This window comes from Salvia splendens, chromosome 9, assembly GCF_004379255.2.
Source record: "Salvia splendens isolate huo1 chromosome 9, SspV2, whole genome shotgun sequence".
In the NCBI taxonomy this organism is placed as follows: domain Eukaryota; kingdom Viridiplantae; phylum Streptophyta; class Magnoliopsida; order Lamiales; family Lamiaceae; genus Salvia; species Salvia splendens.
In genome coordinates, this window is record NC_056040.1 from 18,698,111 (window position 1) to 18,770,199 (window position 72,089).

General features: G+C 37.7%; 4 protein-coding genes across 4 annotated transcripts; 2 read left to right on the top strand and 2 right to left on the bottom strand.

Annotated features, from left to right (window-relative positions):
* Positions 1–6,398: 6,398 nt before the first annotated feature.
* Positions 6,399–10,883, top strand: LOC121749581 (phosphoethanolamine N-methyltransferase 1-like). The gene is made up of 12 exons (XM_042144150.1): positions 6,399–6,701; positions 6,809–6,924; positions 7,970–8,107; positions 8,198–8,335; positions 8,428–8,571; positions 8,803–8,913; positions 9,400–9,541; positions 9,652–9,932; positions 10,025–10,186; positions 10,275–10,328; positions 10,394–10,468; positions 10,550–10,883. The coding sequence occupies exons 1-12, from the start codon at positions 6,686–6,688 to the stop codon at positions 10,646–10,648; spliced, it is 1,476 nt and encodes a 491-aa protein (XP_042000084.1). The 5' UTR covers positions 6,399–6,685; the 3' UTR covers positions 10,649–10,883.
* Positions 10,884–29,991: 19,108 nt separating this feature from the next.
* Positions 29,992–32,446, bottom strand: LOC121746541 (WUSCHEL-related homeobox 1-like). Its single transcript, XM_042140423.1, has 4 exons — positions 31,810–32,446; positions 31,418–31,732; positions 31,132–31,217; positions 29,992–30,492 (listed from the first exon to the last, which is right to left on the bottom strand). The coding sequence occupies exons 1-4, from the start codon at positions 31,961–31,963 to the stop codon at positions 30,097–30,099; spliced, it is 951 nt and encodes a 316-aa protein (XP_041996357.1). The 5' UTR covers positions 31,964–32,446; the 3' UTR covers positions 29,992–30,096.
* A 13,814-nt stretch (positions 32,447–46,260) lies between these two features.
* Positions 46,261–49,490, top strand: LOC121747562 (thaumatin-like protein). Its single transcript, XM_042141615.1, has 3 exons — positions 46,261–46,421; positions 46,517–46,882; positions 49,029–49,490. Exons 1-3 carry the CDS (start codon positions 46,286–46,288, stop codon positions 49,328–49,330), a joined length of 804 nt encoding a protein of 267 aa, XP_041997549.1. The 5' UTR covers positions 46,261–46,285; the 3' UTR covers positions 49,331–49,490.
* A 969-nt stretch (positions 49,491–50,459) lies between these two features.
* Positions 50,460–52,309, bottom strand: LOC121746905 (ras-related protein RABA6b-like). Its single transcript, XM_042140861.1, has 2 exons — positions 51,877–52,309; positions 50,460–50,959 (listed from the first exon to the last, which is right to left on the bottom strand). Exons 1-2 carry the CDS (start codon positions 52,095–52,097, stop codon positions 50,506–50,508), a joined length of 675 nt encoding a protein of 224 aa, XP_041996795.1. The 5' UTR covers positions 52,098–52,309; the 3' UTR covers positions 50,460–50,505.
* Positions 52,310–72,089: the final 19,780 nt, after the last annotated feature.

A 72,089-nucleotide genomic window follows, 5' to 3' on the forward strand; every position in this document is an offset into this window, starting at 1 on the left:
AGTTGGCCAGACAAAAGAACAATAAAAGCACAAGAACAAGCAAAATAATCACAAGAGCTAGAAAAAGGTTCAATTCAATAAATCAAAACATATTCATAATAGTTTTCACCACAAAAAACTACAAATGATGTTTAACTACTCATAGACAAGTAGTAAAAACAAAAATAAAAGTATAAGACATGAAAGAAATTGATAAAACCCAAGGTTGAATCTTCAATCCTCTTTTCTTGTCTGGATCTGCAGAGCTCCACTCCAATGGAAGATGGGTGAATTTAAGGGTGGAATATGGAATGGAAGAAGTGTAGAGAGTGAGAAGGATTGAAGGCTCTGAGATGAAGATTATAATTTAGGTTATGGGTATTTATAAGCTAGAAAAAGATTTAGAATGGTAAAAAGTATCCTCCAATTAATTGAAAATATAATATTTTCGAATCTGCAATTAAAAGGAGGGATTTGGGCAATAATTTCTTCATTCCTTGAATTTTCGCCTAATTTCCGTCAGCTTTGACTGCACTGCGCAATGTTCGTAGAATTGTCATAACTTTCTCCACAGAACTCCGATTGAGACATGCAAGATATCCACGCGAAGCTCTTTCGAAGACGACGAGAATGGCATGTAGTAAGCACTGATTGGACTTCAAAATCGCTGGAAGAATGGGCTCGAACAGAGGCTGTTGTACTTTGGCCTTTTTCACATTTTTCTATCTTTTTCTATCATTTATCAACAAACATGTCAAAAATACCAAATGTATAACATATGCAATTTAAGAACATAATTTTCATGATTGACATTTAAAACAAGTCAAATCTAGTCCTTAAAAACATGCAAAATCCGTTTTTGTCAGTAATATTACCGTTTATATCCGTTTTTTCTTTTTTTTAATTTTTTTTATTTTTTTACTCTATAAATACTTCTAATTCATCCTCATTTCACACACAACTACACATCTATTCTTCCTAAATCAACTTCATTTCCTCTCCAATTTTCATCTAATATCTCATCACAAAATGTCCGGCGACGGCAACTACGGCGGTGGCGGCTCCGGCGGGTGGGATCTCAACACGTTTAACGATTGGGAGACCATGTACAACACACTGGGTGATTCTGGTTCGTCGACGCCGGGCACCCAGGGTTCAGTGACGCCGGGTGGGTACCAACCACCCACTGTTGACGTGGATGCATACGCTCGTCCCTCCGCCCCGCTGTATTAGCAGGGATTATCCCTGATTCGGGAGGATTTCCCCTTTGAACCCACTCTGGGAGTAGGCCGAGGCGGGGGAGGAGGCCGAGGCGGTGGAAGCTCTAGGGCGGAGTCGGAGGCGGGTGAGGAGGAGGAGGAGGATGAGGAAGAGGAGGATCTAGGCCGGCATCTGTACGCAACAACGAAACGATGGCGGTGTACAACGCCTGTATCACCGTCTCGTACGATCCCGTCGTCGGGAATCAACAACCGAACAAGTGCTTCTGGGAAAAGGTCACCGAGATCTACCACTAGATTAAGCCGAAAGGGTCCCGGAAGCGCACATATAAGATGCTCCGATCTCACTTTGGCCGAGTCGACAAACAGGTCAAAAAATTTTGCGGCATCTACTCGACCGAAGTGGCACACTACCAAAGCGGAGCTTCGGGAGCTGACATTCTGAGGGCGGCTTTGCGCGTCTACAACCAGGACACCGGTAAATAATTCAAATATGTTGATATTTGGCAGGTCGTCAAGGACGATGAAAGGTGGGCCGGCGGTGTCCGCTCCAGCTCGGGCTCAACCTCAAAGCGCACGAAGCACACCGCGAGTGGCCAATACTCGTTTGGTGACACCGGTGAGGGCAGCGACGCACAAGAGGGTGCACCGCAGGAGTTTGCGAGCACGACCAGCGATGCCGCGGTATCCAACCGTGGGCGCCGTCGGCCGCAAGGGACGAAGGCGGCGAAAGCGGCTAGAGCGAGGAAGGGCCGAGGCGAATCAAGCCAGGCCCAAAAACTTGATGCACTATTTATTAGCACTAAAAATACCTGTAAGTTTACATGGTAGAACTAGTATAACTAAAGGTCAGTACCGGGATATCGAACACAGGGAATAGGATTGCAACTGGCTATCATATACTAAGCGTCATATACTATTTAAAGACAGATGTTTTTTTGTTTGATTTTATTAAACTAGACTGAAAAATAAATAAACAAATAAAAAGAAAGCATAAAAACAATGATACAAAGCATGCATAGGAATGTAGAATATTAGGATCCAAAACACAATCGACTTTCTTGAATTACAGTCTCTAGAGTTATTAAGTCGGTCACTTAACTGGATTAAACCCTCTCCTGAGGTGAGAAATCCGTAGAATAGGTGTTGAAATCAAAGTCCCCTTTAAATCTCTAACATCTAACTCCTTAAAGATCGTTAAGACCAATGACCTCACGTGAAACCTCAACTCTCTCGATTTCTATTGAATTAAAGTGTGAATTATCCATTTTCCAAGTCAACTATTTCGTCTCCCGAGTACTCTAATCAACTCTAACATGTATTCAAGAGGTAGCTAATCAATTGAATATAGAAAGCGCAAGGATAAATCAAATAATTACAAGAGCTAACAAGGAAAATCAATCGAATATCTTCACCAAAAATTCCACAATTGATGTTTAACTCATAGACAAGTAAAAACTACAAATAAAGTACGAGACATGAAAGAAAATGATAAAACCCAATGTTGAATCTTCAATCTTCAGTCTTCTCTTACCTGGATCTGCAGAACTCCGTTCCAATGGAAGATGGGTGAATTTAAGGGTGGAATATGGAATGGAAGAAGTGTAGAGAGGGAGAAGGATTGAAGGCTCTGAGATGAAGATTATGAATTAGGTTCGGAGGTATTTATAGGCTGGAAAAAGGTTTATTTTTGATAAATTTCGTGCCCTACAAGAAATAGGAGAGATTTGGCTTCACAATATAATAATTTCTTTTCTTCCGTGAATTTCCGCATAAATTCACGTCAGCTTTGACTGCACTGCGCAACATTCGTAGAATTGTCATAACTTTCTCCACATAACTCCGATTGAGACATGCAAGATATCCACGCGAAGCTCTTTCGAAGACTAAGAGAATGGCATATAGTAAGCACTGAGTGGACTTCAAAATCGCTGGCAGAATGGGCTCAAACAGAGGCTGCTGCACTTTGGCCTTTTTTCACCTTTTTCTATCTTTTTCTATCATTTATCAACAAACACGTCAAAAATACCAAATGTATAACATATGCAATTTAAGAACATAATTTCCATGATTGACATTTAAAACAAGTCAAATCTAGTCCTTAAAAACATGCAAAATCTATTTTTGTCACCAGGCGGGCTCGGGGGAGGCTCGAACACCCTTATGGCGGTGTACATGACCGCCACAATGACGGACTCTTCCCGCTTCTCGCCCTCCCAATACCAAGCCTGGTGGAATGGAATTGTGTATATGGAAGCACAACTTGGCCTTTCGCCTCCTATTGCACCTCCACCGCCTTCGGGGGATGATTCGCCGGCGGAGTAGTTTTTTTTCTTTAAATTTGTATTTTAAATTATTCAACGTTTAATTTTTTAGGATTTTAATTGTGTGTTTTTTATTTTTTTAAATTTTAAGTTGTACTTTTTTTATGTTGTGTGTTTTTTAATGAAGTGTGTTTGTTTTAATTGAATTGAGTTCGAAATAAAAATAAAAAATGAAATTGAATGAATAGTAATATAAGGAACGGTTAAGGAACGGAGGGTTGCAGGTTCCGTTCCTTAGTGAAGGAATGGAGTAAAAAAGTACAGTGGGGTCCGCAAATAGTAGTTTAAGGAACGGTATAGCAACAACGTTGTGGATGACCTAAAACACGTGACAAAAAATGACTCAATTACTTTGAAAGGATGGAGTATATAAAAGTAGGACTCATATTTCAATAACTTTTTCTATCACTTTCTTTTACAAAATCAAATAATTTTTTAAAACTCAAGCCAATAAAAAATGGAGCATTTATTGATGGACAAATGGAGTTTTTACAGAAATATTCCCTCCGTCCAACATTAAGCGTCTCATTTCTTTCCCATACGAATTTTAAGAAATGCAAAGGAAAGTGAGTAGAAAAAAATTTGTGAAATATGGTCTCGCATGTATTAATTTTAAATGAAATGTGAATAGAGTGAGTTAGTGGAATGTGAGGTCTAAGACCATTTATAGTAAAAATGAACCGAGATCCTATTCGTGGACGAAGTGAAATAAAAAGACTGGGTCCTAATTACAAATAGAGGGAATACATTTTAATTTAAATTACTTCTATGAGTATATATTTATAACGGCATATAAGTTTTTCTATAACATCCTAAAATTTGAAAATAATTCAAATATGAGTAATAAAGTGAAAATTTGTATTGAAAGAAGAAATTTACGATCAATGTGTTTTTTTGTATACTTCTTCAATATAATTCCACTTCTTTGTATAGGAGAATTACACTGTGTTTGGAGAAGGAAATAAACTACTAATTCTAAATGATACTCCCTCTGTCTCGTAAAAATAGAGATGGTTGGGACGACACATGAATTAATGATATTGATAAAATGAGGAAGAAAAGACAAAAATTTGTTAAAATAATGTTAGTGGATAATGTGATCATATTATTATTAGTGTTTAATAGTAACCCTAGTGGTATACTGCTGAGTTGTAAATAAATTAAATTTATGTACTAAATGGGTAATGAGTTGGAGAACTTTCTATAAATGGAAATGAACTATTTTTATGAGATTATTAGAAAAGGAAAGTGTTTATAGTTTTTATGAAACAGAGGAAGTATCAATCATCTATCAATTACTCCCTCCGTATTCAAAAAATAGAAACATTTGAAACGACACGGGTTTTAATGCACAATTGGTAAAGTAAGTGAGAAGAATTGGTAAAGCAAGAGAGATGAAAAGAAAAATGTGTAAAGTAAGAGAGAGGAAGAGAAAAAGTAGTGAAAGTAGAGTTAGAGAATTATGAGGTCCGTGTCCTACAATAGAAAGATTCTAAAGTTTACATTTTTAAGGAACGGCCTAAAATGGAAATAGTTGTTATTTTTAAAAAACGGAGGGAGTATATATCACTTATATATATCTTCCCTATTTACTCATTCCCCTAATCTTGGTATGTTTGACCTTCTATATATGATAATTTGAAGTATAAACACAAAATTAGAAGAACTTGAGTAATATTTACTTTATAAAACCTGACCCTATTACTTTGTATTCTATTCTCTAACCAACTAACTTTCCTCAGGTATTCTATTCCACAACCATTACTCCTTCTATTCCACAACCATTACTCCTTAATTTGTAGTACTTGTGTTATAGACCGAAAAAAACTGATTGTGAGCCTTTTTAATTTTCTTAAAGAAATGAGTACACTAAGGTGGTGTTCAGTTTCCAAGATAAAATAGTACCAAGATACAATCTAGGATTGAGTTATGAGATTATTTTAGTCATAGGGGGTTAAATATGACTAATTATCCCATTATTATCTATATAGGATTGAGTTGTGAGATTGAATCTCTTGAATCGAGTACACTACAAATTTAATCCCGGATACAATCTTGCAAACCGAACACCCCTAATAATAATTAAAAAATACTCCCTCTATCCACAAATAGGAGTTTCGTTTTTCCATTTTGGTCCCTCTGCGAATAGGAATCTCGGTTCACTTTTACTATAAATGGTAATAAGGTCTCACATTCCACCAACTCATTCCATTCACATTTCATTTAAAGCTAATATATACAAGTGAGAATAATATTTCAATAACTTTATTCCACCTACTTTTTCTTAATATTTATTAAAATTCCTGCCGAAAAAAATGAGACTCCGTGGAAGGAATGTAATTACTTTGTGATGCAAGAGAGAATCTAGGGTATTCATTTGAATATAATAAAAAAACATTATTAATTTTATACTCTGAAAAAAACTGATTGGGAGCCTTTTTAAAGAAATATTACTACCTCCGTCCACCAAAATTCGTCTCAGTTTGACCGGGCACGGGTTTTAAGAAATGTAATGGAAAGTGGGTTGAAAAAGTTAGTGGAATGTGGGCTTGACTTTTATATATTAGTTTTATAATAAAATGTGAGTATGAATGAGTTAGTAGAATGTGAGGTCCACTACCAAAAATGGTAAAAGTGAAAGTTGGGACAAATTTTCAGGGTCGGAGGGAGTACTAGTGAAGCACAGAATCTAGGGTATTCATTTGAATATAGAAAACCATTGTTAATTTATTGTACTAATAAATCTGATTGGGAACCTCTTTGCATTTTATCAAAAAAACAAAATATTAGCAATAATTAAAAAAGATAATTAGTGATGCATCAGAGAATCTAGAGTAGGTTCACGTGGTAGTAGGCTATTTGGGCGAGCAATCATCCTGTCACTCCCTTCTTCTACCTACCAATCTCCGCATCCATCACCTTCTTCTTCCTACACGGCTCCATTTCTTGAATAAGTATCTCCGATTTTCCGCTATAAATACCGCTCCATCTCCACCTCTTTTACCCACAACTAATGCATCAAAAGGGTCAATCTTGCAACCGCAGATCCAGGACATTTTCAAGATCTCGCATTGCTATTGAGGGTTGTTAGATTTTTCTGCGAATTTCCATCTCCTTAAAACCCCTCTCCACTCTCTCCCCACCTCACTCTCGCCTCTCACCATGGCTGCCGTTCAAGGTTTATTGGATTATAAATTCATCTGCCTTATAACTAATTTCGATGATGTATTTTTTAATTGCATTTTTGTTTATAATTGGAATTGGAATTGGAATTGGAATTTGCAGAGCAAGAGCGTGAGGTTCAGAAGAATTACTGGACGGAGCATTCTGCTGACCTCACATTGGAAGCTATGATGCTTGATTCCAAGGCGGCTGATCTTGACAAAGAAGAGAGGCCTGAGGTATAATCTCTAATCTCCCTCTCCCTTGAGTATTTTCTGAGAATGTAAAAATTGTGTATTAAGATGGAACGTTCTTGTATTTTAGTGTTGTGTGTGTGTGTGTTTGAAGATCTTGATGTGATTTTTTGCTTTTTTAATAATGCACGAATAAAAAGATGGAATCTTTGGTTGTTTTAGGGAGTAATAATATTTTATTTAGGGATACTAGTGTTTAAATTTGTCAGCTAATTGTTGAACATTTAATTTCATCTGAATTTGGTAATGAGATAGATCTCAGATTCTCAGTGGATGTATCTTGCCAGATTGAATATGAGGCCGAAGTTAATCGAAAAATTTAGTTTCGTTAGCAAAATTAAGCATTCAGCAACTGAAAATTTTAAGACCAGAGTTTCAAGTTCGTGTGTTGGTTGGTTAAAATTCAATATTTACAGACTATTATCCCTTTTTAATTGATATAGAGTTGGATGTGTAACTGTCATTAGTTTGATTGTGCTTTGCATATTTTTGATATACAGTCATTATCTTTGCTTCTAGTGACCCAAATAATTGATGATTATGCAAGCTCGAATCATTTCATTACTTAATGACCACTTTTGGGATTCTTGTTAAAAAAAGGAAAAATTCCAACTACTTGTTTTGTCCTACCTATGCTTTGAGAGTGATGTTGAATTGTGTATGTGTGTGAATTTTGATGTCTGCAGTTAAAATAATTTATCATTGCAATGTCGGAGGCTAACTATCTAATATACTACTCTGCAATTCCCTCCAAAACTTTCAGCTGAACTTTGTATTTTCTGGAGGTAGCCATTATTGGACTTCCTTTTAAATGGCAATTTAGTTGCCATGCTTTTCGAAAATAGTATTGTTTTTTCCTTTGCCACGCACTAATTTGGTATCTATGCTTTGAGCTTTTATTATTTTTATCTGTGACTGTATTATATGCCATATGTCTGCCATATTATTTCATTTATTAATAAGGCATATGTCTCTCATCGTGTCTTTAATTTTTCCTTTAATCATTTCTCTGCACCAAAAATCTTCTTAGGTGATGTCTCTGCTCCCCCACTTTGAGGGAAAGTCAGTTCTGGAGCTTGGAGCCGGCATTGGCCGCTTCACCATTGAACTGGCTAAAACGGCCGGTCAAGTGATTGCTCTCGACTTCATTGAAAGTGTGATAAAGAAGGTAGATTAGATTAAAATTGTCTTCTATTGTTTAAGTACGAACTTTGCTATAACCCTTGAAGCCAAAACTAACTGCTCTGTTTTCTTGCAGAACGAAGCTATCAACGGGCATCATAAAAATGTCAAATTTATCTGCGCTGACGTGACATCACCGGACCTGACCTTCCCTGAAGGGTCTCTGGACGTGATATTCTCAAACTGGCTACTAATGTATCTCTCGGACAAAGAGGTGTGAAGCTTCTTACCTCCTTTTCTTGATTGTAGTTTTCTTTTGATTTTATTTGTTACTATGCGATGAACACTTGGCCTGTTTCGTTTCAGGTTCAGGACCTTGCAAAGAGAATGGTCAAATGGTTGAAAGTTGGTGGCTATATCTTCTTCAGAGAGTCGTGTTTCCATCAGTCCGGTGATCACAAGAGAAAGTCTAATCCCACTCATTACCGTGAACCAAGTTTCTATACCAAGGTTCGAGCCTTTTTTCTATTGCAACATTAAAATTAAAGCTCGCGTCATGTTCAAGACTTTCTCACTGTGAAATGGTCAGCGACAAATATTGCTGATGTTGATTCATTAACTTCACCTAATAATTGAGATAACGGACCACGGCACCGATCTGTATCATTTCATAATAGTTTTCTCTAGATATATAAATAATTCATAAAATATTTGGACTTTGGCTCAATTTATCTGTTCCAGGTGTTCAAAGAATGCGAATCGGCTGATAATTCTGGGAATTCATTTGAGCTTGCTCTCATTGGCTGCAAGTGCATTGGAGCTTATGTGAAAAACAAGAAGAATCAGAATCAGGTAACGTTGTTCGACTTCACTCAAATTTGTTTCACCCGTCATATATTTGCCATCTAGCTAACTAGCAGGAAACTTAAGAAACCTTAAAAATTCGAACAGCTTATGAAGATGTTTCTGGGAATGCATATTAATTAGTCCCATGAATCCTACTGATAACATTAGTTAGAAGCATGGAACTTCTTGTTGTGTTGTTATTAGTTTTTTTTTTTAATTATTCATGTATTTGATTGTAATGAGGATTGAAGGTTTTAGTTGTTGAATACTTGAATTTAGGCTTCAAATTTACCTGCCTGCCCTGTATGTAAAACATAAACTTCTCATAAGCCCAGAAAATAAATGGTATCTATGGATTAATCAATTTACATAATAACAGAGAGGTTTGGCATCTGATATCTTGTCATTTAAAAAAAAATCTAATCCTCAAACTATATAAAATAGAGCAGAAATATGCATCAATCATTTTTTAATCTGTTCTTTTTGATACAGATTTGCTGGCTCTGGCAAAAGGTTACTTCAGATGATGACAGGAAATTCCAGAAATTCTTGGACACAGTCCAATACAAATGCAGCGGAATATTGCGCTATGAGCGCGTCTTTGGACAGGGATACGTGAGCACCGGAGGACTAGGTATGTCTTCCGAGGCTTTCAGGTTACCAGAAAAGTATCTAACATTGAGAATTTGTGATGCTTATTTCAAAGTGAAGTATCATTCATGCACTCATCTTGATTATGACCAGAAACAACTAGTGAATTTGTGGCCAAAATGGACCTTCAGCCCGGCCAGAAGGTCCTAGACGTGGGGTGTGGCATTGGTGGAGGCGATTTCTACATGGCAGAGCAGTACGACGTTCATGTTGTTGGCATAGACCTCTCCATCAACATGATCTCTTTTGCTCTCGAGCGTGCCATTGGCCTCAACTGTGCTGTTGAATTTGAAGTTGCCGATTGCACCAAGAAAGAGTATCCAGATGGCTCCTTTGATGTGATCTACAGTCGCGATACAATCCTTCACATTCAAGTATTTTTCTCACCTTGGACTGGGCTAATAGGTTCTAAGGTCTAAAGTTTATTCAATGTCGCCTGATTTGCAAACCGTGGCATTGTTTTCAGGACAAGCCTGCATTATTCAGGTCGTTCTACAAGTGGCTGAAGCCGGGAGGCAAAGTCCTCATAAGCGACTACTGCAGAAACTCCGGGACCCCATCTGCTGAATTTGCAGAGTACATTAAGCAAAGGGGATATGACCTGCACGATGTTAAGGCTTATGGCCAGGTAACGATTGCAATCACATTACACCACTGTTACATCTGAATCCTCCCTGTCCTTACCGAGCTTTTTCCCTTTGTCCTTGTGCTTGCAGATGCTTCGTGATGCTGGCTTCGTTGATGTCGTTGCTGAGGATCGAACTGATCAGGTACTTGTAGAGAAGTAGCAAAATAGTACAGGGCATAGCTAACGACGTTGTTTCTTGCTCTGCAGTTCTTGAAAGTTCTCCAGAAGGAATTGGCGACGGTGGAGAAGGACAAGGAAACATTTATAAGCGACTTCTCTGAGGTAAGACTTCATATGTTTTACTCCACTACTCATGAATGGATGGATAGTAATGCTCCATCACCGTGTTGCGTGTATATGTAGGAGGACTACAACGACATAGTTGGAGGGTGGAAGGCTAAGCTCGTGAGGAGCTCCTCGGGGGAGCAGAGGTGGGGTCTGTTTATCGGCAAGAAACAGTGAAATCGTCGGGTCGGGTGTTTTACCGTGCCTCGTCGTCGTATTAGTATCCATCTGATTTAGTTCAATAAAAGGCATGGTGTTGAATAATATGGGTGTAGTGTGTTGTATCTGTGTATGTTGATGCCAACAGCTATTCTTAACAGTCAGTTTCTAGACATCCATCTACTTTGTTTGTTCTGTACTTGAATGCTCATATTTTTATCTATGAATTTTACCACCACAAAATTTGTTATAAGTGAATTAAGTCATTAACCCATTCATGCAATTTGTAGCCATGAATTAATCCTTTGTTGTCTTCTCTACAATCCATAAGCATTATGCTTTCTAGTTGTTAACTAAAGGTAAATCTTGCACGTTCATTAAGGGCATAAAAGTACTTTCCGCCAAATCTGGGTATTTTTATCCTATAATGATAACCACTAGCAATCCCAAGCCCAACACTCCTCTGGATAACTTTTTTTTTTCTAAAAAAATTATAATTATATTCTGTATTTCCTCCCATTTATACATAGAAATGTAAATTTTGTGTTTCCAAATTTGCTCTAAAATATTAGACAAATACTATTGCCTCTTTTTCAAAAAATAGATCGATTCTGAATTACACGAGTTTTAATACAAAATTGATAAAGAATAAAAAAAAAGTTGAAATGTTGTTAGTGAAAAATGAGAGTCACCTTATTAGAAAAAAAACTACTATAAATGTGTTTTAATGAAAAATTGGTAAAGAATAAAAAATAAAAGAAAAAAAGTTGAAATGTTGTCATAAGAAAATGAGACCCACCTCATTAGAAAAAAAACTATTATAAATAAATAGAGACTAATGTTATTCAAAAATGAAAAAAACATGATTATTTATGCAAATATGCTAAAATAATAGTTCAAGGGCCAAGATGTAAATGACATGAATCAAGATTAATCTCCTGATTTTGTTGGAACCAAATCGCAATTTTCACTTAATACTCTCAAACTCCATTTTATACCAATAACTATTCTATATGTGAAAACCAACATTTTTTTCTGGGATTGGTTTGGAGATATTTGTCCACACTGGAAATTTATTTTCAATATATTTTGATACAGACAATTTGCAATGGTGAAGAGTTGATAAGGCTCTTTTCATGCATAGTTTAATGGTGATTACCAAACTAATTGAGGAATTGATGTTAGAAATAGTGGAAGTTTAAGTTTGCATGAATGAAAAGCAACGAAATGGTAGTGTGTCGTGATCAAGAGGACGCAGAAGGAAAAAAAATGAACCAAAACCGAATAAACTGATCAAGAGAGCGAAAGTGAAGTGACCATGCCAAGCAGCCGTGCGACTTGATCAAGAGGATCCAATTACGATGGAGCTACGAAAGGATGAGTCAGGTGAGAGAGAATGAGGAGTGGCCCTTTTCTACAAGGGTATTAATGCCAAATCATGGAGACCTTGCCCTAGGGATTGGTGCCAAAGTCGTCCTATAAATAGAGGAAGAAATTGTGAAGAAATTATCATCTCTCACCTCGGATCATCTGCGATCAGGAGGAAAACTCATTTTTTCACTTGCACACCACGTAGTTCGCAGCAATTATGGAGCAAGGAGGTTAGATAGCAGCGAGGATTAAAGTTCCACCGAAGCAACACTTTTTTCTTCCTTACTTGGAGGGAGAGAGCCTAGTTTAGAAAGAAGTTTCTGTTCGTTCATGTGTTCTTAAGCTCCGAGGAGCCGCTACAATTGTGTCATTTCATTTCTGTTTGGTTTTCAGGATACACGTTTTGAATCCACTGTTGTTTGCAAGTTTTTCTTAGTTAAATCTTTGTTGCAAGTTCGTTTGTCGTTAAATCTTTGAATCAGAGTTTTGATTTATCGTTTAATTTTGAATTTCTGGGAAATGTTTGTTGTAATGAAGTGTTATGTTGGATGTTTGGTTAGATCTAAAGTTTCAGAGTTTGATTTTGTTCTGTTCATGTTTGGTTATGCTTGATTGTCGTTCGATTGCTTAGATCTAGGTTCGTAATGTTCTAATCGTTGCTTGATGTTTCAGATTTAGCTGTTCTTAGTTAGATTTATGTCGGATCTGAGTTTACGTTTGTCAACTTGCATGAAACTAGGATAGTTAATGTTTGATCTGTTTTTAAATCAGTTGAATTGCATGGATCTCGTTTTAATTTGTTGATTTCCTGTTTTTCGCTATATGCTCTGTTGCAGATCTACCGTAGTTGATTAGTGTTAGAGTTTGTATACTAGAAATCACATTTCGAGTGATTGAATACTGTAAAACTCTATACTCTATTTTCCAATGGATGCAACAGATTATTTTTGTCATAATATTGTTATGTTTTACATTTAATGAATAATTATTGCGTATTTAAATGTATGACCCACGTAACAAAGTCTAAGTCTTTGTTTTAATAGACCGGTTGTGGGCGCCGTCTACTTTAAGGTAACACGGTCAGTTCTAAACAAAGAAAAATAATAATTTCACAACCTAGATAGGACTAGACTACATATCGTGAAAGGTTGCAATGTCAATCCGCATATTTCTAAGCCTTACTGAAATAAGATGACATTGGTGTGGTATAGCATTGAATTGGATCTAACAGCAAGACGAGTCTTTATGCTATCTACTAAAAGGCGAGGTCTTGATAATTAATTTCTTAATCAATGTACGTTAGCATTGAATATACGGTATTGATTATGCACTACTTTGACTTACCAAATGGTGCGGGTTTTTCGCAACCCAAGAATCATGGTATATTGGGTAGTGGTGATTAATATCTAGCGGTGCTAGGATTGCTATTATATTGAATCGTGCTCGAGGTGAATCTCGTTTGATAACGTCCACAAGAGGAGCTCGAAACAAGGTTTTATTATTCGGAACCTAGCTAGTTGGAGTTTGATTACTCTATAAATAATAAATAAGCGTTTCTTGCTAAGTCCACTCTTGGAGTTAATAATATGTTAATTAATTAAGTCCATAGCAGACATCAATTAATTAATGGACGTTTCTATCTTAAGCACGGGAAATGAATGACAAACAAATGGAAACCCGGAATACTTGTAATTTCGGATTTGGATGGGCAGTGCAATATTACTTCTGTAGTGGCTGCTCGTAATATTCCAATATAAGCTTATACTAAATTGTGGATTCAATTTAATTAGTAAGAAGCTAATTGGGAGAGGCCATATCCAAATTCTTCCATAGATCCCTGACTTGGCCCAATATGTGACTTAATATAAATAGGAGAATAAAGGAGACAGAAAATACACATTATTTTCATCAAAATTTTCGTCTCCTCTCTGTCTTAAAGAGGGACGATTTTCAGCTCCCTCCGTGAGCAGTTTCCGTCTTCTTTATTTAAGTCCTAGTATTCTGGTGAGATCAGCCCACACTGATATCAGTTTACAGTCCGGGAACCAGTCAGAAGATCTGTGGTTTAGTACTCAAGATCTTCACGTGGAGAAGACACTAGCTATCTTATATTCTTTGGAGAATCAAAGAGGTAAATTGGCTAACTCCGTAGTAAGCATGTTTTAGGTGTTAGTTGCGCTAAAGCATGTTTGAATTCAAGTTATGAGCATGATACATGTGAGAATTACGCGAATAGAATTTGTCTAAATAATCTAATAAATAGATCAGAATTATTATGTGATCCATTTCATGCACGCTTCCGCTGCCAACCCCTTCAATTAGCTAGTTTATTTTGGCTTGTTTGAGGAAGAAGACGATCGTAGTTAGTTAGTGTAGCAGTCTATGTCTCCTTTTGCATTGTTTCAGCTTTATTTGCAAACGCTTTTATTAAGTCAATGGTCCCGATTACTTTATGTTTCTGCAGTGTACGTTCTAATTGTTTAGTGCAGTTGATTAGTTGGAAGTAGCAATAAGTCAATTGGTTTTAGGGTTTAGGGTTTAGGATGATCAATCAGATTGAAGTCAGTTTAAGTAGTCCAGTCCAGTAGATTAAACTTAACCCACTTTTAAAGCGTGACACTTTTAAAGCGTGGCAGCAGCCATTCCCCAATATGTCGACAACACATGCTGAAACACCTTCATCTATGTTGGATTCGACCCTTACTTCCCTTTACTAAATAATAGTATCGTGTGTTAAGGTTCTTTGAAAGCAGCTTACTATTCTGGTTCGTGCACCCGAAGACGAGTAGATTGTTTAGGGGTCGTCTTGATCAGTTGGTCGACGTCTTCTTGATGAATCTGCGTTTATTTCTATCTTATATTGCGTAAATTAGAAACAGTCGACGAAGAATCATAGCTTTCAAGACTTTTGGTTGGAAAGTCTCTCAGAATTTCTGCATGGGATTATATTCAACTTCTGTCAGATTATTGGCTCCCGAGGGACAATTAATTGGATCATGCTATTTCTTTTTGAATTGTTCCATTACAATTGGGTAATTTTTCAATTGGCAAAATACAATTCTTATTTTATTATAACTCTATTTAACTCATGAAATATTTATCCTATAGTCTTTGCATTTAAAAGAAATGTTCCAACAATACTGAAGATTTTTAACTAATGGCGTATGCAATGTTTTAAAACATATTTAAATGATAAATATATCATAACCTATAAAATATGAAAAAACAAATCCATCTGACCTTTTAACGATTTTGATTTCAAAAAGTGGTAAAGGATTTATTTAAGATCTATGGATCAATGTTATCAAATGCCACTGCCCACTGGTCCACTGTTCAAATAAAAAGAAATTCAAAATTTATTCTTGAATCAAAAGTTGGCATTTCTTTTTTGATTTGCATGCTCGACTCTACACATGGGACACAACGTGCAAAATCAAAACACCAAAGCCGACAATGTGAGATATTTTTTTTAATGTTAAAAGGTACGATAGTAAATTAATTTAAATATTGGAGTGTCATATATTTTTAAAAAATTATATAAATATGTAGAATGTTTTTAGAAAAGGTGTCTGCAATATAAAATTTAACGGAAGCTAACGGATGGGAAAGGGGCGACGTCGGAATCTATCTGAGAGGGCGTCTATGAAAAGTTTACGTATGGTATAAATGGGAGGAAGAGGAATGATATGTAGAACTTGTTTTATAAGCAAAATGATCCAAGGATTAAACCTTCTTTTCCAAGTAAGAGAAGAGAGAAAGGTCTAACTGCTATGTAGAATTTGGGCTAAATAATTGGGAGAAAAAGCCCAATTTACATTTTCAAGCTGCTAGTGTGGCCCAATGACATTAATCTGGGGTTTAGATATCCCAAGTTCATGTTTTTTTTTCTTAGGTTAGTTTTATTTACTCTGCTCATTCATAGAAAGGCAAAAATGATGAAGAAACTAAAAGAAGAAAGGTACGAAAATAATAAAATTAAAGTACCCCCATCCCCCCAAAAAATAAAAACAATGGAGAATCTTCATAAAAATAGAAAAAAAATTACTACTATTAAATAAAGTTGAGTGAAAAAAAATTAAATAACTAAAAGTCAGAGGGAATTAACTATAGAAATTAATACTGATCGTAAAAGTCATGAAAAGTAAATGTACAGCGGGCAATACAAATAACTATTATGAATTTATGATCTATTCCCCTGAATTATTGCGAGTTATTAATTGCATATGGATTTGTTTAAAATCCAAAATTTCACGGGAACATATTAAATTAGGGCATTTATCTAATAACAAAATGAATAATGATATGCGGCCACATTATGGCCAGTCATAAATTAATTAAATAACAAAAAAATTGATTTTTTTTTCAAATTTTTGGTTTAATACTACTTGATTTTACTTTTACATCATCTTCATTATATGTTGCTCAACATGTTAGTGTTGCTCTTTCGTAGTTTTTGCTCAACTTATTACTACTGTCATTTCTTGATTGTTGCTCAACGTATACAGTAATTCGTGATATTAATGTGTTTTACGTAATGGAATTCAAAGATAAGTATCAACTCACAAGTCCATTCACACACATATAAGTTTATATCGGTAATTCTAATTTTTTTATACATGTAAATAGACTAAATTAACTCTTTATGGCCGGCCACATTATGGTCATTTAGCATCACTCAAACAAAATAGTACTACTAAATTATGATTGGCAATATTCTGTCTTATCAGAATAATTAAAAATTCTCATTTCAATCCTTCATTAAATTATCATTGTAAGCAGTGTGTATTGGAGTGTTACTTATATTCTTATTTTATTGTAGTAATATTTTTAGAAAAAGGTGTAGTGACGAGCCTACCCTAGATTGCAGGCCACACTGTGACAGAACAGATTTTTTGTAGGGACAATTTGATTGGAATTAAAACATTTATGTCACCATTTATTAAAAATTAAATTTTAATTAACCCCATTATTATGGAGTATATAGCATAAAACTCTCACCTCTGGGACATCCCTACAAAAAGAGCATTACTTTACTTAATTAGATCAAGATGAGGAACAAATCTCGAGTGAAATCCATGTTTGATGAATCGGCGAATTTCTGGTGGTGATGAATGCAGGAAAATGGCAGATCACGACACAATGAATTTACGTGGTTCGATTTACTGAGGTAAATCTACGTCCACGGGAAGAAAAGAGGGCAGAGTTGTATTGCTTGATCTGTTTTCTACAGCTTACAATACAGACTTGCTATTTTGTATTTTATCTCTAGAGATCGAGAGAATGTCTTTTGAAGCTAACCCTATCTATCTGATCTAGGTTCTATTTATACATTAAACCAAGATCGTGGCATGCAGCCATTTACTAGGTAGTGGATGTCGTGGAGATCGTGGCGATCTTGCATGGGTCCACTATCCTGCATGAGTTAATGACTGCTTGACACCACTAAATAGGTCGTGGGTGTAGTGGAGGTGGAAATCCTGCATGAGTCCACTATCTCCTAGTTCGGTCGAATACTGAGACCGAACTGCTGAATTATTGCCGAGCAGCTTTTGCCGATCTGAGAGTAGAGCTTGATGCCGACCTGAGAGCAGAGTTTGATTGGTTGGCTTTTACCGAGCTGTAGGCTGGGGCCGAACTCTTTGGTTGTGCCGAACTGAACTCTTTAGTCATGCCGGACTGATACTCTTTGGTTGTGCCGAACTGAACTCTTTCTTGGGCCTTACTGCTGTTGGGCTTGTTTAGTACGTACTCCATCACTACCCCCCCCGGAAAGCGAAGTGAATTAGTTCGGCATTCTGAATAAAGGTACGGGGTAAGTTGATGTTTGTCCTCGGTCTTATGAAGTGAACTCTTCTTTGACCGGACTCGTCTTTGGTCTGATGAAATAAACATCTTTGACCGGACTCGTCTTTGGTCTGATGAAATAAACATCTTTGACCGGACTCGTCTTTGGTCTGATGAAATAAACATCTTTGACCGGACTAAGCTTGTGTCCTAATTTGGCGAGTTTTATCGCTCGGATCGGACTTTCCGTTGTCCTAATTTGGGGATCGGACTTTCCCTTGTCCTAATTCGGCGAGTTTTATCGCGTGGATCGGACTTTCCCTTGTCCTAATTCAGGCAAGTTTTATCGCGAGAACCGGACTTTTGTTGCAGTTCGTTTCAGACGAAGTGCTTGATTCTTAAGCTGAATTGTGGTCTTGTATCCTCTTTAGAAGCTTGGACTTCACAATCGTTGGCTTATTGCAGCTCGTTTCAGACGAACTGCTTGTTTAAGCTGAATTGTGGTCTTGTATCTTCTGTAGAAGCTTTGACTCACAATCGTTGGCTTGTTGCAGCTCGTTTCAGACGAACTGCTTGTTTAAGCTGAATTGTGGTCTTGTATCTTCTGTAGAAGCTTTGACTCACAATCGTTGGCTTGTTGCAGCTCGTTTCAGACGAACTGCTTGTTTAAGCTGAATTGTGGTCTTGTATCTTCTGTAGAAGCTTTGACTCACAATCGTTGGCTTGTTGCAGCTCGTTTCAGACGAACTGCTTGTTTAAGCTGAATTGTGGTCTTGTATCTTCTGTAGAAGCTTTGACTCACAATCGTTGGCTTGTATATGTTCTAAGAAGGGGATCAGCCTTCGAAGAACAAGATACCTCAGTAACATTTGTAAGAGACGACACGCACATAGACAGACAACGCATATAGACAAATAAAAAGCACATAGAGACAAACAAGGACCAAGTAAACCAAATAAAGCACATTGACCGAACAGGACTCAAGACTGACTGACCGGACTGTCTCTTACAAATGGAACTTTTTGAGGTTGGAAATGTGCCATGTTCGGGGTACCTGTTCTCCTGACATGTGAGCCAATTTGTAAGACCCTTTGCCGAGGACTTCTGACACCCGATACGGACCTTCCCATGTGGGTTCGAGCTTGCCCAGCTTTTCTGCTCGGCTTACTTCGTTGTTTCTCAAAACGAGATTTCCCACTTGAAATTGCAGCTTCTTCACCCTTTGGTTGTAATACCGGGCTACTTGCTCCTTGTACTTGGCTGCTTTTATGCATGCCAATTCTCTTCTTTCTTCGGCAAGATCTAGCTCGGCTCTCAGTCCGTCGTCATTCATTTCTGCTGAGAAATTTAGAGTTCGGGGACTGGGTATGCCGATCTCCACCGGAATCACGGCTTCAGTGCCGTACACAAGACTGTACGGAGTTTCACCGTTGGAGGTTGTGGGTGTAGTTCGGTAGGACCATAGGACTTAAGGGAGATTTTCTACCCATTGTCCTTTGGCTTGTTCTAACCGAGCTTTTAACCCTTTCACCAGGATACGATTTGTTACCTCCGTTTGTCCGTTTGCTTGTGGATGAGAGACCGAAGTGAACCGCTGTTGAATATTCAGCTCTTGGCACCAATTCTTGAACGTCTTGTCGGTGAACTGAGTCCCGTTATCCGAGATGAGGATGTGGGGTATGCCAAATCGGCACACTATGTTCTTTCAGACGAAATCCAATGCCTTCGAGCTCGTTATCGTAGCTAATGGTTCAGCTTCCACCCACTTCGTAAAGTAGTCCACGGCAACGATTAGGAATTTCATTTGCCGAGGAGCTTGAGGAAGTGGTCCCACTATGTCTATGCCCCATTGCATGAAAGGCCAAGGGCTTTGCATAGTGGATAGATCGGTCTGCGGCATCCTTGGGATATTTGCATGGATTTGGCACTTCGGGCATGTCTTGACGAGCTGCACTGCTTCTTGTACCAAGGTTGGCCAATAATATCCCCATCTTAGAACTTTTTTAGCTAAAGCTCTAGCTCCGATGTGGCTGCCGCACGATCCTTCATGAACTTCTCTGAGGATGTAGTCCGTCTCTTCTGGTCCTACGCACCGCAATAACGGCTGGAGGTAAGACTTTCTAAAGAGGACTCCTTCATGAAGTTCGTACCGAAGTGCTCGGCACGTGATCTTCCGAGCTTCTCTCTTATCCTCGGGCAATTGTCCTTGATCCAGATACTGCAAGATCGGCGTCATCCAGTTCGGCGAGCTGGATACTGAATGTACCTCGGCTTCATCAATGCTTCGATGTATTAATTCTTCCGCCTTTGAGCTCGGATCTGAAGCCAACTTACTTAAGGTATCTGCTCGGCTATTTTCCGCTCTGGGAACGCGGATTATCCGAAAATAGGAGAAACTTCGGCTGATGCTTTGCGCTTTGTCCAAATACTTCTTCATTCTCTCGTCACGAGCTTTACTTGTACCCAACATGTGATTTACTATGACTTGTGAATCACAATGGACTTTGAGAGATTTGACGAGCAGACTTTGCGCTAACTGGAGTCCGGCCAGGAGGGCTTCGTACTCGGCTTCATTATTAGTAGTGGGGAATAGGAACCGAAGTGAGTAGGTTACCTCGTGTCCGTCGGGAGCGACGAGTAAAATACCAGCTCCATTTCCCATCTTGTTTGAAGCTCCATCTACGAATCCGCTCCAGCAGTCTGGCGGCTCTACTTCGGATTCCAAGGGCTGTGCTAGTTCGGCATTGGTAGAATTTTTCTGTTCGGCAATGACAGGGATTGCTTGATCGGACTTGGCCTCTGCAAGAAAATCTGCCAAGGCTTGTCCCTTGATGGCTTTCCGAGGTAGGTACTCGATTGAGTGTTCTCCCAGCTCTATGGCCCATTTGGCGATTCTGCCTGATGCTTCTGGCTTGGTCAAAACTTGCCGAAGAGGCAGATCGGTTAAGACGCATACCTTGTGAGTATAGAAGTATGGCCGCAGTCTCCTTGCTGCATTTACTAACGCCAGAGCAATTTTTTCCAGAGGTTGATACCTTGTTTCTGGACCTCTTAATGCTCGGCTTGTAAAGTAGATGGGAAACTGCTTTAGGCCTTCTTCTCGTACAAGCACCGCGCTAATGGTTTGATCGGATGCCGCTAAGTATAAGAAAATCACTTCGGCATCTGTTGGAGCAGAGAGAATTGGAAGCTCGACTAAATAACTTTTGAGCTCGTCAAAAGCCTTTTTCTGCTCTATGACTTCAGAGACGATTTAGTCTTCTCGGCAGGGAGAGCGTCAATAGTTAGGATTACTCCATCATATTGCGGCTCGTTATCGTCTTCGGGATCCTGTTGCCTTTTCGGATCCTGAGGAGCGCAGTTCGCACTTCCCTGCTTTTTGTTTCTTTTCGGCTGCTTGCTTTGGTATTTTTTTAATGTCCCTGCTTTCACAAGGGCGTCAATACCTGCAGCCAAATGTCGGCACTCCTCGGTATCGTGACCGTAGTCTTGATGAAAGGAGCAATATTGATCCTGAGGTCGGCGCGCGGCCGATTTCGTCATCCGCCTTGGTTTTTCGAACATATCGGAATGCAGTTCGAAAATTTCCGCTCTTGACTTGTTTAAGGGTACGAACTGAGCGGGCGGCTTCTCAGGATTGAGACGTGGCCCCAATCTGCCTTGTACCGGTGCCCTTTGAATTCTTTCAAAAGGAGTTCGGCGAGGAAACCTCTGATCGCTATGATCGGGCTTCTTTTCGTCTCCTCTAGATGAGCTGTCTAAAGACCGTTTTCGACGGTCTGCCTCATCGGCACGGGAGAACTGGTCCGCAATGTCCCACATCTCTTGAGCTGTTTGCGGACTGCATTCCACGAGCTTTCTGTAGAGAGCTCCGGGCAGGATTCCATTTTGGAATGCCGAAATGACAAGTAGATCGTTGAGATCATCTACTTGTAGGCATTCCTTGTGGAATCTCGTCATGAAGTCGCTGATCTTTTCGTCGCAACCTTGACGTATAGAAAGCAGCTGAGCCGAAGTGCTTCGGGCTTCCGCTTTCTGAAAGAACCTCCTGTGGAAAGCATCCATTAGATCTCGGTAGGATCTAATGCTGCCTTGAGGAAGGCTGTCGAACCACCTTCTGGCGTTCCCGATGAGCAGCTCGGGGAACAGCTTGCACATGTGGACCTCATTGAGACCCTGGTTCGCCATATTATACTGATAGCGTCCCAAGAAGTCATGAGGATCCACTAGCCCGTCATAAGTCATTGACGGTGTCCGGTAGTTCCGCGGCAAAGGAGTTCGGGTGATATCGTCCGAGAATGGAGTCTTTAATGCTCCGTACATGGCGAACCCGACATCTCTTCGGTACGGAGGAGATGGAGTTCTCCTGTGGTTCCGGTACCGAGGAGGAACATGTCGGGGTTGAGGATTCTTTCTCCTGGAAGACACGTCACTACTGCGGTAGTGACTTTCATGTCTGGATGAGGAGGGAGAGTCCGCCATTGTCTTCTCCGGCTGCTGGCTCTTCTGCAGGAAGGTTAAGAACTCCTCCTGCTTCTCGGCCAAGAACAGCTTGACAGCTTCATTTAAATCGGGCTGCTGGGAAGACTCGGTGCGATCTCTCCTGGAGTGGCTTGTTCCTTCTTCGTGAGAACCGGAGGTAGATGTCTCCCGAGGCCGTTTTTCAGACCTGCGAGCTGGACTAGCTTCCTCACGGTTATCACGAACGGTATTACGGGTAGTGTGTGATCTGGTATGCATTTTTCTGGGGTGGAAAAAGGGTCAAAAATTCGCTTATCACAAATTTGGTTCTCTGTTTCCCACAGACGGCGCCAGTGATGAATCGGCGAATTTCTGGTGGTGATGAATGCAGGAAAATGGCAGATCACGACACAATGAATTTACGTGGTTCGATTTACTGAGGTAAATCTACGTCCACGGGAAGAAAAGAGGGCAGAGTTGTATTTCTTGATCTGTTTTCTACAGCTTACAATACAGACTTGCTATTTTGTATTTTATCTCTAGAGATCGAGAGAATGTCTTTTGAAGCTAACCCTATCTATCTGATCTAGGTTCTATTTATACATTAAACCAAGATCGTGGCATGCAGCCATTTACTAGGTAGTGGATGTCGTGGAGATCGTGGCGATCTTGCATGGGTCCACTATCCTGCATGAGTTAATGACTGCTTGACACCACTAAATAGGTCGTGGGTGTAGTGGAGGTGGAAATCCTGCATGAGTCCACTATCTCCTAGTTCGGTCGAATACTGAGACCGAACTGCTGAATTATTGCCGAGCAGCTTTTGCCGATCTGAGAGTAGAGCTTGATGCCGACCTGAGAGCAGAGTTTGATTGGTTGGCTTTTACCGAGCTGTAGGCTGGGGCCGAACTCTTTGGTTGTGCCGAACTGAACTCTTTAGTCATGCCGGACTGATACTCTTTGGTTGTGCCGAACTGAACTCTTTCTTGGGCCTTACTGCTGTTGGGCTTGTTTAGTACGTACTCCATCAATGTTTTATATAGGGACAATAAATTAATTTTTAAGCGAGGGTAACATTAAGGTATGAAAAGACTAGTCATTTATTCATGTCGAGATGGGACACTATTTGTATTTGTGAAGGTGTACTTGCTTTAACATTTAAGTGCTTAATACAGATTGTTGGTCCAACATCAGACATTTTTCCTATTCTTGTTATAAAGTGGTCATGTCCCAGTGGCCTTTCATCAAGAAAGATTCGCATTCACTCACGTACTACAAACTATGTCTATATTTCCATTACACTTCCTACATTCATCCACATTTCACTACAAAAAGCACCCGGATTAACAACCGAAATATCTATCGGAAACTAACAAAAATCCGTAGGTCAACAGTATTACCGATGCTACCAACAAATTATTTTTAATATGTATATGTTATAGATTATAAAAAATAAAAATTTAATAAAGTCTACCTACGTTGTGAAATGCGCACTATGATAACTGAGACAAAGATGATAGCACTCAATTTTAAGACCATATAGTAATTTTCCAAAATTAAATATTGTATTATACGGCAATAGGGTCCAAATGAATAGTTGATCGAGGACCTCTGAAAATATTGTCGGCAATATAAGTCTCTTAAAAGTGAAAATTGACCTTACTATGAAAAGAAAATAAATAAATAACAATGAGTTATATCTCAAGAAAATGACTTAATTCACTTTTGTCTTTGCAAGCATGGGGACATTTTGAACTATTTTACCAGTAAATACCGTAGTTGCAGTTTCAATTCATTTGGTCACAATTTATAAATAGTCCGCTAACTTTTGTGAGAGTACTTGAAACAAATAATTTAGCCTCAAATTTATAGATACGGATACTATCAGAACGGCACATGTATATTTAATTTAAATAACAAAAGGAAATTTGAAAAATAGATACACCCTTTACTATAATATGTAAATAATTTATATGCAGTGTGCTATTACTAATAAACTTCAGTTAATTACAAGACTGAGGTTGAAAACAAGATAAATTAATGTGACACTTAGCTGCTATATATAGCGCATTTTTTATAGAGTAGATAACTCAGTAAGAGATGAAATTTTATGAACAAAAATGTGAATTCCACTCGGACCAAGTGTGTCTTTTGGACAAGGTGAAATGAGTTCCACTCGGACCAAGTGAATTATGAAATGAATCCCACCTGGGACAGAGTGAACTCTCTGTAATATTAGCAGTTGGACACAGTGGCAGACACAGTAAGGAGGGAGGAAGGGCTTAAGCCCCTCCGAACAACTCTTTTTTGTGTTTTTTTTCTACTTCAATTTTTGGAAAATATTTTGTATACACTCTTCAGCCCTTCCCAAGTTTATATTATTGAAGAGTAAATCATCAAAATTGAAATGATAGAAGGGGCTGAACTTTGGAATCAAAAAATTGCATAGGTGAAATTACAGAGATGAAAATGGCTCCTTGTTTGAAGGAAGAAGGAGACGTCCTTTTTAAAAAAAAATTAATAAGTGGAGTAATATAATATTATTTTATTCTAAAAGTTTCCTCGTGAATAGTGTAGAATATGTGGACTAGTTGAGCTATAATAATTAATAACTACTCTGTTAATATATTCACACATAGATTAAAAGTACAATCAATTCATAAATTTAATTTCAAAACATTTTTTTTGTAATAATAGTGCTGCTATTAAAATGTTAACTGTGTTCAATTTCCATGTAGGTAATGTAATAATTCTAAATTGATAATATAGCTTTTAGTACTATACCATTAATCATTCTGAAAGTATATACAATGTACCAAAATTTCAATTTAGTAGTCAAATTTTTATTGTTAATAGTTACATCAATGATAGGCTATAGTAATAATTTACTAGTAATTGATATTTACTCTATTGAATATCTTATAACCTTGTGTCTAATAGAACATTTCATTATTTATTTGCAATAGTAATTTACAAAAAATTGATAAGTCTAATTATAATAATATACATTAAAACTTTAATTTTCTTTAGATAAATTGTCCAACTATTATTTGATTTGAGTTTAAGATGTTAGAATTGGAGTTTGGTTCAAATTAGATTCATATATTTTTCTATCTTTTTTTATATATATATTTGCAACATAGTAATATATTGATTTATGCATTATAATAATTTTTTTTATAAATTTTTTTTATCATTTTTATAGTTGTATTTGTGATTTTTTTAATATATTATTAATTTTTATTATATTTAGTTTTTATTTATTGAATATAGTATATATATATATATATATATATATAGGGTATAATGCAGCCCCTACCAATAATATTTTCTGCGTCCACCACTGGTTGGACATCCTACTCGGGCTGAGTGGAAAATGGTATGAATTCCACTCGGGTTAAATAAACTATCTATATTGGTTAGCCTCGGGCCTATTGGAGGTTGGCATATAACTCGGATCGAGTAAACTTTCCTTATTACTGTGCTTGGTTTTACTTGGACCGAGTAGATTTATTAACTCTAATTTTTTTTTTAATTTTTTTTTCCTCAAACACCATCACGGCGGGGGTTAAGATTTATTAACTCTAATTCAATGTTCGTTTCTTCATCCTTTTTAGCCCTTCCACTTGTGTTCTTAGCACATCTTTAACAAACTCGTTAAACTCCAAATAGTTGGAAACAAAGGATATCGAGTTATAAAACTCAACTGAATATTACGCGAATCAAACAATCAATATAACCTATACAAATACTAGTTTAATGATATCAATTTTATCAACGTTACACACATCAAACGACCAATCTAACTTATACTAATGATATCCATTTCATCAAAAGTCTTTTGATTTTAGACCTATTATTTGAACTTCAAACTATAATTGCTATGAAATTTTTTATTGTATTTTTTAAATAATATTATTACATAAAACAAATGTCATTTAGGCACTATAATATTTGAAAGAAAATTTCCTCACTGGATTAATTGAAAGAAATTATATCATTTTCTAAGTATTATTGCACAAAATGACTAGCTATGTCAGTTAAATTACACAGTGACATCTAAAAGTCATAGCAAAATTTCGTCGAGCGAAAATATAGACGAGGAGATTTTTTTCAAACGAAGCTAATAGTTTGGAATTCAAATAAATGTTTCTTGTAATTCTACAAGAGTAGAAGTGGTGATATTTTCAAATTAATTAAATATTATAGTAATACGCAATTTAATTTGAAGTAGATTAGCATGAGTAATATTGGTGTCCAGTGTAATTCCTTTATCCTTTAACTCTATTCAAGAGTTATGTAAATTGAAATCTCAAATTTCCTTTATTAGGACATATCAGAGGCCAAACATAGCCTATGTAGCAGTTGTTAGGCAGACCTGTGTAACGTGAAAAGGCTAGTTATACAATGCAGATTGAATACGACACACCTACACTAAACTCAAGAAAATATCACACACACACCCACAAATATATCTGTGTGTATATTCATTCTATTTCTATCTCAATATATATTTTTCAGATAAATCATTCCATCATAATTACAGTGGGACATATTCATGTAACTAAATATTTTCGCTTATACGGATGACTTGTGCTACTGTTATTACTCACTACCTAGAAATTAAATTCCTCAACTAATCTCGATTTTGTATTAATTATTTTTTATTATGTAATCAAATTTTCTGGTGATAATAATTTTTATATGTACTTTGTAGTAACACAATCCTAAATCATACTGGTGAAATTATATTCTAGTCGATGCACTTGAAAGTCCTTTATATGAAAATTACCTAAATTACCAAGATGATTCTATGTATAAATTACCAAATTTTTAATACATTTTTATTTTGCTAGAATCTTTTTGTAGTGTAGAAACTAGAGATAATTTACATGCTAGGTTTTTTTATTGGAGGAGAAATTTTGAAATTTGAATCATATACCTAGTTGTTTAGAGTTAGAGATTAAATTTGAATCATATACCTAGTTGTTTAGAGTTAGAGATTTTGCATCGCTTGGATGTTCCATCAAGAACTAATAACTTCTATACATAGTATGCATAGGGATTTTCAAATAAAAATATTTTTATAGCTAGACAGCTGAAAATCCTCATTCTTGTCATGGTGATGACTGATGATCTTGTCTCATCTATATATTCTTGGATAACTCTCCCCCATATAAGGCCTTTAAAGATATGAATGGTCCATTTCTACATGTTATCAGAACATGCCCAAATCAATGTGGATCTCTTTATCTGCGCTTGTGGAAATCTGATGTGCATTCCAGCCCACACGTGAACTCCTTATTCTTGTCGCACATCGACTTGGTGATAATCATGTCACATCTATATATCCTTGGATAACCTTCTCTCTTATAAAGTTTTTCAAGGGTGAGTGACTCATTTCTCTCCAGTATCAATTGCATTGAATGTATACAATAAGTGCAATGGAAATTATATATTCAGTATATTCATGTCATTAATTATAGTGCAAAAGTTTAATGCATGTGGCTTATGGGTTGAATGCAAACCATTTAAGTTTTGATTTAAAAAAGATTTAAATATGCAGAGAGAGGGTGAGTGTGTGTAGAAATTAAAGGAGCTAGGCGAGTGGAGGAAGGAGAAGAGACAGAAAGGAGAGGGTGAAATAAGAATGGGTGCAGAGAAGATTCGAAAAGGGACAGCACAGTAATTGTGATAGCATCTAAATGTGTAAAATGGTTGTATCATATGTCATATAGCATCAAGGAAAGGACAATCATATTATGGGCATCAAAAACCACCCTCTCTTTATCACAACCTTGATTTCCCCTATGTTATGTCACTACGATTCTCTATCCTCCTCAATTCTCCTTCTTTCATCACAATTTACTCAATCTATCAATCCTATACTACCCAATTCATTCTTTTCTTCTTTTTTCTTTATTTTTATTTTGTTATAATCAATATATTACCTTTACTTCATTGCAATGGATTGTGTCGATTATTTACAAGCTAGCTAGAAGAAATTTATAAATGTAAAAAATAACCACTCCATCTATCCCATGTAGTTTTTATACTTGTCATCTTCAAGTGAATGAATATCTTGGTGTTTCTCATTTTTTCCTAAAGAAGAAATTCAGTGATCATTGAACAACAAACGTACAATCAACACAAAGAAAAGGGATAACTTAGTCTTTGTGAATAAAAAATCGATGTACAAAATCAGGTCAATATATAGCGGCTAAGAGTCGAGGGCTGTAAATTTCTAGTGATGGTGCATGATTGAAGGTTGGGAAGTCTTGGTTTTTACTGCTGGGATATTCTTTGTTCATATAATTACTCGAAACTTGTTTTGTAGTTTGGCAAGAACATTTTCTGAAATAATATTGAGTACGTCTTTTAAATGTTGGAAAATATACAAGATTTGAAATATTGCGGATTTTATTTGCGTCACTAACACCATATTTTTTTAATGAATGATTTTTATATGAAACCCTTTAAAAGGGAAATCTGAACTTAAAAGATTTTAATTTGGCATTAATAGTAACCAATAAATTAAAAAATCAAATGAAATGTATCAATGCAGTTGATTATGTTCATCAAGTTTCAATTTTGAATTAATTTTTTATGTTCTTCGATACAAGAATTCAAATACCGATTTCGTAATCATCCAATTTAACTACGTACTCCATTAATTACGAATTAAAAGTTCAACTACGAAAGTTAGGTTAAATTCATTTATTTTGTAACAATATAATGCGGCTAATTTTATAATCATCTCTCTAAAATGATTAAACTAAAATGCAGAGTTTTGTAATCAAATTTGGACATACATAACTATTAACATTTATCTATTTTTATCATACTTTTAGGAATATCAAAATATACTACTTATACTATAAAGTATATGCGTTTTGTATTTCAAATATTGATCTAAAAAATGCATTAGAAGTCTAGAGTAGATGTGTAACTATATGTAACATAAATTATAGGAGTAGTACTATTTATCCAAATTGTTTTTTTTAGTGTCTACACTTGTAAAATTTGTGATTTGTCGACCCCTGCTGTGGCTATCTCATTCACACACAAGTATTGATCCATCACATAACAGTATGACCTCTCATAAAATACATTGAATTAAAGAAGATCTTGTGTCCACCACTACATCTACGTACATGTGTCTTTTCCCTTCCTATTAATTCGACAATTTCGCACCGACTATGAGAAGGGACAATATAAGACTGGTCTTTAACCCTAGCCAAACTCCTACCCCAACAACATATTCATTTATTGGTATGCAAGAAAAATAAAAAATTTCAATGAAAGACGACAATTAATATACTCCATAAAACACTTGATTAAATCCATATCCAACTGTTCTTAATCCGTCTAATAGATAGCGGTTAATGTCACACAAATTTAGCACTGAATGCGACTATAGCCTATAGTGTATTACCAGATACCTATCCCAAGATTCTAACGAGTCACCTCCCTCTATGGTTGGTTTCAGTCTCATTGAATTCTAAATTTATGATTTTATTGGAGATTCTCTCTCTCTCTCTCTCTCTCTCTCTCTCTCTCTCTCTCTCTCTCTCCCCTTCTACTATTGTCAACAAAGGTAGACCAATCTTCCTCAAATTAGCTTACCACTTTATTTGATTTTATCCAAATTTCAACATACGACAAATTCATACAGCCACATTAACTTTTGATTTTCGTCTCATTTGGAATATTCAAAGCTCATGCTAATTTGCTACTATTTGCAATGAAAGAAGCACAAATTCCATTGCATATCATCATATCATAATACATTAACATCACATAAATTGAGAAGCAAATTAAGTTTGATCAATTCGAGAAAACCCTAACTTTCAATTCTTTAAAGGAAGGAATTCGAAAAACTGGAAAGGGGCAGCAATATTATTGAGGGAAACAGCATCCCGAATATCCTCGTGGCGGTGGCAGTCGGTGTCGCTCTGAAGGGGGAAGAGCTGGAGGGTCTGTGCGTCGGCGGCGGAGGAGGAGTGGTGGTAGGGTTGGAAGAAAATGTTGAAGAAATCTTGAGGGTTGAATTGCATAGTAGCAAGTGCAGAAGGAATAGTGGGAGTGGGGGCGGAAGAGGATGAAGAAGAAGAAGAACAAGACAAATTCATCATCTGCAACGTGGCATTCCTTCTCCGTTGTAGCTCTGCCTCCTCTTCGAACTGTACCCATCCATCATCTGCTTTACATTCTGCCTCTGCCTCTGCCTCTCCCTCTCCACTTTTCTGATAATCATATTTATTGCATGCAAAACTTGCTAAGCGTTAGTCAAACACTAACCTAAATACTAAATACCCATCACACATTCTGACATCCCTAATTGCCTATTTCAGTTAAATGGAGTACTATTAAACACAAATAATAATAATAATAATAATAAAAGGTAAGACAGACCTAACTTATATGGAAAATGTCAAGGGTGAAAGTGTCATTTGAGTTAAGAGATGGTAATATTAGTAGTCCACTACATTGCTTCCAAAAAGTAATGAAGAAGCACAATCCCCAAAACCCTAGAAATATAGTAACAAAATGCAGGCCCCGACAGAAAGGAAGGTATGCAGCTTTTGGATCATTTTCATTTCCCAACAAAAATAGCTTTTGCTGCTTCTTCACTCCTATCCCCTGAAACATAATACTTTTTCCAACCACACAACCTAATTTCCATAATCATGTCATAATTATGAGCTAATTTGTAGTACTCCTACTAACTACCACATTAGTATAAAAAAAATGTTCCTATCATTCAACACCAAATTAAAGCCCTAGCTAGTATCAAGATGAAACTACTTGTAATTTGGTGAAGTCATGAATTTAGCTACTATACTACAAATCATTCGAGAGAGAGAGAGAGGATAGTGATGAACCTGAGCAGCAGCAGAAGCAGCTGTAGTAGAGTGAGTAGGAGATGGCCAGTCCTTGGTGTGTTCAACTTCAAATAGTGTCGTATTCGCTGGTGAGGACAAACAGAAAAACAAAATAAGCAAACAAATCCGAGAATACAAACAAAGCCCCATCGCGGAATCAAGCAATGGATCGCAACTTCTCATGGCAGAATTCCATGCTACCAAACAAAGTGGGGTTTTGGAATCCACAGCAAGGAATAATATACGCATCCCGACAATATTAATTAAAATAATAAATATTCTTTACCTGCCGCTTCTCTCTTCTCTCCGTTTTCCTGATTGCTTTGCACCTGCTCGTCGGGAAATGACTCCAGCTGGCGGCGCCGCTTCTGCCTCTCCCTCGCCTTGTGGTTCTGGAACCAGTAGAACACATTCTTCCCCTCGATCTTCCCGTAGCGCCGGAGCTCCGTCGTGATGTGCTGGATTTGCTCCGCCGACGGCGTCCGCGTCCCCCGCCGGTACAGCTCCTCCAGCGTATGCAGCTGCTCCGGCGTCGGATTCCAACGCGAGCTCACCACCACTTGCTGCGTCGTCAGATCTCTCTTCCCTTGCTCCGCCATTGCTGCTCCCATTATTATTATTAGTACTATTATTCATGAAAATGTATATATAAATATGAATGTGAAAGTGATGACTTGCCGAGATGGTGATTGAGGGCGAAAATGTCGGCGCCATGGATGCGGGAGAGGCAAGAGGCGGGGCGGGGAATGAGGGGTCGGAGTTTGCGGCCGTTGAAGGGGTCTTGGATGGTGTTGAAATCTCCGCCGCCGTCGGTGTATCCCATCATCCACATGATTAATGTGAGTATGATTATCAGATCATACCTTTTTGGAATAACAAAAATGAGAAAACCAGCTTTCCAACTGAAGAATAGTAGTAAAAGAGAGTATGGATGTTTCCTTAGCTTCTCTCGAAAATAAGGGTTTTCGATTAAAGGTGGGAATGAGCTGAAGAGCAGCCGTGGGCAATAAATATAAAAGCTTTTTTATCTGTACGGAGCTGAAACAGTTAAGAGTGAAATTCGAATTGTGGAAGAAAGGAAGTTGACTGGGTTTTGATGAGAGGAAAGGAAATGAAGAGGGCAGTGGCAGTCATAAAAAAGCACAGGGAGAGGATGAATAATTGAATATGAATACGAATATGAATATGATGAAGTAAAGGAGTAAATGATAAAATATCAATAATAAGATTAATAAGAAGGGTGCTCGGAATTCTGGGTATTGAGTTATCGAGAAGCGTGAAGGGAAAGGGACGTGACGATGATGAGGGTTATCATAAGCCTCATCACCTTCTTACAACATCATTTATTGTTCTTCTGCCTGTCTCGTGCCTTTCACACTTATTCTCAATCCGAACTGCCCCTCATCTTTTTTCCTATTATTTCAATTTCAATTCATCATATACTCCCAAATTATATAAGTTTGTGAGTTTTCTGGAATATTTGTATTCTTCATCCTTTTATAAATTACCTCTACATGAACCGCAATTGAGGTGAAGAATTCTCTATAACTACGCACTCATGTGTTTTTGAACGTTGCAAACACATATTTGTGCTTGTCATCCCCTAATTACATCAAAGGCCATCATTTTGTTGCACTTTGAAACTGAAAAGGTTAAGAGAAGAAGTGATTGGTTTATATTGTGTTTTTAGAACTACTCCTATTTTAGTACTCCATGTTTTTGTTTTATTCTCTACCACTTGGTTACAAGTTTGTACTATATTTTTTGTTGAAAAATATGACTCGAAAAGAGATTAAGTATTGATAAACACGGTATTATAATGCATTTTAGGAGTAGTTTTCAAGCTATATGTGCGCGCCTTAGTTAATTCTCGTTCAGTTATTTGCTTGATTAGTTTGGTTTAGTTTTGTAAAATATAAGAGGGTAAAAATGAGTTTGTTCCATTATTTAAAGGCCATCAATATAGTCATGTTCGAAAATTTTCGTGTGGATATCTTACACTTCTCAATCATGTTATTTAGAGAAAGTTATGATAATTTTACCAATAATGTTAGATGCAACAGAGTGTGATATAAACAACCGTGTGTTCATACATGTTGAGCACACAACCATCTGTGAAGAGAGGACTTTAGGCGATTTTGAGAGAATTTAGTGTCTTCAAACATGTTGAAAACACGACCCATCTCCTTAGCCATGGCTTACGATGGACCTTCGGGCATCCGACATTGTTTAAGGGCTAAAATCATCCAAAAAAATTCAAGCTCTTATATGATTTTGTAATTTCATTCTAATTTTTTTCTAGGATTTCCAAACCACTTATAAATACTCCCCCTATCCGCGAATAGGAGTCCCGTTTTTCTATTTTGATCCATCCGTGAATAGGAGTCTCGGTTAATTACCATAAATGGTAAAGAGGCCCCACTATTTACTATCTCATTCCATTAGCATATCATTTAAATATAATACTATATACAAGTGGACCTATATTCCACTATTTTTCTTCCACCCACTTTTTTTAACACTTTTTAAAACACATACCAGAAAGAAATGAGACTCCTATTCACGGATGGAGGGAGTAGTGGTTTTCATTCTTTTGAACCAGTTTTGATTATTATTGATAATATATCTTATATTCAATAGACTAGGGGTATAGCTACCACACAGTGGCGGACACAGTAAGAGCCGATGAGGGGCTATAGCCCCTCCCAACATTTTTTTCTTCTTCTTGTTTTCAGTAACTATTTTTTTGATATTTCCAAAAAAACAATCTTTAGCCCTTGCCAAATCAATGCTAACGAAGATTAAATAGTTGGAGATTGAATGGTAGAAGGGCTTAAATAAATTTACAGATGGAAGAACTACAGATGAATAAGAATCGGTTGCCATGGTGTTGGCGTTTGGGAAGAAGATGACCCAAACTCCCAAAGTAAATAATGAGTATTTAATATAATTTTAAATAGTGTTGTTTTAGTTTTTGAAAGTTGTGTCATGCGTGTCTCACATTGTAAAATTTGTAAGTAGATGATTAATTCATCTTTTTACTCTTTTTCTTTTGAGTTATTATAGTAACAATTTTTAATATTTACTCTATTAATATAAAAATAAAGAATGAAATTATGACAAAAATGCCATGGATTGGATGTGTCATTCATATAGGATAATCTGATTGATTGAAAAAATATTAATTTTTATATATTTTAAGTTTAAGATGTTATGGTTAGAGTTTGTAATTTTAGGATTAGAGTTTGAGGTGTTTCGATTTAAATTTGAATATATTAATTTTTATAATAAAATTTGAGTGGTAGAAGTTAACAAAATGTGGAGTTCAATTACCAAAAGTATAAAAGGATAAATAAGATAATTAGTCTTCGACGAATGGAAATGAAACTAGGAGTATGAGACAGTTATTCACGGACATAAACGTATATACAGTGCAGCCCCTCCCATGTTTTTTTTTTCTGCGTCCGCCACTGATACCACACATATGAATTGTTGACTTTTTTATTTTCAAAAGAACTAAAATTCAAAGATAACGTTATGACAGACTGAAATCCAAAATCTTTTTTTATTTTCAAAAGAACAAAAATTCAAAGATCATGTTTGTGATAGACTGAAATCCAAAATCTTTAACTGTACGATTAGACCAACTCTAGATATATTATTGATGACCCGGTAGAGTGATGCTAAATGGCCATAATGTGGCTGGCCATAAAGAGTTAATTTAGTCCATTTACATGTATAAAAAAATTAGAATTACCGATATAAACTTATATGTGTGTGAATGGACTTGTGAGTTGATACTTATCTTTGAATTCCATTACGTAAAACACATTAATATCACGAATTACTGTATACGTTGAGCAACAATCAAGAAATGACAGTAGTAATAAGTTGAGCAAAAACTACGAAAGAGCAACACTAACATGTTGAGCAACATATAATGAAGATGATATAAAAGTAAAATCAAGTAGTATTAAACCAAAAATTTGAAAAAAAAATCAATTTTTTTATTATTTAATTAATTTATGGCTGGCCATAATGTGGCTGCATAGCATTATTCGACCCGGTAAGTGCAAATACAATCTGTGGCCAAGTGGATAAGTGACAACTTATGGAAGTAGAGGTTTTAAGTTTGATTCCTAACTCTCAAAAGATATTAAGTATATTTTAGAAATAATTTTTCATTTACATAAAAATAAGATTTTTCTTAAATAAGATTTTTATTTACATTAATTAATACTACTATTTTTTAAACAAGAATAATTTTATTTATAATAGTAATATTATAAATTATATTTTTATAAAGTCAAATAAAACTTTTACTCAGAACAAGTCACACTTTCTTTTAAACAAAAACGATAATTCATTAGAAACAGCCTTAAATCTTTAATGAGGGAAAATAAGACTTTATCTGAACTTATTTAGTACTAGTATTTTATTATAACTTGATTTTCTAAAATTTGGAATTACATTGAAGCAAAATCTCATTTACAAATAAATAGTGTTAAAATCTTATTTTATATAAAGAAATATATTTTATGGTAAAAAAATCTTACTGTATTTAATTTTGAAAGTGAATTGTAAAAATAGAGATCTAGACTTTCTTGGTTTCACTTCTCTCATGAAAAAAAGTTGACATTTGAATTATCTATTCTATAGTTATAAACTTATAATATCCTTTGGGGTATTTTTTCAATTTCTAGGATGAAAATATCATTTTTTTTTTATGTTTTTGTATCCAATGGATTCTAGACTTCTGGATTTTAATTTTATTTTTCGGCGGTTTCACTTTTCTAACACTCTCTCATTTGGTATCTCTACTCTCTCTTCTCTTTTTTGTTAATTTCTTGTTTTTTTTTTTCAATTGTACACTCCATTCCCCAAATTAAACAAAATACATTTATGTTTATTGTTTACATTTCTTGATAAAGAATCAATTAAGCTTCCATGTTACAATTACTCAGATGTCAATATTTGCATTTCTCCACATTAACTAATATATTTTATTTAAACAAAATTAATAAATTATACTCCATCTATTACCAAAAAATAAATTATACCATCTGTGTGATTTCTGATCAATTTCATAATTTTCAATTCTGCATATTAAAGCATACTATTATTACAATTTGCAATTGTACCACGAGATACGCAAATTCCCAAATTTGTGAATACCTGAATTTTTGGTTTGGTAATTTTATCTTGAGAAAACATAAATGTACATACATAATATCTTTTAATTTTTAAATTTAATTAAAAAATTATCTTTTATTTTTGGATGGCTTGTAAAAAATCAAATCACTAACTGAAAATTAACTTCCATAATTGCAGTTGCAGATGAGTTTCTGCGCTGGTCTTAATTGGAGAAATCGTGAGCTGTTAAGATTATGGGACTTGTGTCACTGATGCATTGGTTGAATCTTATACCATCCGCAACGCTGTCTCTTATCCGTCTCTTAATTGTCTCATCTCTTAATTATTCATGGGCTCCACTGTACTTTTCACTCCATCTCTTAACTAAGAGACAACACCTGCAACCCTCCGTCTCTTAACCATCTCATCCATTAACTATTCATTCAATTTCATTTTTTATTTTTACTTCCAACAAATTCAATTAATAAAAACACACTTCATTAAATAAAATAAAATTACAGCTTAAAATCCTAAAAAAATACATAATTAAATTCATAGCAAAATAAATAAAAAAGACATAATTTAAAATATAATTTTATAGAAATTATAAAAACTACTCCGCCGACGAATCATCCCCCCGAAGGCGGTGGCGGTGCACTCAAGCTACCTGGAGGCGGAATACCAATTTGTCTTGTCATATACTCAATTCCGGCAAGATGGGCTTGGTATTGTGGAGGATTCATGCGGGAAGTGTCTGCCATCGTGGCGGTCAAGTACATGGACAATAGGGTGTTTGAGCCTGAGCCCGCCTGGCTTAATTCGCCTCGGCCCCTCCTCCCTCTAGCCCCCTGCATCGGTGGTTGTGCCCTCAACCTCTTGTGAGGCACTGCCTGACCCGCCCTCACTAGACGAGTATTGGCCACCCGTCGTGTGCTTCGTGCGCTTCGAGCTCGAGCCCTGGCTGGACTGGACACCGTCGGCCCACCTTTCAACGTCTTTGACGGCCTCCCAAACATCGACATGTTTGTCGTTGTCGTCAAAGAAGACTCGCAAAGCCGCTGTCATAATGTCGGCTCCACTGGCTCCGCTTTGGTATTGAGCTGCTTCATTCTTGTAGATGCCGCAAATTTTTTGACCTCTCTCTCGACGCGGTCAAAATGACTGCGGAGCATCTTAAGGGTGCGGCGGCGGGACCGAGTCGACTTGTTCTCGTTGTAGGCGGCGGTGACCTTTTCCCAAAAACACTTGCGGGTTTGTTGATTCCCGACGATGGGATCGTACGAGACGCTGACCCAAGCGTTGAACAAAGTCATCGTGTACGCCCGGCTGTATGGATGACGACCTATATCCTCCTCCTCCTCGGCCGCCTCCTCCTCTTCCTCCACGGCGTCGAATGCGCGACCCATGGAGCTTCCACAGCCTCGTCCACCTTCTGGATTGGGTTCATCCGGATAATCCTCCCTAATTTGGGATAATCCCTGCGAATACCTAGGGGCGGAGGGACGAGCGTATGCATCCACATCAAAATGGGGTGGTTGGTACGCCGTCGGCGTCGACGAACCGGAACCGGAACCACCCAAAACATTGTACATGCCCCCTTGTCGCCAAACGTGTTTATGTCAAAGTCGCCGGAGCCGCCAGAGTTTCCGTCGCCGGACATTTTGTGATGAAAATTGGAGAGGTGAGATGAAAATTGGAGAGGAAATGTAGATGATTTGAGAATAATAGATGTGTGTTTGTGTGTATAATGAGGATGAAACAGGAGTATTTATAGAGTAAAAAAAGAAAAAAAAAATTACCGTTCAATAGTAATATTACCACTTTTTTTAATTTGTTTTATTAAAATCGAATTTTTTTTTAAAAAATGATTTATTGCGTCAGCGTGACGACGCCCACTCGCTGGCCGGCGAGTGGGCGTCACGCCTAGCGCCAGCGCGAGCCACGTGGCGCTGGCGCGTGGCGAGCTGTAGCGCGAGCCGTCCCTCCTGGATGAGACGCTCGGCGAGACGGGACCGGGACGGAAGGCTGCAACGCTGTCTCGCGGCCGTCTCGTCTGTCCGAGCCGAGACCGAGACGCCCGCGAGACGCGCTGCGGATGCTCTTATCTTTTTTTTCTTCCTATATTTCGTTTTTTTGTCATTTTATATATGTATGTGTTGGTTTTTTAAGTCTTAAACTTCCCTAATAAAAGTTAACAAACCAGAAAATTACCGGAAACAATAATGTTCGGTGACGTGATTATTTTTCTATTTTTTACGTACTTTCCAACTTTATATCTCGTTTTTGTATCTTAGAATGTTTATTCTATTCGATTTTCACACAAAATAAAATTTTGAGAACATATTTTTTGAAAAAAGAAGTCACTGATCAGGTTTTGCATATAATAAATGTAATTAAGTTTATATTTTGCACACAGCTCATTAACGTAAAGATTTACAATGTGATTATGGATTTAATGTCTTAGCGAGATTAAATTTGGTTGAGAAAAAAATGGACGTTTAATGAGTTAATTTTATATTTGGGCCATGATTTACTGATGGATACTAATAATAAAAATAATACTAATAATAAGAATACGAATAATAATAATTTTTAATCGGCCTGTATAATATGTTTAAACTGGGATACATTATTTAACAATAGGAGCTTCATTATCAATTTCAGATATTGTGTTATTTATTTAGTTACCAATCACAGATTAATTAAGCTATATCGGCGGTTCCTCTTTCTTCCAGAAAACACGCACAGAGATGCTTGGGCTCATTTTATTGTTGGGCTTTCCGATTTATTTAAGTTGGGCTTCATATGATTTACTCCGATCAATCTGATAGGCTTAAATTGGGCTTTTATTTGTTTGATACTTTGATTAATCAAATTTTACGATTTAATCAACATAATATGTTTTAAATTATCGTGAAAGTAAATGTCTTATATTTCTCAGTTTACGAAATGCCCTTTCTTGTTGTGGTATAAATTTTTTTAAATCAATCTACGGTTATTTGAATTATTTAGGATATTAATAATAACTGTACAATGGACGAAATTCCGATGATAATGGAAATTTCACTACAAATATTATTATGTCCATATTTGAAGTAAGAATCGTTTGTGTATATTTAGAGCATGAGAAGAATAGCTTAGAATAACACAAAGTTTTATATCATGCATTTTGTGATTTAAGTATTTTGGATTAAAGGGATTTTTTTGTAATCAAGTCTATTTTCAAAGAAAAGTCAAGTAAGACATCGTTTTTTTTCATGATTGAATATTTTGGTTCTAACTATAAGAATTTCTCCAATCCTAGCAATTAGCAAAGTTAACTCAACTGGTAAGAGTTATCAAGGGCTTGACTAATAAATTCAAAATTCATATTCGTTTAAGCAAACAATGATTACGTTAACCTCGGTCATATTGAGAGATTAAATGATTAAACAAATTTTAAAGTAATTAATTGATCAATATAAATACAAAATTATTAATTTTATCTGTCATCTTATTGCCAAAAGTAAACTTACATAAGAGATATGATTACACTTTACTTGCAATGCTTGAGCTGCCTTCCTTCAAGCTCAAGCCCTGTTAAGCTTTAACTTATTTGTGAGCCCAACAAAATATATTACTACTATTTTTTATTAGTGTCCAATAATATTATTGAAAAAGTCCATAATGTGCTACGGGCCTATTAATTTATTCCTGCCCAAACACGATATTTTAGCCAAATTATACTACATTTGTTTCAAAAATAGAAACTTTAGAAACAACATAGATTCTAATATAAAAATTGATAAAGTAAGAGAGACGGAAAAAATAGGTAAAGTAAGATAATGGAAGAGAAAAAGTAGTGAAATTAGTATTAGTGGATTGTGGGGTCCATTTCATAAAATGGAAAGTTTCTAATTTTAGTTAACGAACCAAAAAGGAAATAATTTTTATTTTTAGGAAATGGAGTGGGTATGATATTGACTCCACTAACGAGAGTTCACACGTGATGAACAGTTCTTTTTTTATTAAATTCAAGGGATAATAATCATTTAAATCATAAAATTTCGTCAATTTCTAATATGTCCCATAAACTCTAAAATTGGAATAGTAAAACAAATGCACTTCACTCAAACTATTGGACTTTGGCCTCCTTATTCTTTGTTAAATAGTTTTTCCTTTTGCAGTTTACTTTATGACATATGGAGAACAAAGTGTTCGATTTTATTATATATTTTGTTTAAACTAATAGTTATTCCACCCGTCCCACAAAGATTGTCCTATTTTTTCATTTTCATCCGTCCCACAAAATTTGTCTCATTTCACTTTTTATCATTTTTGGTAGTGAACCTCATATTCCACTAACTCATTCCTACTCACATTTTATTATAAAACTAATATATAAAAGTAAGATTCACAATTCACTAACTTTTTCAACTTACTTTTCATTATATTTCTTAAACCCCGTACCCGGTCAAAGTGAGACAATTTTTGTGGGATGGAGAGAGTACTATTTACAACTAAAATTATTTTTTTTTGGGTGAATGTAGTATACTACTCCATGTACCATGTTATACCTAATTTTACCATCTTTTAGGTATCTCTAAAGGATAAAGTTGATACTTAGTTATTCTTTTTATATCAGTTGTTTCCCTTTTTTACCCCATCCGCCCACGATTAATTGTCACTTTTTGACCTGACACGACTTTTAAGAAAAATAAAGAAAAATTAGTTGAAAAGGTTAGTGCAATGTGTAACCCACTTTTTTATATTGGTTTTATAATAAAATGTGAGTGGAGTGAGTTAGTGGAATATGTGAACTACTTACTATTTATGATAAAAATGAAGTGTGACAATTATTGATGGACGGACCGAAATGGAAAATAGTGACAATTAATCGGGGACGGAGTATCTTTTAAGTTGGAGGAAGTGGTCTTTTCTTTCCTTTTTATTTATATGTATATGTATATGTATATGTATATGTATATGTATATGTATATGTATTATATTTAATTTTATAGAGCATATTTATTATCTTTAGCCGTTACTAAAAAGATGAAGAACTCGTTAAAGTGAAAAGCGAAAGGCATATCTCTCTGCAAATAAAATTTCACATCTATTTTTAATTAAAGTGAAATACACTTTTCTTATTATTAGCCAACCCCAACCGTAAACCACAAATTAATCCTCCAAATTGACAGTTTGTCTCACTGTTGATTAACGTTCATGAAGTTCGAGCTTTGAAATTTGGGTTTTCATTACTTAATTATTTTGTCAGCAATAATGAAGAATATTAAATATAACCGCCGTACAACTTTTTCTAACTCTATATATGTAATGTAAAAGCATCCGCAATGGGCGAACGATGGCACGCCCGATGGCGCGCATCGTCCGCACCATCCATCGTCCGCACCCATTGCGGGTGCGCGCCATAGGGCGCGGACGATAGTCGCGGCCCTATACTTCGGTCGCGGAGGATAGGGCGGACGATGGTCATCGTCCGCCCCATTGTGGAGGTCGCAGACGATCGACCGCGGACGATGGCACGCGGTTTCGTTTTTTTATAAATACCGTTCATTTGTAACATTTCATTTCACGCGATTTCATTTTCGAAACTTACATTTACATAATTACTACGAAATGGATTCAAGCCCCAATAGTCCTACGTTTAGCACAGGGGCGCATTGGCCGGGTACAGAACCCGACGATTATCGTTCGTTCGACACCAACACCCTTTACGATCCCGATTTCAGTACGGAATCGTATGGGTTGTCTGACATGGAGCCGTCTCCGCACCGCCCAACCGCATCGGCCGATCCCGACCCCGCCGCGAACGCTTCCGCCCCAGCCAGAAAGAAGCGGAACCGGCAGCGGGCGCAGAAGTTGCCGCCTCCCGGTGATTGCGATGAGTACGCCCCCGGCCGTACGAACTACAACGACGACGAAACTCTCACTTTGGCCCGGTGTTGGGTAGATATATCGGAAGATCCGATATTCGCGAACAACCAGCTACAGATCGCGTACTGGGAACGCATCGCGGACCTCTACAATTCGGTCAAGCCGCCGACCGCGTACAAGCGCAAGCGTGAGCAACTCTGCAAGCACTGGGATCAAGTCAAGAAGCAAGTGAACTTGTACGCGGCGGAGTTCGAGAAGTTCACGCGGTCACAGGTAAACGGCAAGAGCGCGAGCGACGTGCGCACTAAAGCGATGTTGTCGTACCGGTCGATGTTCGGCGATTTCAAGCACGAGGCCATCTGGGCGCTCTTGAGGGAGAAGCAGAAGTTCTAAGGTGGAATTCTGCACACTGGTGCGCCGAAGAAGACGAAGGTCACCGAAGTTGGTGACTACACGAGCAGTGGCAGCGGCAGTCACCCGGTTGACCTCAACCGGACGTACGTGGATGAAGGGAGTTCCGGCACACCGGTGTCCTTCCGGCGTCCTCCCGACGTCAAGGCTGCGAAGGCCAAGGGGAAGGCGATTGCGACCTCATCGTCGACCGCTGCAACCCAAGCTCCGGTCCCGATAGAGCTCCCGACCCAGACGGCCACCGCGTTTGAGTCGTTAGCAACAGCGTCGATGGCAAGGACGATGTTGCAGACGCACAGGGCCCTCAAGAAGTGTACCGACCCCGACGAAGCCGAATATCTCTCGGCGTTACTCGATGAGCTGCGTCGGAAGTTGGAAATTGGTCCGACTTAGTTTTTTTTTTATTAGTTCAATGATGTAACTTTTTTTTATTAAAAATTCGTCGTTTGTTATTTAGACCGTTTTTTATTTACTCGTTACTTGTTATTTGAAAACAGTTAAATTAATTAAATAAAACAATAAAATGATGATGTGGCGCGCCATAGGGCGCCCCACTGCAGGTGGGGATGTAGGAGGATAAAACTGCTGACGTGGCGCGCCATAGGGCGCGCCTTAGGGTGCCCCATTGCTAATGCTCTAACAATTTATAGATCTATTGGTGACTAAATATATCTTACCCAATGTCACCGAGTAATTAAATAATCGTTATGTAGTTTGTCACTGAATTATTCTGCGAACCTCGAAAATCATAATGGAAGAGATTATTTATAACTGTAGTTCAACTTTTATTCCCTTCGATTAGCAAAAATATCATTTAGTAACAATACACCGTTTTAGCCTTATTACATAACAGTATTTTACATCTGGATAATGAAATTTTATTAATTTAAATTAAATATTGTTAATTAAATTTAACATTTAAGTAAGACGATATTTTATTGTGCCTATAGAAAGTTTATTACCGCAAGTAATTAAATGTGAAAGTTCTGGAATTATAGTACTAATGTGATTTTTGTGGAAACAATTTAAAAATAATGAGTGGCAATACTGAATTAGTAAATGGTTTATTCTTTGGAATGCGTGAAGCTGCATGGTAAACTACAACAATTCCAGTTGAAATATCTTTGGACTTTGGCCTGAATAAGTCGGTAGTGTAATTAAAACTTTTTAAAAACTCCATCCATCAAAGCAGCAATATCTTATTTACTGTTAACTATTTGATGGTTTCTACAATAGATTTACAGCCATTTATGGCATTTTACTAGTCATTTATATTACTAGTATATTTTTTTGTTAGTTCTATAACTTTTGAAATTGCATATTAAAATAGTTATTAGTACATTTCAATGTTTCACAATTATTCTACTACTATGTTTTATCGATGCTTTCATATATATATGGATATCAAGAGCATATCAAAATTCAAACTGAGTAAACAATTTCTTATATATGTCCTTTTTTTATATCTGTGATTGTTTATGTTTATTTTCCAACCAACACATAATAATCATGTCCACATACACACACAAATTTCAATTTTTTTTTACCATAATATCAATTCTTCTGCAATTAATATCTACATGGGTGCTTGTAAGGTCAAAATAATGAAATGAATAACAATCTAACCGACATAGTTGGATGTTTACTCAATTTTAGTTAGGAAATGATTACCTTTCTTGTTTTATCTTGTTATAATGAAACTAGTTCACTAAAAATTGAAAATCATATGAAAAGCTCAAAATAATTGAAAAATACATGTGGCTTGAACTGCTCCAACTTCTATAATCGATGAAGCATGTCAATTCGATCTATTGCATTCACTCCACATCTCTTGCAATTTAAATTATGTATTTAGGTGAGAAATCGTAATATACATTTCTTCCACCAATTAAAACTCCCAATTCATTAATAGTTGGAGTATAACGCCCTTGTTATAGATGATAGCGAGACGGGTAACAATTGGTTCTAATTGAACTATTATAAAATTTCCTATAATCTATTTAAGTCCGGCAAAAGATCAAATATCATTAAATCCTTGTCAAATAATATATAGTCCTAAATGTCTATTTTCCTTTTCGATTACATTAACTCTGCGCAGATGTACGGTACATCAAGCACGGACGGACATACACATACTACTACTCACACTATTAGAGATATGACAATTCGACCAATTATTTAGGTGAGGGTGTTACTACAAGTTTAAATTTAAATTTAAATTTTGGTACTATTACTTTAACTTATTTCTTGTTTCTAGTTAAAAGTTAAAACAAAAAGTAAAAGAGTTCAAATAACAGTTGTTACAAGTTTTAAATGTAATAAATTTTGGAATGTATACATCTTTTGTAATTTGGAGAGAGTGATTTATAAAGTTTAACTCTATGCTTCACCGCCGCTTACATATTAAAATATGCACCCCGTGAATATCAAATTGGAGAAATGTAGTATAGAACCTATTATTATACCACTATGTTAAATTACTTAATTTGTCATACAGTATTTCAAATCTTTTCAATGGTTTCCATTTTCTATAGTGGCAAACGTGAGAAATGATTTTTTATAGAAAAAAGGTAAATATGGTAGTTATATGACTTTACCTCTCCATTTACATCTCCCATTGGAGATGCTCTTAATAGTAACGAAGTTTTAAAATATATAAATTCTAACCATTTTATGTAAAAATAGACCATTTCACTCTTAATGAAATCGTAAAAGAAAAAACTTGCTCATGCAATAATCAAATGTTCACATGATTATATCAGTGGAATTATATAGCGTGAGTATATATTTATGAAAAATCCAAATATTGTTGGATCGAACGGACTTAACAATTGTCGCACAAATCTTCCATATAAATACCCTCTACCCCACGTTCATTTGTAACAGTTCCATTCCCTTTTCCACATTCAAATTACACTATAAAATGGATTCCGGTGAATACCCAAGTCCGAATAGTCCGATGTTTGGGGGTGGTGCACGTTGGCCGGGTACAGACCCTGACGAATATCGGTCGTTCGACTCCAACACGCAGTACTATCCCGAATAATCAACTTTTTTTTTCATTTCTAACTCGTGTAAAACTTTTTTTTAATCAATGTAGGATTTGCCGTTTTTAATTAATAGTGATATTTTTTAAATTATTTTGCATTGACATATTTGAAAATATTTAAATTAATTAACAAAACAATAGTGAAACATATAGAGCGGCTTATAGGGCGCCCCACTGCAGGTGGAAGGGTAGGAGGATAAAATGCTGATGTGGCGGTGTATAAGGCGGGCTTTAAGGCGTCCCGCTGCTAATGCTCTTAACCTCTTTAGTTTCAATTAGAGGATGACTTTTACTGCTTTTGAACTTTATCCTCCTCAGAGGAGAGACGGATGTCGCGTGTGTTCCGTCGGGGAGCAATAAAAGTAGAGCATGGACTCCCATCTCATAGAGAAGACGGTTTCCGACCAAAATTATAAAATAATCATTCAGTTATAACTAATGTTCGGACTTTAGTTTTACTATGCCATTTTAATAAGAATTTATATATTGCAACTAAAAATCAATAATATTAAAGTTTTGGTATATTATCCTGAAATTGTGTGAAGAAATGAAAATTATGAGCTACAAAAGATTTTCCACCATTTATTTATTAAATTGGATGTATGAGAAATTATAAATTCTAGAAGAATATGAAAACCCTTTTCCCCATTTTTGCCTATAAAATCCCTCCAACAAACTCAGTAAATGAGCACAGACTCTGCTTCACTCTTCTCCTCCTCCACCACCACCACCACCACCACCTTCATTCCCACCATGGAATCCCTCAAACAACCTCTCTTTTCTCTCCTCTTTCTCTCCCTCCTCACTCTTCACATTTCAGGTAACCTCTCTCTCACCTCCAGATCCAAATTCTCCAACCTAAATCCGCCACAATTTCTAATTTTTAATTCTAATTTTTTCAATTGATTTTGGCAGCTACAACAATGACGCTGTACAACAAATGCAGCCACCCTGTCTGGCCTGGGATCCAGCCTGGCAGCGGCTCTCCAGTGCTGGCCAAGGGCGGATTCAAGCTGCCTCCTGGAAAATCGTACGCGCTCCAGCTCCCCGCAGGCTGGTCCGGCCGCGTCTGGGGCCGCCACGGCTGTTCCTTCGACGCCGCCGGCCGCGGCCGCTGCGCCACCGGCGACTGCGGCGGATCTCTCTACTGCAACGGCCTCGGCGGAACCCCTCCCGCGACGCTCGCTGAGATTACCCTCGGAAACGAGCAGGATTTCTATGACGTCAGCCTCGTCGACGGCTACAATCTGGCCATCTCCATTACTCCATTCCGCGGCAAAGGTATGATTTGAAATCGAATTCAATGTTGAATTTGCTGCACTTAAATGCGCTTCAGATTATACCTAGTAGTATTAGAAATTTAGAATGTGTGCTTTAATTAATTGGGGCCATCACATTTTCTATTTTAAATGTGTTTCCAGATTTGTTTGCATCTACACTATTAAAAGGGGGTTAATTATGATTTTATAATTACAATTGGCTTATTTTAGCACCGAATTTAATCACCTAAGGGTATTAGCAATGGGCGCCCTAAGGCGCGCCCTATGCACCTTAATGTCATCTTTTTTATCCTCATACCCTTCCACCTGCAGTGAGTCGCCCTATAGGTTTTTTACTATTGTTTAGTTAATTAATTTAAATATTTTCAAATATATAATGCAACCTAATTAAAAAACACAACGATTAAATAAAAACCGGCGAAGACTGCATTGTAGCGCTCGGCGATGCGCTCCCAGTACGCGAGTTGCTTCTAGTTGTTCGCGAATATCGGGTCCTCCGATATATCCACCCAACACATCGCCAAGACGAGGGTTTCATTTCACGAGGAATCGTGAAATGAAATGTTACAAATGAAGGTGGGGTAGGGGGTATTTAAACAATTTTTTCGAATTTAGCATAAAAAAAAATAAATAACGCATGCCATCGGGCGCGCCATCGTCCGCGTACCCACAAGGGAGCCCGATGGCGCGGACGATGGCGTGCCCGATGGCCTATCGGGCGCGCTTCTACCGTGGACGAAGCATAGGGCGTGGGCTTAGGGCGTCGCATCGTCCGGGCACCCACAATAGTGCCCGATGGCGCGCCCGAGGACGATGACACGCAGATGCCCTAATGGTTTTTTATTAAGAATTTTTAGTCAACTAAAGCTCACATGTCTAGAGTTTAATTATGACCGGATTTCTAATTAGAACTTTTTAAGGTTTTACTCCCCCTGTCCTCGAATAGGAGTCTCGTTTTTCCATTTTAGTCTGTCTGCCAATAGGAGTCCCGGTTCACTTTTACCATAAATGGTAATATGGTCCCACCATCCACTAATTCATTCCACTCACATTTTATTTTAAACTAATATATACAAGTGAGACCCCTATTCCACTCACTTTTTTCCAACCGCTAATACCCGTGTCGCCCATAAATGAGACTTCTAATGGCTGACGGATTACTATTTTCATGGAGTAATTTTTCACTAAATTTCGACAAACTAGGTCACATATACTAGTACTTATATTTGTAACCCTTTTTAATTGAGCTAAAAATGGGAATTGGAGGTCAAGGTTTATAATTATTTAACAATACTTCATTATAGTTTCTACCAAGTTTAATCAGTCTAAAAAATATTTTACACGGCACTTTATATAATTAATTAATTTTCTAGCTGCTGTCACAGACTTTTCATTGTCGTCGAAGGGGATCTAAGTTTAGATCCGAAAAATTATTTATTGGTTATTATTTATTAATAAGTCGAAGTGAATCTGAAAATTGATCCAAACTTTTGATGCAAAAGTGTAATCAGCGCTTGTATAAACAATATGCAAGAAAACATATTTAGGTGTTTTAATGTGGCTTAGTTTTCTTTTGAAGCTTAATTAATTCAAGAAGCTTTTGAATGCATAAAAGAAGAATATGATGTGATAATTAAATCGTTTTGTTGTAATATGACTGCAAATATGTTTCTTAAGGGTCCATGGATAGGTCACTATTCAATAGTTTTACTTTCAAGTTTCAATGCTTTTCTTGAGTTGCTGATGCCACATTTGAAATCCTATTTATCTCAACTTATTCCTTTTTCGTGTATTGCCTTTTTCTCTCTCCTACTTTTTCACACGATTTAACATTTCGGAAGTTTATAATTTCGATGGCATTATCTTTCAAAAAGCTGTTTTCACACATTCGAGTTCAACAATATCTGCCTCACAAGTTGAATTTTTTATAGTCTTTATTCCTCTTGCCTAATGTAAAAAGTGTAGTATGTTTTCCCTTTGATCTTGATTTATAGCTATTGCTAAAGTATTGCTTGTTTCACGTCGATTTGGTAAAGATCTGGTGTCAATATGTATATTGTTGGATGATGTGTCTTGGATATAAGGTGTTTAAAGGAGATGATGTGTTCAATTCTAAATTCTAATAGTGATCACAAATCTTACCACAGGCAAATGCAGCTACGCCGGGTGTGTGAGCGACCTAAACATGATGTGCCCGGTCGGTCTACAGGTCCGTTCTCACGATAAGAAGAGGGTAGTGGCGTGCAAGAGCGCGTGCTTCGCCTTCAACTCACCCAGGTACTGCTGCACAGGGAGCTTCGGGAACCCCCAGACGTGCAAGCCCACGGCCTATTCTCGGATCTTCAAGACGGCTTGCCCCAAGGCCTACTCGTATGCCTACGACGACCCCACCAGCATCGCCACTTGCACCGGCAGCAACTATTTGCTCACTTTCTGCGCCCACCATTAGACATATCGCCCATTTATGAAGCACTACATTATTATTATCATCATCATAGTTAGCTAGCTAGTACCATTAAGTATGTTGTGACAATTGAAGGATTTGAACAATGGAATTTTGTTGGTATTCTATTCATGGCATGTTGAATGTAGGTCATTATTTGTTTTAATAGGCAATGCATTGGAAGGGAATCAATTTAGTACTTTATTCCTTGTATTTTGTGGGCCATGCATGAACTAAAGTTTCTTTGGATCCATTTCTTTGCCATGTGACTGAGATCGTGTTTCTGCGGAGTCAGATGAAAAATATTTTTAAGAGCATCCACGGTAGGCCCAGCGATAGTCTAGTCACAAACTCCTCTTGCCATATCATCAGCCTTAAAAATCCTCACGCCACATCATCAAGTCAAGCAAATAGCTCAGCCATAGCCTAGTCACGTCACTCAAAATTATATAAAACAAATAATTAACAATCACACAACATACGGAACTAAATTTACGATACAGATACGGGAAAATTTAATAATACTATTAAAATTTAAAAAAGTACATTAATTAAAAAAAGTACAATAAAATCAAAAAACTACATTGATTAAAAAAAATACATTAATTAAAAAAATTCACTCCTCGTCTCCGTCGCCACCGTCGTCGCCGCCGCCTCCACTCAAATCGCCGTGTTGTTGCTCTTGTACAGAAATTAAGATAGAAAGAAAACTCGTTAAAACAAGTGGTGCGAATGAAAATGACGTGCGAAGCGCGTATATATAGTGTTTCGAAAATAAATTAAAAAAATACAAAAATTCCTCTGGGCGATCCGGACCCTGCAATGGCGCCGAGCGGATCGCCCAGCGCTCGTATATCGCCTAGCGCTAGGCGTTTTTTTTTTTCAAAAAACCGCTAGGCGGTTGCAATGGTTCGCCGAGCGCACCGCCTAGCGCCGGGGCTCGGCTAGGCGGTGCGCTAGGCGCCATTGTGGATGCTCTAACTTCTGGTTTTTTTCAGTCATCTAGTGCCTTTTGTGGGTTTATTTTATTTTCTCAACTAAACTTGACAAAATATTAACTGCTCCTTACTTAATCTGAGATTCTTTTTTGTAGGATGTAGTGAAATGATTCTTTGAAAAAAGTTAAAATAGTATATAAACACAAACAAATACTACATTCATAATAAATCAATCAACCTTGTTCAATAAGCGCAACATCGACTAGTTTGTTTAGTGGCAGACACTTCATCGATACATATGATTTCCTTGTTCCCACTTAATGTTTCAACATTAATAGTATCAGTTTTTTGATCACTTGGTTTAGTGTTTAGGGCCTTATGAGAAGTGAGGTCATAGATCTTATTGATCATTTGCAAAAATGCATCTTCCACGTTTACATTCTCCTTAGCTGAAGTTTCCATGAAGGAGAGGTCCTCAAGCTGGGCTAGGCTTTGGCCGTCTTCCAAGCTGACCTCTCGGGAGTGGGTGAGGTCGGACTTGTTTCCGACCAGCACTACCACCATCTCGCGACTACCAAACTCCCTCAACTCCCTCAACCACTTCCTTAGGCTCTCGAATGTCGACCTCCTCGTTGTGTCATAAACGAGAAGGGCACCCATTGCCCCGCGGTAGTATGAGCTCGTGATGGCTCGGAATCTGAAATGTCATCAATGAAATCTAAGGCAAATGTGTAACAGTGAGTGAAACCAATGTAGAACCATGTTTTGCCTCAAATATGAATACATAATTGAGAGTTTAAGTAAGCCCATGAAAGTGATTTTATTGTGTTTATGCGCAATTGAGCCCATTACTGATATAACTAAGCCCATGAGAGTGATTAATTGGATTTGTATTCGTTGTATTGTGTTTTATGCATGATTGGGCCCATGTTCTCTCTCTCTCTCTCTCTCTCTCTCATCATTTAATTCATATTGGATTTTTATTACTACTATTTCATAGTATATATCTAATAGACCACATACATAAATATATCTAACTATAATAAACAAAAGAGCAGCTATGCAGTCCTTCTTCAATTGGGAATGCCTTGTTTCAATCAATTTGCCGTTCTTTATTTTTTATTTACTTAATCTAATCCCATAAAAAGTCTTGACAAACCATCATCATCTTGGGAGGGGCCACAGTCACCTTCTTCTAGGGAGTACTACTTTTTTAAGTTGATACTTTGACATAACTATTTTATGTTTTTAAATAGTAGTAGCACATAGTAGGAGTATTTCAAAAAAAAAGGCATATGTATAATTCAACCAGCGGAGTTTCTTCGATATAAATTGTAGTAGTAAATTACCAAATTATGATTAGTTTCTACTAACACAGTATAGTAATTGATTCACAAAAACTCATTCACAACTCATAACAATATCAAACCCATCAACTCCTCCCATTTTTCATCAAAAAATAAACTCTCCCCATCATCTAATTAGATAATCCAATTTCATTTTCACAACACTAAAGTCCATATCAATGATGATCCATCAAAACACACACACAAAAGCAAAGTATTACCAAAAATATATATAAACAGAAATTAAAAGAGGAAGAAGCGTGATTACCTTTCTTGGCCGGCGGTATCCCATATCTGAGCTTTGATGAGCTTATCGCCGATCCTAATATTCCGGTAGGCGAATTCGACTCCGATGGTCGGCTTCGACTCCAAACAGAACTCATCTCTAGCAAACCTCGACAGCAGATTGGACTTCCCCACGGCCGAGTCTCCTATTAGAACCGCCTTGAACAAATAGTCACACTCTTCGTCAAATGAACCTTCCATCATCCAATTATAATCCAAAAATTATGTATAATTAACAAGATTTGTGTAAAGAGATCATAGGCAAAAAAGAAATTCGAAATATTGGTTTTATGCCATGATCATAATATGGAGAGAAGGTAATTAAGCAAAGTTCACAAGGGAGATATATTGATGAGTAGTGGCATGTGATAGCATTAAGAAAGTAACATACTTTGGTTGTTGCTTCATTATTGTTGTCAAATGGCTTTGTTGGCTTTTAATTTTTTAATCATGGCACCACATATAATGCTTTATTTTTGGGTAAAATATCACTTTAAATTGCCAAATCACTTCCGCATTATATTTATATTGAACTATTTTAAATATTCTTTTAAATCATCAACTATTAACCGATTTTGTATCAATTTTGGAAAATTAATTTCAGAGTTTAAGCGACGATCAATAGTGCTGAAATAGTTTAGAGTATAAATTTACTTTATTTCTTTTTTATCGTAAAGAAATTGAGAAAGTTTTGACAAACATACCTGACTTTTCTTGAAGCTAATTGAGTGCATGTCACGAGTGTCCAACCCTAATTGAGAAAAGGGATTTTTGTTTTTGTAGTAATTTCATACTACATCCGTTCCACAATAAGTGTCATATTTTGTCATTTCAATATATTCCACAATAAGAGTCACAATTCACTTTTACCATAAATGGTAAGTAGACTTCACATTCCTGTTGGGGATAATGCTGGAATTACAAGAGATAAACAATATCAGGCGAAATACAACCCAAGAAGGAAGAAAGAACTAAAACTGAAAATTACAATGAAATCGATACTGTAAAACCGTAAAAGCGTTTAGCCGAGTCAAGGAGTCCTCTTTCCGCAAGACGAGATGCGCCCCGGTAGTGCTCTCGGTTTGGCCTGTCGTCCCCAAAGATAAAACGGTTACGTCTCTGGTGAAGCAGCACCGCAATCAACAGAGCTCCGACGAACTGGATGGAGGAGAGGGCAGAGCTTCGGAAAGAAAGACTATGCAGAGAGTATGATGCTTGTGAGTATGTTATTCTGATTGTGCTCTATTCCTAATGCAAGGAATGACTAGCCTATTTATAGGCTTGGTCCACTGCAGGGGTCAACTCAGCCTTGATGGTTGTCATCATGGCTCATTATGGCGGGGCTGTAATCGCCGGCCGTTACGAGTTTGAAAGCTAGAGTGGTCGACTTTGAATCTAGACGTTGTTCACGCCCTAGTTCAACCGTCACATGTGGACTTCGACTTGATCAAGACGCTGATCAAGCCAACGCTCAAGGCGCAGCAGGTCGAGTTGATCAGGCTATTGAAGCCATCGTTCAAGGCGCAGCAGGCCGAGTTGATCAAACTGCTGATCAATGCGCAGCATGTCAAGTTGATCAGGCTACTGAAGTCATTGCTCAAGGCGCAGCAGGCCGAGTTGATCAAACTGCTGATCAAGGCGCATCATGTCAAGTTGATCAAGCTGCTGCCCAAAACTTAGGTGGTCCAAAACATTAAGTCTGGATCCTGGGACAAGCCCAAGAACCAAGCCCAAAGACCAATTGCCAAGATCCAAGGGCAAGGGCACGGGGCGCAGCTCGGCTCGGCGCGCGTGTGCGCACATGTGGGCTCTTTCACCCATCTTAGTCCATGATAATTACTAAGTGTAATAAGTCACTTAATAAATACACATTTAAAGATGTGTCTCATCTCCTATGTGGGATAATTAACACTAGTTAATTACTCCATACACTTTCAACTCCTAGCTTTATCAAAAGCTACAATGTGACCAACTTTAATCCACTATTTCTTACTCACCGGGAATTGGATTTAAGAAAGTGAATATGCTACGGTTATCTACGCGGAACGTAGATCGACACTATATCATTTAATTCTCCAAAATTAAATGTCTTGTCATATTTATTATTGGTCAAACTTCATTGACCGGACATCTTAAAACAAGATTCCAACAATCCCCCACATGAGTGGAAATAGCCAAATGCATATGCATGCAGGTACAAGCTCAACCCTCACGAGGTATATAAGCATAAGGATAGGTAGTTGTTGGCTTTGAACCCTCCATAGTCGACACCATCGGATACACAGACGGCTTAGTAGCGTGATGCTTTGAGCTAATCCCCCACGGCGTGCACCGAGACAATGGTGTTAACGCTTAAACACCTCAACCTCATCCGTTCTCACGTTTTATGTCCTTTGCGGCCTTGGACACCACTTTGGATTCATAAGTGTGTTATTTGAAGCGGCCTCACTTCACACTTATATAGGTGATTCCTAATCGAGTATCTTGCCCTACTCGGTCTCCTTGAGAACTCAATTTCCTCGAGATCCTTAGGAGTCATTAAAAGTCATAGACTTAGCCTCACCACTAGGCAAGTTTTCCAACACTCTATTGCTCTATAGGGAATAGATATAGTTGAGTGTTTTTCATGAACTCTCATAGCTTGTTGTCCTTTTGAACCAAGTTCTTGGGATCTCCAGTCATCATGGTTGGGTTACCACTATGATAATTCTTTAGTTTGTGGATTTCAAACCCATTCCCTCTAGCAACTTGTTCATTTGATCACGGTTTAACCCTTTGGTTAGCGGATCCGCTAGATTATCTATTGACTTCACATAGTCAATTGTAATCATGCCAGTTGTGATCAAGTGTCTCACGGTATTGTGTCGTCGACGTATATGTCGAGACTTACCGTTATAGAAGCCATTGTTTGCCCTTCCAATAGCCGCTTGGCCATCGCAGTGGATCAGCACTGGCGGCACTGGCTTAGACCAATATGGAATATCTTCAAGGAAGTTCTTAAGCCACTCGGCTTCCTCACCAGCCTTATCTAAGGCAATGAACTCCGATTCCATTGTTGATCGGGCTATACATGTCTGTTTTGTGGATTTCCACGATACAACACCACCCCCAATAGTAAAGACGTATACACTTGTTGAAAGTGAGTCTCTATTGTCGGATATCCAATTTGTATCACAGTACCCTTCAAGTACCGTGGGGTATCTCGAGAAGTGTAGCCCATGATCTTGAGTATGTTTTAAATATCTCAAAACCTTCACAAGAGCTCTCCAATGCTCTTTGCTTGAATTGCTCGTGTAACGACTCAACTTGTTCACGGCACAAGCAATGTCAGGTCGAGTGCAATTAGTCTAGTACATAATGCACCCGATGACCCGTGCATACTCTTTTGTGCAACGGGCTCGCCTTTGTTCTTGCTCAAGTGAACGTCGAGTTCAATTGGAGTCTTAACCGGCGCGCCATCATAGGCTTTGAATTTATTCAATATCTTCTCAACATAATGAGATTGTGTTAAGATGATTCCATCAGATGTTCTTAGAATCTTCATTCCAAGAATTACATCGGCTAGACCCATGTCTTTCATGTCAAAGTTTCTCTTTAACATGGCCTTTGTATCGTTAATTACTTGAGTGTTGCTACCCAAGATTAACATATCATCAACTTATAGACACACTATAACATGGCCGTTATTAGTGCTCTTGATGTAGACACATTTGTCGCACTCGTAGATTTTAAACCCATTTGATAACATCACATTATCAAACTTCAAGTGCCATTGCAATGGCGCTTGTTTCAATCCATATAAGGATTTAACCAGTTTGCATACCTTTTTCTCTTGTCCAGGTACTACAAACCCTTCGGGTTGTTCCATATAAATTTCATCTTCTAGTTCACCATTTAGAAACGCGGTCTTTACATCCATTTGATGAATCTCAAGATTGTGCAATGCAGCAATAGCTAGAAGCACTCGGATAGATGTAATCCTTGTTACAGGTGAATAGGTATCGAAGAAGTCATGTTCTTCCTTTTGTTTAAAACCCTTTACTACTAGTCGGGCTTTATACTTATCCACTGTTCCATCGGCCATAAATTTCCTTTTAAGTACCCATTTGCAACCCAGAGGTTTCGCACCTTCAGGTAGATCTACCAACACCCAAGTGTGGTTTAGCAAAATTGAATCAATTTCGCTTTGAACAGCTTCTGTCCAATGTAACTCGTCTGGGCCATCGAAGATTACTTTTATAGATGTCGGTTCTTCATCTAACATAAAAGCAATGTAGTCAGGACCAAATGTTTTTGGTGTTCTGACCCTATTACCACGTCTTAGTACTGTATCATTTGGATCGGGCCTTGCACGCTTGCGCGATTCAGGTTCCTCGTCCGCTGATTTAGAACTAGTGGCTTCTACTTCAATTCTTGTCTCAGAATTGGTTAAGACTTTTTCCTTGTCTTTGCAAGGAAATGTATTTTTGAGAAATACAGCATACCTTGACTCAATTGTTGTTCCTACTGTAATAGTCGATATTTCAGACTTGTGAACAACAAATCGATATGCACTACTATTAAGTGCATATCCAATGAAGATGCAATCAACCGTTTTAGGTCCGATCGTAACTTTTTTGGGCGGAGGAACCATCACCTTTGCCAAACACCCCCACACTTTGAGGTACTTGTAGGATGGCTTCCTTCCCTTCCACAACTCATAAGGAGTAACATCTTTTCCTTTGAGAGAGACTTTATTCAAGATATAGTTGGCTGTCAAAACAGCTTCCCCCCACATGTTATGTGGTAATCCTGAAGTCAGAAGCAGTGCATTCATCATCTCTTTTAGAGTTCGATTCTTGCGTTCTGCAACACCATTAGATTGTGGTGAGTATGGTGTAGTCGTTTGATGGATTATACCGCTTGCGTTGCATAATTCCTCAAACGGGGCTACATATTCGCCTCCTCTATCGCTTCGAATCGTTTTGATTTTACAACCAAGTTGATTCTCAACTTCGTTCTTATAATTTTTGAACGCTTCTATTGCTTCATCTTTACTTCTTAAAAGATAAATGTAGCAATACATTGTGCAATCATCTATGAAAGTGATAAAGTACTTTTTACCACCTCTAGTTTGCACCATCTTTAAATCACATACGTCCGTTTGAATTAATTCAAGGGGTTTTGTGCTTCGTTCCACTGAGTGAAACGACAACTTAGTCATTTTTGCTTCAAGACAAATTTCACATTTATCTTGGTATCCACTTCATTAGCCTTTAGTAAATCTAAATTCACTAATCTTTTAATAGCTTTTGAATTTACATGTCCCAATCTATAATGCCACAAATTTGAACATTCAGTCAAGTAAGAGGAAGTAGATGCTTTATTATTAGCCAATGGCTTTGCAACACTGCGAGTTGCAACACTAAGTTTGAAAATCCCGTCGGTTACATAACCTTTTCCGAGGGATTTTCCAAACTTATACAATACAAACCTATCAGACTCAAATACAAGTTTAAACCCCTTATTAACTAGTATTGATCCTGACACTAGGTTCTTGCGGATATCCGGGACATGCAACACATCCTTCAGCGTTATTGTGACGCCAGACGTCATCATGAGGATCACATTTCCGATGCCAAGGACTTCGGAGGATGCTTGATTCCCCATGTTGATCTTCCTCCCATCAACAGGACTGTAAGTTGAAAACTTACTCCTATCGGTACAAACATGAGCAGTTTCTCCAGTGTCGATGTACCAGCCTCCCTTGTTTTCAATCAAGTTGGCTTCTTCAGTGACCACAACAATGAGGTCACTTTCATCCCAGTCTTTGAACTCCTTCTCAACGACGTGGGCTGCCGGCTTCTTCTTCTTGCTGAGGCAGTCTTTGGCAAAGTGGCCAGTTTTGCCACATTTGAAGCATTCGCCTTCAAATTTCTTTGCAGGCTGCTTCCCTTTCCCTTTATCCTTTTGACTTGGGCGAGGGCGTTTGTTGGAGGGACCGCCCTGCTCCAACAGATTGGCCATGGCTTCAAGTGGGCCAAAGCCCTTAGCCTTTTGGTTGCTTTTGCGCACATCGGCCTCAATGCGCAATTTCACGATCAAGTCTTCAAGAGTCATCTGATTTCGCTTGTGCTTGAGATAGCTCTTGAAGTCCTTCCAACTAGGAGGAAGCTTGTCAATGATCGTGCACCTTAAGAATTTGTCGGGCAAGGTCATCCCTACAACCACTAGTGCGTGGATGATCATTTGAAGCTCTTGAACTTGCTCCATGATGGGTCGAGAATCGACCATCTTGTAGTCCATAAATTTGGATGCTACAACTTGTTCAGTGCCTACAACATTATCTATGTTGTACTTTCTTTCTAGGCTTTCTCACATCTCTTTTGATGTGGTTACAACGGAGTATACATTGTACAAACTATCATCTAAAGCACTTAGAATGAAATTTTTACAAAGGTAATCTCCTTTTCTCTAAGTTTCATAGATTGCCATAACTTCAAGCCTAGTCTCTTGATCGCTTGGCGCGGGCGGCTCGTTTTCCGTGAGGAAGTTGGCTACGCCCAATGTTGTCAAGTAGAACAACATCTTTTGGTACCACATTTTGAAGTCGGATCCTCCAAACTTTGGTGGCTTCTCGGCAGGTGACATCACTCTTGGTGCCAAAGGTGCCATACTTGGTCCATGGAAGGAACCAATTCCGTTGCCCCCGAAAGAGCCAACAACGTGGTTGGGCATAGAGCCCCCACCATTCATGTTGGGCATGGAGCCCGCCATGGTCGTACCAGCCCCAAAGGAACTAGCACCCGCGTGAGACCCGAAGGCCCCTGCATTTGTGTGAGACCCGAAGGCCCCAGCACTCGTGTGAGACCCAAAGGCCCCAACACTTGATCCAGTAAAGGATCCGAAGGAACCACTAAAAGTGGAACCAAACGATCCACTCGAGGTGGATCCACCAGTGGGCCCAAGGGGGTTAACAAACTCCCAAGGGGTTGTTGATGAAGATGGATAGCGCCCAGGAGTGGGCATCACCGTCGGAATCGACGATGTGTTGACCGGTGCAGTGGTCGACATGGTGGATGGAGATGCGGCGGCGGTGGTGGCAGCGACGGTGTTGGCGTTGGTCGACATCTCCAAGTAAATGTATTTAAAGTTTCGAAAGTTTTAGTTCAGTTTAGGTCTGAAACCTTCAACGGCAAGTATATCTTGTCTTGCGATTGTTGGGGATAATGCTGGAATTACAAGAGATAAACAATACCGGGGGTAATAAAACCCAAGAAGGAAGAACTAAAACTGAAAATCACAATGAAATCGATACTGTAAAATCGTAAAAGCGTTTAGCCGAGTCGAGGAGTACTCTTTCTACAAGAAGAGATACGCCCCGGTAGTGCTCTCGGTTTGGCGTGTCGTCCCCAAAGATAAAACGGCTATGTCTCTGGTGAAGCAGCACCGCAATCAACAGAGCTCCGGCGAACTGGATGGAGGAGAGGGCAGAGCTTCGGAAAGAAAGACTATGCAGAGAGTATGATGCTTGTGAGTATGTTGTTCTGATTGTGCTCTATTCCTAATGCAAGGAATGACTAGCCTATTTATAGGCTTGGTCCACTGCAGGGGTCAACTCAGCCTTGATGGCTGTCATCATGGCTCATTATGGCGGGGCTGTAACCGCCGGCCGTTACTAGTTTGAAAGCTGGAGTGGTCGACTTTGAATCTAGACGTTGTACACGCCCTAGTTCAACCGTCACATGTGGACTTCGACTTGATCAAGACGCTGATCAAGCCAATGCTCAAGGCGCAGTAGGTCGAGTTGATCAGGCTACTGAAGCCATCGCTCAAGGCACAACAGGCCGAGTTGATCAAACTGCTGATCAAGGCGCAGCATGTCAAGTTGATCAGGCTACCGAAGCCATCGCTCAAGGCGCAGCAGGCCGAGTTGATCAAACTGCTGATCAAGGCTCAGCATGTCAAGTTGATCAGGCTGCTGCCCAAAACTTAGGTGGTCCAAAACATTAAGTCTGGATCCTGGGACAAGCCGAAGAACCAAACCCAAAGACCAATGGGCAAGGGCACGGGCGCGGCTCGGCTCGGCGCGCGTGTGCGCGCGTGTTGGCTCTTTCACCCATCTTAGTCCACGATAATTACTAAGTGTAATAAGTCACTTAATAAATACACATTTAAAGATGTGTCTCATCTCCTATGTGAGATAATTAACACTAGTTAATTACTCCCTACACTTTCAACTCCTAGCTTTATCAAAAGCTACAATGTGACCAACTTTAATCCACTATTTCTTACTCACCGGGAATCGGATTTAAGAAAATGAATATACTACGGTCATCTACGCGGAACGTAGATCGACGCTATATCATTTAATTCTCCAAAATTAAATGTCTCGTCACATTTATTATTGGTCAAACTTCATTGACCGGACATCTTAAAACAAGATTCCAAAAGTGGGACTCATAATTCACTAACTTATTCAACTCATTTTTTTTTACATTTCTTAAAACCCGTGCCCACACCAAATGTGACAGGGCTGAGGTAATACTTTTTTGAGTGCTCTAGACATTGAAAATGCGTCTTCATGGACTCGAATGATGGTATTATTACTTTATATGATGACATCCGACCAAAAACCCCATGCTTAGATAGTTAGATGTAATGTATAAAATTTTAATGTTTTTTTTATATTTATGTTGTGGTTATCATATTATAATTACCAAGTTACCTACTTAGGTTGTTATTTATGATCATTAAGGAATATTGTTGAAGACTAGTCATTAGAATGGGTACAGAAGATTTGTGAAAAGTTGATCTTTGTTAATTATTCAAATAATAAAGAAAGGCGAATAGTTACAGTTAAATGTGCGTGCGGTACATCTATTTAAATTAGAATTCACCAAATTCTAGTCAAAATTTATTGATGCTTAATTACAATTAAATTTAGGCCGATGTGTGTCTAATAAAGGAATAGGACTGCACATAAATTGTCACGATGGTGTTAGCTGAACACCATAGGTCGTCATTTCGAATAAAGACAGTAGTAGGTAGCTTAGGACAAAAGTAATAAAAAAAGATAATTACTCGTGACTCATTGCATTTGGAAATTATACAACTTCATTTGACCACAATCAGTATCAATGTTTTCTTGGCCATGTGGTAGGTAAATCAGTAAATGTAATCATATTCAAAAAATAAGAAAAACGAACAAATCTTGAAAAGTGAAGAGTAAAAGTAATTAAATAAGGTTTCTTTAGATTAAGTATGATTATGCTAACCTAAGGACAATTATGTTAGTCTATAAAGAGAGGAGATAAAAAAAAAGATCATTATACTATATGAAGTGTAATTTTAGGTTTATTACAAAAAAATATATAATATAGCACTCAAGTTCAATTAATTAATCCAAATATTACCACTTCGCTGCAAGATTACAGCTTCGTGTGTAGTAATTTAAGGTGTCGATCCACATGGAAGGAAAGATTATTTAACTCTAAAACATAGAAAACACATACTAAAGAGGATTTTAATTTGAAGATTTTGATTTCTAGATTATGCAAAAACAAATAGACAAACTAAAACAAGTAAGATGATTTAAGAGAAGAACATGTTACTCCAAACACTCATGGATAAAACAATGATTTACTCTTTTATCCAAATTTATCTTATGACTTTCGGGACTTTACAAACAATTCACGATGCTAGCACTGAACATGCTTGACATACAAAAGTTCAAGAATAGCTGAACACATATTCTAAAAAACTTATCTTCATTAATCTAAGAATCCTACGGATGCGCGAGAATCAGAGATCAACTACTATTAGCACATGAAATCCATTATCAAATTATCATTTGAACAAATCTAATTGATAATTCATTACCACAATGATCCAACTTATTCAAAGTTAAAGAGACATTCAAATAAGCCTAAAGATCTACTACAAAAGGTGCACCGAAAGTAATAGATTCAAACAATAAAATTGTGATAATGACGATCATAAGATAAAGAAGAACATAGTATAAATCAAACAATTAATTTATTCATCTACTGTTTGGAGCAACACTAAGATTTATAGCCACTCATAGTCAAACTAGGAGCAATACAAAATGGAAGAAAAAACCCTTTGAACCATGGAACTTTGAAGACAATGGCGTGTCTTCCCTTCCTTGCAATTGGATTCTCCCTTCTCTCCTTCAACTCTCTCTCTTTTTCTCCCCAAAAAAACCTGTCATATTCATCCCCTCTATTTCTGATTTAATCTCCCCAAAACTGACGAAGAAACTGCCACTTTGCAGTTAGAAATGAACCACCAGCCGGGTGGATTTTTGAAACTGAAAAATCACCCGACTGGGTGACAAAAATTCCGCCTTTTCTGGACACTTTACGCCTTGCGAATCTCACCCGACCGGGTGTATTTGTTGGTGCAAAACCCACCCGATCGGGTACACCCGGTCGGGTGATAGGCTTTGGACTCCGCATGCATTATATATTTCACCCGGCCGGGTGGAATTATTAGGCATAAAATACACCCGACCGGGTGCCTCATTTTGAGAGCTTTCTGGGCAGTCTGTCAAACTGGGAATTTTGCACAACTTTTTCACCATCCGAGCTTCATTCCTTGTTTCGTTTCACCATTCATTCCTCTTCCTACACCATAAAACATACTTTTGCAAGCATCAAACTATATAAATCATGTAAAGTTAGGGGAATAAAAATGTACAATTTGATTCGCATCAAATACCCCCAAACTTATTTACTTGCTCGTCCTCGAGCAAGATCACATAAAACACAAAACTTTAAAGCTCAACTCACAAAAGTTTTTCAAAAGTTTTCATAAGAGCGAATCACGTAGGGACTTGAATGACAAAATCTAAACCCCCAACATTTCCAATCAAGATTTCCCACTCTCAAGAACAATCACTCATCAACCTAGAACTTCAAGTCAAGGAGCATGTCAAAGTAAGTCCAAGCATAAGATCATACAACTCAAACCGTCGTCATTGACTCGTCAAGCATTACTAATCACATAGACTCGCGGATTTCAAATCAAACTTCTTTAACTCTACCAAGCTATTTACAAAACATCCACAATGTATCAACAATAAGGTCCAAGTTCTTAATTAAAGGTTGTAATGGGCTAGGGATGAGGTAGGATAAATATGGATAGTGAGTTCAAAAGCTACACATTTGAGTGCCAAATTCTTTCCTTCTACAACTTCCTTCCAAAGAATCAAACAATAACCCTTTACAACCAAACTTTCACTCCCCCAAACTTGAGATCCATTCTAGACAAGATTACATCTTAAAAATAGAAGCTCTAACTTTATTTCATCAAACTTTTTTTTTCTCTTTTCTTTTTAGATAAGACCTCGATTTTTGCAAATTTGGAGGTCGTCTTTTTCTTTTTCTAAGAACTTCATTCTTTTCACCTGTGCATTACATTAAGTCTAAAAATGTCTATACTCTTACAAGACACCACCCAACACTCAAAACTCAAACCACAAAGCTCAAACTTGTATTTAGCACCCAAATAGTAGCAAGGTCTATTGCTGAGGCTAAAATGAGACTTATTTAAGTAGCTAAGTGATCGGCTAAGTGTTTACACAAACAATAGGGAATTAAGCTCAAAGTGGCTTCTAGGGGATCATTTGTTGGACTAGGCATGTGATCATTTGGCCATGGAGTTCATCCTAGTGTCTTATCCCCCCATATCATTAACACAAATGAATGCAAGCACTTCACTCGATAAAGCAAATCAATCCAAGATAATTTCCACAAGACATGTGATTTTCATACTCTCCTCAACTCAAGAAATAGGTTGTAATCACAACATGCTCTTTCAGATAAATTCATGCACAAATTCCATCCATCCTAAGCTTCAAAGATCAAGAAAAATCAAGCAAGATTTCCCAACCAGAAAGCCGAAGATAAAGCATGCACCCGTCAATTTCATGATTCAAAACACCTTTATCATACAATACACCAAAAAAAAACATGCATCATGCATAAAAATCATTGAAACACCCCCCCAAACTTGAATGCTTCATTGTCCTCAATGCATGCAAAGAAGAACATAAAAAGTAAAGGGTAAGAAAACTCTCCCAAACTTGGCATGAAGTCCATAGTGCATTCGGGTGGGAGGGTGGGTGTATATTCCTTTGTGGGTGTGCTTCCTCATAAGCTCCAATATAAGTCAACTCTCCATGTTGCTCCTACAAAAAGAAACAAAACCTACAAAAAGAAACACTCAATTCAAAATAAATGTTAGAGGAAAGAATTGAGCAAACAAAACCTCCAACATAAGAAATCAAAAATAAAAGAAAAAAAAAACTTGGGTGGCATCACAATCAGCGCCTTTGTTTATTGTCGTTGGCTTGACTTCCTTCATCCTTGATCTACACTTTTGAGTCCACTAGTGTAACCACTTCTCTTGCCTCCATGCCCTCTTCAACTCCAACATAGGCCTTCAAGCGTTGGCCATTCACCTTCAACAAAGTGTCACTTTTCTGATCTCGAATATCTACAGCACCATAAGGGTACACCTTGTGCACCACATAGGGACCCCACCATCTTGACTTGAGCTTGCCCGGAAACAGTTTGAGCCGAGAATTGTATAAAAGGACCAGTTGTCCTTCATAGAATTGACGAGGCTTAATGGCCGCATCATGAATCTTCTTAGCATGTTCCTTGTAGAGATCAACGCTCTCATAAGCAAGAAGCCTAAACTCATCCATTTCATTCATGTCAAACATTCTCTTCTCGGCTGCAGCATCATAATCCAAGTTGAGCTTTTGCAAAGCCCAATAAGCTTTATGCTCAAGTTCTACCGGTAAATGACAAGCTTTCCCAAATACCAACTTGTATGGCGAAGTTCCAATCGGGGTCTTATATGCAGTTCGATATGCCCACAAAGCATCATCTAACTTTTGAGTCCAATCCTTTCGAGACGGCTTCACAACTTTCTCAAGCACCCGCTTTATCTCTCGATTGGAGACTTCAACTTGACCACTAGTTTGGGGATGATAAGGAGTAGCAACCTTGTATTGGACACCATACTTTCCTATGAGGTTTTCAAACAACTTGTTGCAAAAATGAGTTGCTCCATCACTGATAATAGCTCGTGGTGTCCCAAAGCGGTTAAAGATGTGATTCTTGATCAACTTCAACACCTCTTTGGCATCATTGGTTGCCGAGGCCACTATCTCTACCCACTGAGAGACATAATCGACAGCTACGAGAATGTATTGTTGCCCATTAGACTTGGGAAACGGTCCCATGAAGTCTACTCCCCAAACATCAAAGAGTTCTACCTCGTGAAGTTATTCATTGGCATTTCATTTCTCCACGAGATATTGCCGGATCTCTGGCAAATGTCACATCTCTCTACATAGGCTTTTGCATCCTTGAAGATAGATGGCCAAAAGAATCCGGACTGAAGCACTTTAAGTGCGGTTCGACGTGCTCCGAAGTGGCCGTCATACACAGAATCATGGCATGCAGACAAAATCTGAAGGTGCTCATGCTCTCCCACACACCTTCGAATGACTCCATCACTACAAATACGGAAGAGAAACGGATCTTCCCAAACATATGTGCGGGTATCACTCAAAAATTTCTTCTTTTGGTTAGAAGACAACCCTTCTGGTATAATGTCCGTGACAAGGTAGTTCGCCATATTAGCAAACCACGGCACATATGTTTCCTGAGCTTCCACTTGCAACACTTGCTCATCGGGAAATTTTTCGTTGATCTCTTCTATTTCTCATCCTCCGTCTCTTCCAAGCCCTTTAGCCTAGAAAGATGATCAGCTACCAAATTCTCGGTCCCCTTTTTGTCTTTAATTTCCACATCAAATTCTTGTAATAATAGGATCCATCTCACCAAACGAGGCTTTGCATCTTTCTTATTCATCAAATACTTGATAGCTGAATGGTCCGTGAACACTACCACTTTCGTGCCAAGTAAGTATGCACGAAACTTCTCAAAAGCATACACAACTGCTAACATTTCCTTCTCCGTCGTGGTATAGTTCAATTGAGCATCATTGAGTACTTTTCTAGCATAGTAGATGGCATGTAGGACCTTGTCTCTTCTTTGGCCTAAAACGGCCACCACAGCATAGTCCGAAGCATCACACATCAACTCAAATGGTTTCGACCAATCAGGTGTGACAATAATAGGAGCTTCGACTAGCTTTTTCTTAAGCAATTCAAATGCCTCAAGGCATTTATCATCAAAGACGAACTTGGCATCCTTCTCAAGTAAGTTGCAAAGTGGCTTTGCAATCTTTGAAAAATCTTTTATAAGTCTTCGGTAGAATCCCACATGACCAAGGAAACTACGGATGCCCTTCACATTCGTTGGGGGAGGTAACTTTGAGATCACATCAATCTTAGCCTTATCCATATCCAATCCCAACTCCGACACCTTGTGGCCCAACACTATGCCTTCTTTGACCATGAATTGACACTTCTCCCAATTAAGCACGAGGTTAGATTCTTCACATTTTTGCAAGACCCGTCTCAAATTTTCTAAACAGAGGTCAAATGAGGATCCAAAGACGGAGAAATCATCCATAAAGATCTTCATGATGTCTTCATTCATGTCAGAAAATATTGCCATCATGCAACGTTGAAATGTAGCCGGTGCATTGCATAAACCAAAAGGCATCCGGCGGAAGGCATAAGTACCAATAGGACATGTGAATGTCGTCTTTTCTTGATCTTTCGGGGAAATTGCAATATGATTATACCCCGAGTATCCATCTAAGAAGCAGTAGTGAGAATAACACGCAATCCTATCAAGTTTACCAATCGATCTAGAAATGGCAACGGAAATTGATCTTTTCTTGTCACCGTGTTCAATCTTCTATAGTCCATGCAAACTCTCCATGAGTTTACCAATCGAGTTTCTAACACTTCATTGTTTTCATTGAATGTCACGGTTATTCCTCCTTTCTTCGGTACACATTGCATCGGGCTAACCCACTCACTATCGGATATGGGATAGATCATCCCAAATTTCAACAATTTCTTCACTTCTTTTTCCACCACTTCTTGCACAAGTGGATTCAACCTTCTTTGTCTCTCTCTTACCGGTTTAGCTCCATCTTCCATCAGAATTTTATGCATACATATTGCAGGGCTAATTCCTTTTATATCGGCAATGGACCATCCTAGAGCTTGTTTGTGCGACTTCAGTAGCTCTATTAATTTGGATTCCTCTTCATTATTCAAAAAAGCCGATATCACAATCGGTAAAGTTTCCTCATCACCAAGGAAGACATATTTCAGATTTGTTGGGAGTGGCTTCAATTCAAGCTTTGGTGGTACTTCAATTGAAGGTTTCACATCTGCCACAAAAGTATCCACCACACATTCATTTTCGAGACTTGGTTGATAAACTTGAGAATCTTCTATTTCATCAAAATTTACTTTGATTGTCGAACCAAAGTCTCTTTCCAAGCTCATCTTATCATACACACTTCCTTCTATTCTTTTCGAGCAACACATCTTATCAAATATGTACTTATCGAGGACATCAACTCTAAAACACGCTTTTGCATCACTAGGGTGCTTCATTGTCTTCTCTACATTAATGGTCACTTGCTCACCATTAATTCTGAACGTGACAGAGTTGTCTTTTGCTCCAAGCAACACATCTCCTGTGGCAAGAAATGGTCTGCCAAACAGAATTGGTACCTCTTTGTCCTCGGGCATGTCCAAGACTATGAAATCAACAGGGATGACAAATTTGTCGACTTTGACCAAGACATCCTCTACTATTCCAGTGGGCTTCACTATGGAATGATCAGTCAATTGTAGAGCAATGTCAATAGGCTCCATTCTCTCATCTAGTCCAATGGCACGAACAGTTTTCAATGCCATCAGTGAAATCCTTGATCCTTGATCTAATAAGCATTTTGTGAAGATTGTATTGCCGATCTCACAAGGAATCACACAACTTCCAGGGTCCCTCTTCTTCATTGGCATCATCCCTGAAATCAATTGTGAGCAATTCATGCTCAAAGCGACTATCCCCTCATCTTGTAGTTTCTCCTTGTTTGCCATCATGTCCTTGAAGAACTTGGAGAACTTGGGGAAATTAGTGAAGAGGTCCACTAATGAAACATCCACATTCACTTTTCGGATCACATTCATCATCCACTCAAAGATTTTCTCTTTTGGAACCCTCTTTTTCCTCTTGGGTGGATATGGTGGAGGAGGAATATGATCGGGGAAGTTAAACTTGCTTTTAGGATCTTGTGCCGGACTTGTCATCATCTTTCTCTTCGATTCCATTTCCACTATCTTCTTTCATTTCTCTTCTGTTGAAAACTTTCCACTTGCATCGGATTCTTCACCATGTTTCTTGCTGCCGGATGCAGCCTGTTCTTGACCATGTTGGGGCCCATGCACCAACGCGGGACTTCCCTTACATGTCTCGTCCGCCCCTGCGTGCGAGGAATGCAAGCCTAACATCTCATATGCCTATGCGTGTGAGATGCCGGAAGTACCTTGGCCGTCCATTAATGGTGTCGAATCCAACTTGCGACTGCTTCTCAAAGTTACTACCTTACACTGTTCATTGCCTTTCGGATTGGGCACTGTATTACTCGGGATGGTATTAGGAATTCTTGTATGAGATGCCGTAGCAAGCTGCCCAATCTGAGTCTCAAGATTCCTCATTGTAGCCTCGATTTGCCCAAACTTTTCCTCCGTCTTCTCTTTAAAGTTCTCATTCTCCTTTTGACTTTTAGTCATAAAAGAGAAAATCTAACCCAATTGATCCTTAACTGATGACTTCTTCTCAAAACCTGGGGGTTGAGTGTTGTTCCTCCATTGAGTACCCTAAGTGTTGCTAGGACCAGCTTGATTCCAATTTGTTTGTTGAGGCCTCCAATTCTGCTGATTGTTGTATTGATTGCCTTGGTTGAACCCTTGACGATTGTTACCAATGTAGTTCACGTCCTCCACTGGTGGTCCTTGAAGACTTGGACATTGATCCGTATGATGTCCGCCTTGGCACACCCACACTTCAACACAGCCACTGCTTGAGGTTGAGGAGTCAGTTGAAAAGATTTAACTGCCTTTGTCATCGAAGACATTTGAGTGCTTATATCCGCCAATTGAGCCTCTATTGCTGTCACTCTTTCTGCATCTTTTGTAGCACCAAATGTATCTCCTGCCTTCTCAGCCGCTCTTCTTGGATTATGCCAATTCCTTTGATTATTTGTCAATCTTTGAAACAAGGCTCTCACTTCATCATGAGTTAGATCATCTAAGTTCCCATTTGAGCCTGCCACGGGTGGTGGAATCTTATTGTTGTTGTCTGTCATTGATTCATCGTCTAACTCTTGATCCCTTTCTTCACTTAACCCAAAGAGTGAGTTACTTCTGATTGGACTTGGATAGTCCGGATAAATCTCAAACGCTGAACCTCTAAACCCTCTCCTTCTTTGATAATAGAGTAATCCAAACGGTGGTGTACCCTGTGACCTTGTGTTCATTCACATTTTTTTAAAACCTGCGCAACAGAAAAGACATCAAGCACAAACACAATATATTTCCTATTACCGAAAGCGAGACCTCTCGAAAACTTCGGGGTAAATCCTATAAAACGTGTGCTTGAAAGAAAACTAAGCTACCCAATTACTACCCAAGAGTTAGAAAAAAAAATATCACCTAGAAAATATACTCCTTCGTCTTCAAGTCCAGACGTGGTAGATGGCTATCACCTCCCAAGAAAACGAAATGAGTACCTACAAGAATAAAAAGAAAGATCAAATAAAACACAAAACACAAGCTAGAAGTTAAACAATCTATTGTCTTCCCCGGCAACGGCGCCAAAACTTGATGTGTAATTTTAGGTTTATTACAAAAAAAAAATATAGCACTCAAGTTCAATTAATTAACCCAAATATTACCACTTCGCTGCAAGATTACAGCTTCGTGTGTAGTAATTTAAGGTGTCGATCCACAGGGAAGGAAAGATTATTTAACTCTAAAACATAGAAAACACATACTAAAGAGGATTTTAATTTGAAGATTATGCAAAAACAAATAGACGAACTAAAACAATTAAGACGATTTAAAAGAAGAACATGTTACTCCAAACACTCATGGATAAAACAATGATTTATTCTTTTATCCAACTTTATCTTATGACTTTAGGGACTTTACAAACAATTCACGATGCTAGCACTGAACATGCTTGACATACAAAAGTTCAAGAATAGCTGAACACATATTCTAAAAAACTTATCTTCATTAATCTAAGAATCCTACGGATGCGCGAGAATCAGAGATCAACTACTATTAGCACATGAAATCCATTATCAAATTATCATTTGAACAAATCTAATTGATAATTCATTACCACAATGATCCAACTTATTCGAAGTTAAAGAGACATTCAAATAAGCCTAAAGATCTACTACAAAAGGTGCACCGAAAGTAATAGATTCAAACAATAAAATTGTGATAATGACGATCATAAGATAAAGAAGAAAATAGTATAAATCAAACAATTAATTTATCCATCTACATGTTTGTAGCAACACTAAGATTTCTAGCCACTCATAGTCAAACTATGAGCAATACAAAATGGAAGAAAAACCCTTTGAACCATGGAACTTTGAAGACAATGGCGTGTCGTCCCTTCCTTGCAATTGGATTCTCCCTTCTCTCCTTCAACTCTCTCTCTTTTTCTCCCCAAAAAAAACCGTCATATTCATCCTCTCTATTTCTGATTTAATCTCCCCAAAACTGACGAAGAAACTGCCACTTTGCAGTTAGAAATGAACCACCCGGCCGGGTGGATTTTTTAAACTGAAAAATCACCCGACTGGGTGACAGAAATTCCGCCTTCTCTGGACACTTTACGCCTTGCGAATCTCACCCGACCGGGTGTATTTATTGGTGCAAAACCCACCCGGTCGGGTGGTAGGCTTTGGACTCCGCATGCATTATATATTTCACCCGGCAGGGTGGAATTATTATGCATAAAATACACCCGACCGGGTGCCTCATTTTGAGAGCTTTCTGGGCAGTCTGTCAAATTGAGAATTTTGCACAACTTTTTTACCATCCGAGCTTCATTCCTTGTTTCGTTTCACCATTCATTCCTCTTCCTACACCATAAAACATACTTTTGCAATTATCAAACTATATAAATCATGTAAAGTTAGGGGAATAAAAATGTACAATTTGATTCGCATCACTATACAACTAAATAAAAATTAATTTCAATTTATATAATTATATTCAAATTCAATTATTTGTATACAGGGCAGATGGGGCAATTGCCCCTCCTCACCCCCACAAATCGTTCTATGTTTTGGTACTCCAAAATATATATCAACTTCTTCACTAAATGCCCCCTTATTAAAATTCATAAAATTATCATGTATATAATTTTGACCCCTGTGGCATGATTTTCTGGCGATGCACCTGTCTATATACTTATTTTATTATCAAAATTTAATATTGTTATAGTTAATACATTACTATTAGTTAGATATTTCTAGAATTATATTTGAAAGACTTACTTTTTTTAATTATTTTTTCATTTATTTTTACACATTATTAACGATATTATATAATAGTATTATTTATTTAAATTATATTTTAACTATATTAAAATACGATATAAGTTTAAATTCATATTTTATTGTATTACTTTCATTCATTATTTTGAAATACTAATTATTTGTGGAGTATAACTAATGAATTTAAGAGTGATAAATGAAATAAATAAGAAATAAAGAAAATAAAGAAAAGATATAGAGGATGATAGAAATCATAAATAGATTTGAAGAGAGTGGAGACATGACACTACAAAATCACGATTTAGCAGCGGACATTTCCGCTACTAAATGCCTTAATTCCGTTGCTAAAACTTATTTGTAGCGGATTAGCAGTGGATAGACTCCGTCGCTAAAAACCTCGCTGCCAATGGTTGTAACGAACAAAATCGGCTACTAATATTTAGCAACGGATTCCGACGGATGAATCCGCTACAATATGTTGAAATCAAATTAGAAACGAAAATCAATCAAGTTTAGCAACGGATATATCCATTGCTAGTACTAGCTGATTAGTAGCAGAAGTTTATTAGCAGTAGAATAGCAACGAATATATTTCGCTACTGAAGTTTTTTATTTATATCTATATATTTTGCTATTCCGCTACTACATCAAAATTTATGTTATGGA

Coding starts and splice junctions, on each gene's coding strand:
- LOC121747562 (XM_042141615.1), top strand. CDS start 46,286: ATGAGCACAGACTCTGCTTCACTCTTCTCCTCCTCCACCACCACCACC. Junction 46,422..46,516: donor CCTCACTCTTCACATTTCAG/GTAACCTCTCTC, acceptor TGATTTTGGCAG/CTACAACAATGACGCTGTAC. Junction 46,883..49,028: donor TACTCCATTCCGCGGCAAAG/GTATGATTTGAA, acceptor ATCTTACCACAG/GCAAATGCAGCTACGCCGGG.
- LOC121746541 (XM_042140423.1), bottom strand. CDS start 31,963: ATGTGGATGATGGGATACACCGACGGCGGCGGAGATTTCAACACCATC. Junction 31,733..31,809: donor CGCCCTCAATCACCATCTCG/GCAAGTCATCAC, acceptor TAATGGGAGCAG/CAATGGCGGAGCAAGGGAAG. Junction 31,218..31,417: donor AGAGAAGAGAGAAGCGGCAG/GTAAAGAATATT, acceptor TGTCCTCACCAG/CGAATACGACACTATTTGAA.
- LOC121749581 (XM_042144150.1), top strand. Junction 8,336..8,427: donor TGTATCTCTCGGACAAAGAG/GTGTGAAGCTTC, acceptor GTTTCGTTTCAG/GTTCAGGACCTTGCAAAGAG. Junction 8,914..9,399: donor ACAAGAAGAATCAGAATCAG/GTAACGTTGTTC, acceptor TTTTTGATACAG/ATTTGCTGGCTCTGGCAAAA.
- LOC121746905 (XM_042140861.1), bottom strand. CDS start 52,097: ATGATGGAAGGTTCATTTGACGAAGAGTGTGACTATTTGTTCAAGGCG. Junction 50,960..51,876: donor GATACCGCCGGCCAAGAAAG/GTAATCACGCTT, acceptor ATGACATTTCAG/ATTCCGAGCCATCACGAGCT.